The sequence below is a fragment of the Dendrobates tinctorius genome, unplaced genomic scaffold (genome assembly GCF_039654945.1).
Source record: "Dendrobates tinctorius isolate UK_male_01 unplaced genomic scaffold, ASM3965494v1 ptg000083l, whole genome shotgun sequence".
Taxonomy (NCBI): domain Eukaryota; kingdom Metazoa; phylum Chordata; class Amphibia; order Anura; family Dendrobatidae; genus Dendrobates; species Dendrobates tinctorius.
This window is the reverse complement of record NW_027361751.1, coordinates 7,409,019-7,481,107: the sequence shown is the minus strand read 5'-3', so window position 1 is coordinate 7,481,107 and position 72,089 is coordinate 7,409,019.

Genomic DNA, 72,089 nt, shown 5'->3' with positions numbered 1-72,089 from the left:
ATATAAACGGATCTGTCTGAACACATTTTATAGCAGATCTCCCTGCATGTGGTTTTGGGTGGGGGCTGAAAGGTCTGTTTTTCAGACACACCAAGATACTCAGATATGCAGGATTTTGCACTCTGAGGAATTAAACAAAACCCATAAACCAAATAAATGTTACACAAAAAGTTTCACACAAAAAATTTTCACATAAAAAAACAATTAAAAAAAATATATAAAAATATTCCAAACTTTTCACATTAAATTTTTTTTTTTCCCTTTTTCTAAAAACACTATAAATAATATTATGTGTAAAATTTCTTTAAAATGTTATTAAACATACTGAGGTGTGATTTGATACAAAAATATAAAATCCTACAAACATGTACATTATAGCAAAATTTAATACTCTTCCTTAAAACTCTTCCTAATAAAAGTATCATATGCCCTCTATAACATCATTTAATCCATCCGGGTATAATGTACCCAGACGGAAGATCCAATATGATTCTTTACGGTTTAGCTTTTGTATCCTATTAGTACAATTCTCAGGTATTTGCTCCAGCGGAGTCACGGAAATATTGAATGTTTTACTATGCTTCAAAGATAAGTGCCGGGATAAACTCTGTTTTAAAAAAACATTTTTAGTATTGTGTCTGTGGCCATTCATACGGGATCGTAAGGACTGAGTGGTCCGACCCACATATTGCAGCCCACAGGCACAGGTGATAGCATATATAACAAAATCACTATCACACGTTAATTTTTGCGTGATTGCTATGGTTTCACCCGTACTGTACGACGTAATGTATTGAGCCATATGACTGATAATTTCACAGGTACAACATTTTCGGGAACCACATCGATAGATACCCAGTTTGAAAGCATCAGTTTCATTTATCCTAATTTTTTCTTTTTTCTTTATACATTCCCGTTCCTTATCTTTGGTCATTCTGAGATTACTAGGGGCAATTATACCCTTCACCGTTTGGCCCCTACGAAAGGTAATATTGGGTCTATCTGGTAAAAGTTTTTTCAAAAAAGTATCCTTTTTCAACAAGTACCAATATTTGTTTAAAATATTTCTTATCTCTGTATTACTACGATTAAAAGCGGTAATAAAATTGTACTGCCACCCATCTTTTTTTCTTTCCTTATTCCTATTTTTGTTTACATTAATTCTGTGCTCAGGTTTTTCTCCTCCTTCTTTAGTTGTCCCCTCTTCCACTTCCTTGTTTTTATTGTTCTCTCTAGATAAACACTCCTGCTGAGTTCTTTCTAGATTAGTTCTGTATGCTGCCATGATTAATCGTTTTGGATATTTCTTATCCGTAAACCTATCAATGAGAATTTTCGATTGTTCCACATAATCTTCCTTATTGGTATTGTTTCTCCTAATTCTGCGGAATTGGCTATAAGGAATGTTTTGCTTCCATTTTTGATGGTGTGCACTTCGATAATCGAGGTAACCATTTGTGTCAGTTTTCTTGAAATATGTTTTCGTGCAGATTTTTTTATTTTTATGGTATATTTCTAGATCAAGAAAACCAGAGGTTCTAGAGGAGGGAGAAAAGAAAAAAACTATGGTGTTTCCAAAAGAGGGAGGGATATAAAAAAGAATATTACTGAACAGAATACAGGAAATAGCACAATAAAATTATTCAATTTATCAAAATATCAACTTTCTAAGGCTGAAGAAGCAATTTTATCTAAAGGTCTGGGTTTCTGTCCTACACAGGGAGCCAGGCCTTTTGATTTTTTTCTAGATCTAAATAAATATGTCCGCAAATTAACACTTATTAGACACTTTGCTATTATGGATCGAACAGCAGGGTGCAAAGACAAGGATGAAGTAAAAGTGGATACCATACAACTCAGCAAAAATATACATAAAAATGTTTGTCCCAAATCCACTTTTAACCCCACCCACCATCGAGGTAGCCATTTGGATACTTTTTATGCTTTAGTATCCGAGGAATTTCGGGAATTAAATAAAACTGGGGGTAAAACAGGTAAAAAGGGAAAACAGAAACTACAAGCTTAATAAGAAATGGACCAATAAGGCATAAAGGACCCTTTCAAAAAACTAACATTTCAAAGGAAGAAAAAGAAGCCTTAAACAAACTAAAGGACAATGATACAATTGTAATTAGAGAGGCAGATAAAGGAGGGGGTATTGTCATTCAGGACCGAGATGACTATTTGGAGGAAGCATATAGTATACTATCGGATGCAAAATACTACACAAAATTAGATGCTGATCCTTCCAAGAAACATATTGAAGAATACCATAGGTTAATAGACACTGCCTTTAACCAAAACATTCTAAATAAAAGGGAAAAACGTTTCCTGACTAACAAAAATCCAAATACAGCCCTCTTTTATCACCTGCTCAAGGTGCATAAAAATCCTCTGAAACCTCCCGGAAGACCGATCATTTCGGGTATCGGATCATTAACCAGCCAGATGTCGCATTATATCGACTTGTACTTACAGGATCTAGTCAGAAAATTACCTTCTTTTCTCCTAGACTCCAGTCAATTAATAAAAGAATGCGGAAATTTCGTTTGGGAAGAAAAGTACATGTTTATAACTTTAGATGTACATGCCCTTTACTCCAATATTGATCATATATTGGGAATTAATTCAGTTTCACATTACTTGAATGGGATAGCAGATATGCCAGAACAACAGAGACAATTTTTAATAAGGGGTTTAAAATTCATATTAGAACATAACCTTTTTACCTTCCAGGGGCAATTGTATATACAGCTTGGCACCGCAATGGGGACTCGGGTAGCGCCAAGTTTCGCAAATCTTTTCATGGGGTGCTTCGAGTCCTCATCGCCCCTGTGTCAGCAACCTTACTGTAACAACATAATATATTATCATCGTTTTATTGATGATTTAATTGTATTTTGGAAAGGCACTGAAGTTGAAGCTCAAGAATTTATTGTGGCATTAAACAGGAATGACTGAGGTATTACTTTTTCTGCAGAGGTTAATAAGGAAAAAATACATTTTCTTGATCTAGAAATATACCATAAAAATATAAAAAAATCTGCACGAAAACATATTTCAAGAAAACTGACACAAATGGTTTCCTCGATTATCGAAGTGCACACCATCAAAAATGGAAGCAAAACATTCCTTATAGCCAATTCCGCAGAATTAGGAGAAACAATACCAATAAGGAAGATTATGTGGAACAATCGAAAATTCTCATTGATAGGTTTACGGATAAGAAATATCCAAAACGATTAATCATGGCAGCATACAGAACTAATCTAGAAAGAACTCAGAAGGAGTGTTTATCTAGAGAGAACAATAAAAACAAGGAAGTGGAAGAGGGGACAACTAAAGAAGGAGGAGAAAAACCTGAGCAGAGAATTAATGTAAACAAAAATAGGAATAAGGAAAGAAAAAAAGATGGGTGGCAGTACAATTTTATTACCGCTTTTAATCGTAGTAATACAGAGATAAGAAATATTTTAAACAAATATTGGTACTTGTTGAAAAAGGATACTTTTTTGAAAAAACTTTTACCAGATAGACCCAATATTACCTTTCGTAGGGGCCAAACGGTGAAGGGTATAATTGCCCCTAGTAATCTCAGAATAACCAAAGATAAGGAACGGGAATGTATAAAGAAAAAAGAAAAAATTAGGATAAATGAAACTGATGCTTTCAAACTGGGTATCTATCGATGTGGTTCCCGAAAATGTTGTACCTGTGAAATTATCAGTCATATGGCTCAATACATTACGTCATACAGTACGGGTGAAACCATAGCAATCACGCAAAAATTAACGTGTGATAGTGATTTTGTTATATATGCTATCACCTGTGCCTGTGGGCTGCAATATGTGGGTCGGACCACTCAGTCCTTACGATCCCGTATGAATGGCCACAGACACAATACTAAAAATGGTTTTTTAAAACAGAGTTTATCCCGGCACTTATCTTTGAAGCATAGTAAAACATTCAATATTTCCGTGACTCCGCTGGAGCAAATACCTGAGAATTGTACTAATAGGATACAAAAGCTAAACCATAAAGAATCATATTGGATCTTCCGTCTGGGTACATTATACCCGGATGGATTAAATGATGTTATAGAGGGCATATGATACTTTTATTAGGAAGAGTTTTAAGGAAGAGTATTAAATTTTGCTATAATGTACATGTTTGTAGGATTTTATATTTTTGTATCAAATCACACCTCAGTATGTTTAATAACATTTTAAAGAAATTTTACACATAATATTATTTATAGTGTTTTTAGAAAAAGGGAAGAAAAAAAAAAAAAAATTTAGTGTGAAAAGTTTGGAATATTTTTATATATATATTTTTTAACTGTTTTTTTATGTGAAAATTTTTTTGTGTGAAACTTTTTGTGTAACATTTATTTGGTTTATGGGTTTTGTTTAATTCCTCAGAGTGCAAAATCCTGCATATCTGAGTATCTGGATGTGTCTGAAAAACAGACCTTTCAGCCCCCACCCAAAACCACATGCAGGGAGATCTGCTATAAAATGTGTTCAGACAGATCCGTTTATATTCTTGACATTATACCTGAGGAAGACTCTTAGCAGTCGAAACCGGTTGTATTCTATTTTTAATCAAAAATAAAAATCATCCTTGAACCTAAATATCAAGTTCCATCATCATCCTTCAGGAGCGCATATTGCTGGGAAAAACATTCACCAAGTGTTATAACCTATGAAAGCACTCTCCAGTGCTCTCAATAGTTCCCAGATCTTTGCAGCAAACTGAATGGAAAGAGGAATGGAGTGATCCAGGGATTGGATCTACATGCAGTATCTCAAGACACCAAATAGGTGAGTGTATTCACACTGAGCATATACCTTTGACAATTAACTACTACACGTAGAAGCTTGCGCTTCCCATTTTTCTCCCTATAATCCCCTCTTATTTCAATCTTCTCAATATGAGAGGCACCGTCTCTTGAACGTTGCAAAACAATTTTTACTAAATATCTATACTTTACTATAGTACCTAATTCAAAAGTGCTTTTAGCGATAACTCACTATCACTTCAAGTAACATCATTAACACACTTCTTCACTTTCTGTTTTCTTTCACATTTACTATTTTCTTTTATTAACCTTAAGCGACAACCGTTGATGCCTGGTTCGCCACCTGCATTTTTCAAATCTTCATCTTTATTCACATCTCTTTATTAAAACATTCTATGAACTAGATTCTTTATAAAAGCTATCCTCTATTAATACTGTCATAAGGCACATGAAAACCTCAATAATTCTTGTAAGTGCTGGACACCGCTCCCAGCCGGGATCTCTTGCAGTGCCCTTTAGGTAGGAGCCATGCTCCACGATGAGGTAGTTCTTATCCATAAAAGGACTATGTAAAACCAAGAAAGGGCACCTAAAGAGGTGCAACTATCTAATATATAAAGCTCAAAGTGTGTATGTATGTATGTATCTATGTATGTATGTGTGTGTATGTATGTGTGTGTGTGTATGTCCGGGATAGGCATCCGCACCGTCACAGCTACAGCCACAAAATTTGGCACAGTCGCACGTCTGGACCCCGAGAGCGTCCTAAGCTATGTTGTGAGGCGACATTTTAACCCCACGCGTTCCAATTCACCAAACAATTTTGCCCCTGTCTACATACAGGGGAAAAAGTGTGTGAGCGTCAAGCCCCGCCCCTCATTATGATGTCATAATGCCCCTATTTGCATACTGGGGAAACAGTGTGTGCGTATCAAGCCCCGCCCCTCATTATGATGTCACAATGGTTGCCATGGCGACGCTGATGTCATCATAGGTTGCAAGCCCTGCCGCCGCTCATTATGATCTCATAATGGTTGACTATGGGATGGAGGATGTGTGATGGGTATATGGGCACTGGACTATGGGATGGAGCATATGTATGACGGGTATATGGGCACGGGACTATGGGATGGAGGATGTGTGATGGGTATATGGGCACTGGACTATGGGATGGAGAATATGTGACTGGCATATGGGCACGGGACTATGGGATGGCGGATATGTATGATGGGTATATGGGTGCGGGACTATTGGATGGAGGATATGTATGACGGGTACATGGGCACGGGACTATGGGATTGCGGATATGTATGATGGGTATATGGGCACGGGACTATGGGATGGAGGATATGTATGATGGGTATATGGGCATGGGACTATGAGATGAAGGATGTATGATGGGTGTATGGACACTCGACTATGGGATGGAGGATATGTGATGGGTATATGGGCACGGGACTATGGAATGGAGGATATGTATGATGGGTATATGGGCATGGGACTATGAGATGAAGGATGTATGATGGGTTTATGGACACTCGACTGTGGGATGGAGGATATGCATGACGGGTATATGGGCACGGGACTATGGGATGGCGGATATGTATGATGGGTATATGGGCATGGGACTATGGGATGGAGGATATGTATGGTGGGTATATAGGCACGGGACTATGGGATGGAGGATATGTATGATGGGTATATGGGCACTCGACTATGGGATGGAGGATATGTATGATGGGTATATGGGCACGGGACTATGGGATGGAGCATAATTATAATTTGCTATAACTAACCACAGTTAGTTACTATGCCCGGGCAGCGCCAGGCTCTTCAGCTAGTTTACAATAAAGTTCTGGATCATTCAGCGTCCATGATCTCCACAGTTCAGCCAAGAAAAACGCTGCCAATAGAACTGTGCAACAACTGGAAAAAACATGATGCATAAACAAAAATAGCTTTAAAGCACAACGGTGCAAATACCCTCCTGGGTTTCAGTTAGTTTAGGTAAACATTATGGCTAGTAGTCCCTCCTGGGGTTCTGGAAGCTGGTTGCTTGGGCTGCTTCCAGGGGAGATGCTCTGGGTGTCTCTATCCTGCTGCTGGCAGTCTACAAATTGCAGGTACTCCTTTTCTCCTGGAGTGAGGTTATCATCTGCTGGTGTTAATGGGATGGCAGCGGAAGTAACTGCAGCCAGTGCAGGCAACACATCAACTGCCACTGATGGTATCTCAGTTGCCTGTGACTCTGCAGGAGTTACAGCCGGTACCAAGGGATATTGTTCTGTCACTTCAGGTGGTACTGCTGCCAACAAGTCAGCAAGGGCTGTAGCCGGTACCGATAGATGCTGCTCTGCGATCTCCAGTGGTACCACAGTTGACGGTACTACGGCTGGTTGTTGCGGGCTGGATGTAATTTGAGTGCCACCACTCGTGGTCCGGGTAATCACTGGACCATTTCTGTCCACAGGCACGGCTCCTAGTACCAGGATCATGGCAGGGGCGGTGACCATACCTGGTGCTTCCTGGTGATGTTCCGACTCCTGCTTAGGTACCGGGTGGCGAATGATGGCAGCCACAACCCCTGGAGTGGGTTGATGAACGGCCGGTAGCTGCATCCGTGTCGGCACAGGACCGGGGCATGCCAATAAATGCCTGCGCGGCCGTGCCAGATCCAGGCTGGCACTCAGTTCCTGTCCCACAGCCTGCGGAACCCTCATGTACCGTCTACTGGCAGGCCGCGTCCAGTGACAGCACTGGCCTGGAGGTGGTAGCGGGCGCTGTAAAGGATGTCGCAGCTGCCGTATGCTCCGCGGGTGTTGCCTGGGGGAGGGTTGTTTCCCCCCCGCCATTTTATTCTGGCCTCCGCGCTCCTTCCATCATGGCGTTTTCTCCTTTCTCTTCCTGTCTCGCCTCTTTTCCCGCCACCGGCTCCGGCCCCTTCTTCTGGGGGCGGCGTCTTCTTCGTACTCCTCCATACCATGCCAGTATACGAACCCCTCGAGGGGTGGGCCATGTTGCTGTCGCATAGAAGTTCAGACAGGGGAGGCCCAGGACAGTTCGCTGTCTTTTCTTAGGACCACCCATGTTGTCACGCCCTTCTTCTCCGAGCTGGCGGCCATTTTTAGCATTCATTTTACAGTCTATCAAATTGGGTCTTTTGCACATTTCCACAAACTTTTAAGTCAAATAAATCGTAGGCACACAGAACCCGATGGCACCGGGTCTCGTCATCCTGTTCGTGATGCCAAGTTGGAGCGCCCTCACTTACCTGGGCCGTGGGGTACTTGGTAACGGGCCGGTTGATCTTCTCAACGGGGGGTTGTCACGGCAGCAGTGACCCAGTCCGTGGCCCTGGGGATCCATTACAAAAGGGGTTGTTTCAGTGTGCTTATGGTGGTGAAAATCTATAAGTGATGATTTGTGACGCCACCTGTGGTGTTCGGCAATGTAGATGTAAGTCGACGCTGCAGACAGATCCTCTGGGACAGATGGGGTGGTGCAGCAGTGATGTTATAGCCCTCCACAGGCAGGGCTGTAGTCCCAAGGCAGTGTAGGTGAAGTGACACTTAGATGGTGTAGTGTCGGGTGCAGGGAATGTAGGTGTGCTAGACGGGTTGGCGCCGAAATAAGTGGAGGACACCAGGGCATGTAGTTCCAAAGCTTCACTCACAGTCTAATGTGGTACAGGTGCCCGCATCCGTGCCCTGTCCTCCGTCAGGAGCTCAGCCAACTTCCAGGCAAGACTGACGGTGCGCCGACGCAACCAAACTGCAGCAGGTTGTGTTTGGCGCAGGTCGGCGCACCGTCAAAAGGACGCATGCGCCGCCAAATGCATACTGCGCACGGCCTGCGCCCCCTGTGATAAAGATAGGGGACGCAGGGCGCATGCAGCGTCATGCGCCGGTGGGCGGAGCTACCGGCGGGGGCGCGGCAGGGGCGGGGCTTAGCGGCGGCCGTGCGCAGGCCGTCGCTGCGCTCCAAAACGCTAGTGTGAAACTAGCCTAAGCGACTGAGTGCGAGAAAAATTTATGCCATATGGACCATCAGAGTGGTATCCGATTAGTACCGATTAGTACAGATACATTACAATTCTGCAATATGGGAAACTATAAATGGTCCAGTAAAAGATTAATAGTTTCTGAATTAAAAAAACAGATTTCATAGGGACAGAACATGGATAATAAGTGAGAAAAAATTGTCCCACTCTCCTGGATGAGGAGACCAATTATTTGTACACTCATGTAACCCCAATCTAGGGTTACAACCCTTGTTCCTATAACCTTCTGTGGATATCATAGATGGTCAGTTGTTTGCCAGAGGAATGGGGGTGAATGATGAGAGTGATACCCAGGAGATGCACTTTGAAAGGACTTGTTTCCAATGAGATTGATCGTTTCATCAGCAGTGTCTGCGTTGTGTTTAGTAACTTCCATCAATTCTTACATGCTGCAACCTCTATAATTAGGTTAAGCCAAAGGTATAACTCAATGTCATGAAACTTCTCATGTTCTAGATCGGGACACTTTCCTGACCTGCATACCGAATAGGTTAACCGTTCTGATTTATTATCCAAGAACCAACCATCATTTCTAAATTTAAGCACTTGCCTCCCAGTGAATGAAAGTGGAGACCTCAAAATTCCTTCATTGCCTCCATTGTTTTCTCCTAATCCTTCACCTAACATGTAGAAGTCAAATTGTATCACATGTATTTATGGGAGACAGGTCATTAAATGCAGACCTTCTACGGCCTTCTGTCATCATTCTCCATAAATAAGAGCGCGTTAGTCATTTTGACCCAGAAGTTTTTTGGAGAGTACATAGTTCCTGTACTTAGTGCTCCATGTATTTAAAGCCCCCCGTTACACACTGCGATATCGCTAGCAATATCGCTGTAAAGTCACCGATTTTGTGACGTTATTATTATTATTATTTATTGTTATAGCGCCATTTATTCCATGGCGCTTTACATGTGAGGGGGGTATACATAAAAACAAGTACAATAATCTTAAACAATACAAGTCATAACTGGTACAGGAGGAGAGAGGACCCTGCCCGCGAGGGCTCACAATCTTCAAGGGATGGGTGATAATACAGTAGGCGAGGGTAGAGCTGGTCGTGCAGCGGTTTGGTCAGCGATATTGCTAGCGATATCGCTGCATATGATACTTACCTCCGACCGGCTCCCCCGCTGGTAATCGCTGATCGCGCGAGAAGCTGCTGGACCGTTTCTCGTCGTCAGCTTCCTGCGGCGCTTCCTGCTGTGACGACGAGCGACGCGTGGAGCCGGGCGGGAGGACGCAGGATCGCCGCGTCTGACAGGTAAGTAGCGATCCCCGTCCCCTGCGATGTCGCTGGTGAGATCTGCCTGAGTGGCAGCTCACTAGCGACCACCTAGCGATTCACCAGCGATCCTGACCGCGTCATATCGCTGGTCGAGATCGCTGGTGAGTCGCTAGGTGTAGCGGTACCCTAAGACATGATAGACCTGTTGTACAAGTGACTGTTCAGTTACAGTTTCAGTCAAGACTTTGTTGCAGACGCTGCTGCTCTATTATAGAGAACATTGCCATACTTTTTGGCATAATTATGATAGAGATAATTTGATTACCCAAATTGTGGCACATTGATCACAATTGACATATTAAAGAGGTAATCCCCAGCCTTTAAAGTTATTCTTAATAGAACCAGAATGGGGTAATAAATAAAAAATACCTATATTTACCTGTACAATCAGCCCCGTTTCTCTTCCCTTCTCCCCTGGGGGACTGTGTGCTATGCAGTTCCCATGGCATCAATATCCGGAGGGGACATCATGACCTTCTAATGTTTTAAATTATGCTGACATTAGCTGCTGGCCTCTGATTGGCTGGTAGCATGTACTGCCTCTCACGGACCCAATGGGTCTCTGCACCGCAATACAATGCAGCTGAATGTGTGCCCAAGGACGCAAATCCAGTTCAAGTTTGCGCTGGCATTCACTGACCCCTCAACTGCACAAGCTCGGTTGTGGTGGCAACCTCTGTGACTGTGGTTGTTATGCTCTAGCCCTAGACGCACTTGCCCTAGACGCACTTGCAGCAGGATACCGTCTGGTGTTATGAATGGGTCACCGTGGAGAAAAAAGCAAACAAGCTAAGCCACAGAAAACCAGAGTTGTTGGTAACTATGCAGATTGCAGATCCCTGATCTTACCACACAACTAGCAGTAGCCGTGGAGCGTGCCTACGATGAGCCTAGACGCCTCGTCACGGTCGGAGGACTACATAAGCCTAAAGCAAGAAAAGGGAAAACTAACTGCCCCAGAGCAGACCCCAAAGGAATAGATAGCCCCCACAGAAGTATTGACGGTGAAACAAGATGAAGGCACAAACACTGGCAGGAAAATAGGCCGAGCAAATGATGGGGCCCAAACTAACTAGACAGGAAAGGGAAGAGAAAGGGAAGACACTATCTGCAAACTGCAAAAAACCCTACAAAAAATAATGTCCAACGCTTCTGATAGCAAAATTAACCCTGAAGTCACTAGACTTCTCCCACTATATCAGCACTCTGAAATATTCTGAGACAGAGCAAAAAGAGACCGAACTAGTAAGGGACAAAAAGCCAATTGGCAAAATACTGATAAATAAGAGTGGAAATTCAGCTCAGCCCCCAGCCGGGGCTGGCAGACCACACAAAAAACTGAATAGACCAACAAAATCAAGTGTGAACATTAGCAGAAAAACTTAGCTTTAGATGACTGGAACAGAGCTGATAACCAAGAGCTGACAAGCCAGAAGGAATCACCAGCAAGTGAATAGAGCGTCGGCTGTCTTAAATCCAATCTGAGAATCCTGAGATCCAATCGTCATCCTCATTCTCAGGTGGCAGATCTCCACCGATCAAACCAGCCGCACCACCTCCCGTCACCACCAGAGGGAGTCCAGAAGGGGAACTCACAACTGGTGAGAATGAACTCACAACAGTCTGGCCATCTGGTGTGGCAGTCCAAGGTGTCTCCACGGCAGCTGGATTTTGCCACCCCCCATAGTGGGAGTCGGCAGTTCTCTGATCCGACTGTTAAACTGACAGCCGACTCAAAGGTGCAGCGTACCGGCTCCAAGTGATTAATTGTACTTGCGTCTTTCAGATGTGAGTACAATTGAGGTCCTGACCGGGTCAGAGAGATGTCAGCAGTGCTATCAGATCAACTGATCATGCTGCTGATGTCACTTGCCAGCACCACAAATTACCTTACAACGTAGATGGTAACTGCTCCAGTGGACCTGAAGACAGACAGAGAGGGGAGGAATTTGAGGACAAAGTGTGACGCTAGTCACAACTCACGGACAGGCCATGAGTCAGCAAAGTCAGATGTTCAGGTGTCAATACCAAAAGTGCACACAGTAAACCAAGGGAAAATACGAAGTCATAAGTCAGGTCACATGCCAGGGTCAGAATACCAGAGAAATAGTGGTAGTCAGAGCACAATCCAAAGGTAATAAGCAGAATATCAGATGCAAAGGCGCAATAGCAAATGGGTAGTCTAAACACGATCCACAAGCCAGCAGCAGCAGAAGATCAGAACTTACAGCACAGAGATCAGGTGAACACACACTAGAGAGCATAAGCTTAGAACAAGCTTTGACTGGTAGTGATCTGGGCCAGACAGCTCACCTAAATAGTAGGGTAATTACCAAGAACAGGGAGCACCTGTGGAAATCTCTGCATCTACCAGTCTCAGATAGGTCCACTGCGCTGTCAATCAAAGCACCGACAGCTCAGCACGTTCCTCCAAAGGATAGGATCACAAAGCTGTCTATCACTCAGTCCCAGACACTCTGAGCAGTGAAATCGTGACACAAAGTATGGGGAGCAAGCAAAAGAATGGGTGCAGATGCAATATGGGGAGTGAGGGAGGGATGGGTGCAGACACAGTATAGGGAGTGAGCAAAGGAATTCATGCACAGTTTGAGGGGGATAGGGAATGAATGCAAGCACAGTATGGCGAGCTTAGGAATGATGGGGCAGACACAGTATTGGGAGTGAGTGGAGGGATGGGTGCAGACACAGTAGAAGATCGAGTCAGAAATGTGTGCAGATGCAGTATTGAGAGTGAACAAAGGGATAGTGCAGACACAGTATGGGGAGCAAAGGAAGCATGGTTGCTGACACAGTATTGGGAGGGGGGATGGGTGCAGGCAAAGCATCGGGAGCGAAGTGGGATGAGTATAGATACAGTATGCGGCGAGAGGGGGATGGGTGTGAACACAGTATGGAGAGCGAGGATGAGATGAGTTCGGACGCAATATGGGGACTGTGGGAGGATCGGTGTGGACACAATATGGGGAGTTAAGGGTTTGGAGAATGGGTGCAGACATCACATGGAGAGTAGTCTGGGATTGGTGTGGAACCAGTGTGGGGAGCGAGGGGTTGGGGAGAAATTTTAGGACACAGTATGAAATGGGTGCAAACACAGTATTGGGAGCGAGGGGAAGTGTATGATCAAACATTATGAGGGAATAATAAGTGCAGACACAGTATGGGGAGTGAAGGGGATGAGTGAAAACAGAGTATGGGGCAGAGAGAATGTGTGAGGAGACAGAATAGCTACTTAGGGGATAAATAGAGTGGGGAAAAAGTGTTTAGTGAGCCACCAATTTTCCCACTTAAAAAGATGAGAGAGGCCTGTAATTGACATCATAAAGAAAACCACAACTATGAGAGTGAAAATGAGGAAACTAATCCAGAAAATCACCTTGTCTGATTTGGCAAGATTTATTTTGCAACTTATGGTGGAAAATAAGTATTTGGTCATTAACAAAAGTTCATCTCAATATTTTGTTACAGTATATATTCTTTGTTAGCAATGACAAAGGTCAAACGTTTTCTGTAAGTCTTCACAAGGTTGGCACACACTGTTGCAGGTATGTTGGCCCATTCATCCATGCAGACCTCCTCTAGAGGAGTGATGTTTGGGCCTGTCGCTGGGTAACACAGACTTTCAAATCCCTCCAAAGGTTTTCTATGGGGATGAAATCTGGAGACTGGCTAGGACACTCCAGGACCTTCATATGCTTCTTACGAAGCCAGTCCTTCGTTGCCCTGGCAGTGTGCTTGAGATCATTATCATGCTGAAAGACCCATCCTCGTTTCATCTTCAATGGCCTTGCTGATGGAAGGAGATTTGCACTCAAAATCTCATGATACATTGCCCCCATTGATTTTTTCATGTACATGGATCAGTCGTCCTGGTCCCTTTGCAGAGAAACAACCCCAAAGCATGATGTTGCCAACCCATGCTTCACAGTAGGTTTGGTGTTCTTTGGCTACAACTCAGCATTCTTTCTCCTCCAAACACGACGAGTTTTGTTTCTACCAAACAGTTCTACTTTGGTTTCAGGGAGTGTGCTGTGTCGGCCATCAGATGGACCCTAAAGCTACACCATGGGAATTTATCCTATCTTTGAATCCCTGTTTGCACAGTGTTACTTTACCTTTCTTATTTGTACAAATACACTTTAAACTGTTTTCTCCATATCAATGGGAGTTGCTTATCACTAACTGCACTTAAGCCCCCGTTACACATAGCGATATCGCTAGCAATATCGCTGTAACGTCACTGATTTTGTGACGTAGCAGCGAAATTGCTAGCGATATCGCTATGTCTGATACTTACCTCCGACCGGCTCCCCCGCTGCTCATCGCTGGTCGCACGAGAACGTCCTGGACCATTTCTCATCGGGCGCTTCCTGCTGGGCTTCCTGTGGCGCCGATGAGCGACGCGTGGACGCGGGCGGGAGGACGTCAGGATCGCCGCATCTGACAGGTAAGTAGCGACCCCCGACCCCTGCTATGTCGCTGGTGAGATCTGCCTGTGTGGCAGCTCACTAGCGACCACTTAGCGATGCACCAGCAATCCATATCATTGTCGGGATCGCTGATGCATCTCTAAGTGTAACGGTCCCCTTATATGTGCAATCATTCATTTTTTTTCCACTTCTTTTGTAAATTATTGTATTTATTTTTTATTGACCCTTGATCTAATTGGGATTCTTTTACTTTAATTTTTTTTTATCTGGATATTTTACATGTTATATACACTCACTGGCCACTTTATTAGGTACACCTGTCCAACTGTGTGTTAAGACTTAATTTCTAATCAGCCAATCACATGGCGGCAACTCAGTGCATTTAGGCATGTAGACATGGTCAAGACAATCTCCTGCAGTTCAAACCGAGCATCAGTATGGGGAAGAAAGGTGATTTGAGTGCCTTTGAACGTGGCATGATTGTTGGTGCCAGAAGGGCTGGTCTGAGAATTTCAGAAACTGCTGATCTACTGGGATTTTCACGCACAACCATCTCTAGGGTTTACAGAGAATGGTCCGAAAAAGAAAAAAAATCCAGTGAGCGGCAGTCCTGTGGCCGGAAATGCCATGTTGATGCCAGAGGTCAGAGGAGAATGGGCAGACTGGTTCGAGCTGATAGAAAGGCAACAGTGACTCAAATTGCCACCCGTTACAACCAAGGTAGGCAGAAGAGCATCTCTGAACGCACAGTGCGTCGAACTTTGAGGCAGATGGGCTACAGCAGCAGAAGACCACACTGGGTACCACTCCTCTCAGCTAAGAACAGGAAACTGAGGCTACAATTTGCACAAGCTCATCGAAATTGGACAGTAGAAGATTGGAAAAACGTTGCCTGGTCTGATGAGTCTCGATTTCTGCTGCGACATTCGGATGGTAGGGTCAGAATTTGGCGTAAACAACATGAAAGCATGGATCCATCCTGCCTTGTCTCAACGGTTCAGGCTGGTGGTGGTGGTGTCATGGTGTGGGGAATTTTTTCTGGGCACTCTTTGGGCCCCTTGGTACCAATTGAGCATCGTTGCAACGCCACAGCCTACCTGAGTATTGTTGCTGACCATGTCCATCCCTTTATGACCACAATGTACCCAACATCTGATGGCTACTTTCAGCAGGATAATGCGCCATGTCATAAAGCTCGAATCATCTCAGATTGGTTTCTTGAACATGACAATGAGTTTACTGTACTCAAATGGCCTCCTCAGTCACCAGATCTCAATCCAATAGAGCATCTTTGGGATGTGGTGGAACGGGAGATTCGCATCAGGGATGTGCAGCCGACAAATCTGCGCCAACTGTGTGATGCCATCATGTCAATATGGTCCAAAATCTCTGAGGAATGCTTCCAGCACCTTGTTGAATCTCTGCCACGAAGAATTGAGGCAGTTCTGAAGGCAAAAGGGGGTCCAACCCCTTACTAGCATGGTGTACCTAATAAAGTGGCCAGTGAGTGTATAACATAATGCATTGATTATTATTACTTTTTTCTATGGGTCCATCACATATATATTCACACATCAATTATGATATTTAATTTATATGTGTGATGTATTGTTGTGCAGTTATTGGTTCCATTAGTCAACAAATGGCCAATTCACTCATATGCGATTATTATACTTGTGATCATGTGACTACTAGCTTTTCTTCTTCCTTCTCTCAGTTTTTTGCTGAACATTGAGAGAAATACTAAGCGCAGCTCGTCAGCACGTGACTATGAGTAAGCAAATTGCTTTTGAATGAGCGGTCACATGACGACTACTTAAACAGGAGGGGCGCCAAACTAAATTATTGTACCCGGGTGCCAGAAAACACAGAAACACAGAAACACAATTTAAGTATAACCCTTTAAGGACTCCCAATACGCCTTTTAACGGCGGCAGATAAGGGTGCTTATTCCTCAACGCTGCGCTGCTTTTTAATGGAAAACCTGGAGAACATGGTCAGGGCCGGTTTTTACATTCCCTTGTCATGTGAACGCCATTGTTCATGTAATAACAGTGATCACAAAAAAGTCTGACTTCATAAAATTAATTTTTCTCTCCTCTGACAAGATCTAACAGTCCCTCCTGCTCTGTCCCCCGGGCCTCCGTGTCATCTTCCTGGAAAACAAATAGCAGGCGCATGCACAGCATGCTGGCAGGTACACAACTACAACAGGGAGTTTTTCCTATTGGTTCCTTAGATCACTGTGATAGAACTTATCAGTGATTAAAATAAAAAAAATAGTACATCAAATTTCAACCTTGTAATCCCCTTAAAATTGAAATTTTTTTCCATTCTTTGCAGTTAGGGTTTGGGTTAGGGCTGTGTAAAGGTTAGGGTTCAAGTTGGGGATAGGGTGGTGGTTAGGGGTGCATTAGGGTTACGACTGGGGTTAGGGTTGTGTTAGTGTTGGGGTTAGGGCTGTGTTAGGGTAGGAGTTAGAATTGGGATTTTTTCAAAAGTAAAAACAAATTTATGACGATATGACAGCTAGTGTTGAGTGCAAGTGCTTGCTACTCGAGTATACATCCAGTGCTCGGGTTGCATGGAGTATCGCAGATCCCCCACATGTTTTTTTTTTTTGGATGTCTAACAGCCCCTAAACATGTGGGCCAGGAACTCGAGCACCTGCGACATTTGGTGTATACCCCAAGCACCCGATACAAACTAGAGTAGCAAGCACATGCACTCAACACTAATGATGACATATTCAATATGACGACATAATGTTATCAGATTCTGTGACATACCTGAGGGTTTAAAATGGTCACTATACCCCTAAATAAAATCTTTGAGGGGTGTGGTTTATAAAATGGGTCTACTTTACTTGTGGGGGGTTTCCACTGTTTAGGCACATCAGGGGCTTTCCAAACGTGACATGGGTTTGTAAATTTTGTTGTAAAAATTAGAAAGTCGCTGGTCAACTTTTAATCCTTATACCTGCCTAACAAAATTATGTTTCCAAAATTGTACTGATGTAAAGTAGACATGTTATGTGACATAACTCTCTGATGTAAGGACACAAGAATTAAAAGTTTGAAAATTGCTAAATTTTCTAAATTTTTGCCAAATTTCCATTTTTTATAAATAAAAACAAGTCATATAGAAGAAGTACAATATGTCACAATAAAACATTCTCAGAATCATTGGGATTTGTTGAAGTGTTCCAGAGTTATACCCTCATAAAATGACAGTGGACAGAATTGTATAATTAGGCTTGGTCATTAAGGTCAAAATTTGCTCAATCACCAAAAGGTTAAAGAAATAAATGAAGACTTTGTAGAAGTCTTACATGTTTCCAATATACTTAAGCATTAGTTCATGACAATCTTCAATAATATGCAGTCATTGAACAAGAATCTTCATTGTTTACTTTTAATAAAAAAATGGATAAAGGTCCTGTCACATGATGGTCACACAGGGGTATGGGCCGTTACAAGACATATATCTATACATATGAGGAGGACAGAGTTCAGATCTCTTGGGAGTAACCAAATAAGGATTCCGTAACCTTTTGTGTGTGTAACACCCCTTTAGGGCTACCACGGTACACTGGGTGTTATGGGGGGGGTCTCGCCTTTCTAGGGCGCTGTGCCTCCACCCGAATCTTGATTGGAGCTCTCTCTCTGGGACTGCAGAAGGACAGTTATCTTCTGCCAGGGGCTGCCACAGCTCGGTACACACACTCAGGGAACAGGAGTAAAACCGTTTAACAGGTTTATTGCTATGCAGCAGAATTGAGGTGGGTTTAAAGGAATAACATACAATACAAGTAACGGTGCTCTATAAAAGTCATATACACATCAGTCTACTTCTACTCCGACCCTGCAAATAAAATGTAGCAGGTTCCCCCTCTTTTGAATTAACTCAGTCCAAACGTTGGGGCCCAGTTGCCGCGGATGTTGGTGCGCAAATTAGAACCGTTTGTGCACTTAGATGAATATTACTGTCAATAGTCTGGGTTGTAGTGTACTCACTGTAAATAGCACTGGTAGAACCACAAGTCTCAGAAGGGCACTCACTATGTGTCTCAAACGGTCGGAGGGTTCTCTGGACACCAGCTGGGGGTGGCAGGATTTAGGCCTTTATGCGGTGGGAGTGCCATCAGAAATCTCTGGGTCTTTGATGTTAATTGTCTCAAAGGGTGACAGGACCGCGCTCTTTCCAGCAGTGCAGGTGTATCAGCGGGGGCCGCCACACTCTGCAGCATAGAGGAATGCAGATCCACCCCGCTCTGTCTCTCACAGCAAGCTGCCACGCTCCTTCTCCTCTGAACATTTACTTTCACTTCCTTCCCAGCTCCCTCCCCAAGTCCCTCCTCCTCCAATCCACTCTCTCTCCTTCTATCCTTTCCAGGCCGTGTCATCTGACTGAAACAAGGGTCCCTGGGAATTGTAGTCCACTGCGGCTCAGGGGAAAAACTGTTAATGTCTGTAGGTCCCTGTTTAACAGCAGCTGCAAAACTCTTCTTAGTGTCTGTAAAGCTCCAGTATACCGGTAGCTGCTCTGACAGTTCCCTGTGCAGATGTTACATTTGTCCAGTTATCTGTAGTTTCAGAAGCAAAAATATTGCAGTCTGTAGCCATCATGGGAACCAGCTGGAATTTTCATTGAACCCTATTAAAATGAATTAGAACCAATCAGAATTTGAATAGATAAGTAGATAGATTGATGCATAGATAGAGCTTGACAAAGGTTCACTTGTCCAAATGTTGCTATCTGATCACATGAGCTAATAAATAAACCATTGTTTTGCGTGGAATATGCTTTTGAGTGCTGCCCACTTTTCGTTTTTTATGTACCATATATTGGTGAGTAGAGATGAGCGAATTTGTTTGGATTTCGTCCCCGAATCTGATTTTGACATATTCAGGCCATATTCGAACACTATTCGTGCCAAATGTTTGTCTTATCATTGGTTCCGAATATATTCGGTAATTTCTACTCCCATTGACTCTAATGACGTTCGGCTGTGTTCGACGAGTATTGTAAAAAACAAAATTTGAATCCGATTGTATTCGGCACTGAATCCGAACAAATTTGCTCATCTCTATTGGTGAGTTGCAACCTGTGGGTTAGCACTTACAGTATACATGCACTTTTGCTTGTGCCTCCATTCTTTGCTTTTCTAGTTAGACAGGTAGGTAGATAGATAGATAGATGCTGTAGATAGTATGTCTTGCAGGCAGGTTGGGAATGACTTGGGATTTCTCTCCATCTTCGGCAGTGGTGTCAGATAGCTGCTTTCTGTGCCCATTGCATTAACCTTACATGAACCTGCTCTTGCTCTCTTGGTGTGACTGTATATGTCACAGGGAGAATGCCAGGTTCCTGTCATTTTTAAGAAAACCTCTTCAGTGCACACTCTATATGTATACCTGCTGCAATGTGACAGCATTTCAGCATTTATATTGCCATCCGTCTGCAGGCAAGGGTACAATTGCCAATAACATTAATATGTCAGTTGGAGAAAGTGCCGGGCTGTTGCTATTCTCATGTGCAGAATGATCCTTATAAGTTAAAAAAGGCGAGTCATAAATGTGTATGATTCTGATCCCACAGATAATAGCCACGTGGCTTACCGATACTGGCAAATGTTTTGTTTTAATATCTGTTTTCTGAAGTGTCACATTCTCCTAAGCGTGCAGGACCTTTGGCGTTACGCACCTTGTGCTTCCAGCTTTATGCCCAGACCCTTATTAAACACTGACACTGATTGCCATCAGATTGCAGAGTAGAAGTTACAAAAGAGCAGGAAGAATTAGAAAGTTGGTCAGATTTTTATAAATATCGCCCAAAACTTGTATTTATTAATAATGCTTCTAAAGGGTTGTTCCCATTTGGGATATTTATGGCATATCAAAAGAATAGGACAAAAATGCATAATGGATGCCAGTCCCTCTGCTGCAACTTACAAATACTTTGAGAATGGGGTCCTCCTTATTTGCTTTTAGGAATATAAGATGTTTTAGCTGTGTGAATAGCTATTAATTTCTTTGGGAGCTCTGAAAATTATAGACCGCACCTCAGCGATTTCTAAGTATTGACGGGTTGGACCAACTGTTTAATGCATATGGGAAATAAGGAATCAGCATGTCCGTTTTCGGACTGCCGATTCTTTTGTTCCCGAGATAAGTCATCGTCAGGTATGTCTGGCAGCAACTTTCTCATAGAACAAAGGAGTACTCATCAGAGTGAGAATAGCTCTGTATGTAGGAGATGGGTGAGACAGCTGCCGAACAGATGATCAGCCAAACCATTGTTCAGCTCGGCTGTCAGCTATCTAGAGTGTAAGGGCCCCGTCTCACATAGCGACTCACCAGCGATCCCGACAACGATATTAACGTGTCAGGATCGCTGGTGAGTCGCTACATGATCGCTGGTGAGCTGTCAAACAGACAGCTTCACCAGCGATCAGCACAGCGACGCCGAGCGCGCGGCATCACTGTGTACTTTAGTTACCAGCGCGCTGATGCAGGGAGCTGGTAACTAAGGTACACATCAGGTTTCTAAGGGGCGTGCATCACTTAGAAACCCGATGTGTACCTTGGTTACCAGCTCCCTGCATCAGCGCGCTGGTAACTAAGGTACACATCGGGTTTCTAGGCACAGCACGCCCCCTTAGAAACCCAATGTGTACCTTAGTTACCAGCTTGATGCGTGCTGACCAGCGGGAGACCAGCGACCCCAAAAATGTCCAGGGCTTTCCATCAACGATCAGCGATACCGTCAGGGGGACCGGTCGCTGATCGCTGTCACACACAGCGATCTCGCTGGTGAGATCGCTGTTGCATCACAAAACTAGTGACAGTGACTAAGCAGCGATCTCGCTAGCAAGATCGCTGATTTTGTGACGCATCAGCGATCTCTCCAGCGATGTTGCTGTATGTGACATCCATCAGCGACGGGCCCCCCTGCCGGGTATCGCTGATCGTGCAGGATCGTCCTGGGCCATTTTTTGATCATTGCTCTCCTGCTGGCAAGCATGCATCGCTGCGTGCGGCAGCGGGAGACCAACTATCAGCGACCCTGCACGCTGGTATCTAGGGTAAACAGCAGGTAAGTAAGAGCCGCGCGGCTCTTGGATACCCGCTGTTTACCCTAGATACCAGCTTGCTCGCTGGTCCTGATCGCTGGTGGGTCTGTCTAACGATGTCCCTGTGATCCCATCCATGTCGGATCGTTGATGGGATCGCTGGGACATCGTTGTGTGTAACGGGGCCTTAAGGCTTGGATCATACAACCGATTTTCTCTCATCTGAGAAAATCGGTCCGATTATGCTAATCGCACTCTGATCAAACTCTGACCAAGATTTGACCACTGTGCGATCTGATTTTCCCAGATGTGGAGAAAATGTAAAAAAAAAATTGCCATCTTTTCCATTCTGTCAATCTGTGAAAAATCGGACCGCACTAGGATGTCACCTGAGTGCGGTCTGATTTTTTGGACAGACCCATTTACTTGCATGGCTGAGTGCAATCCCATTTACGGATGCAAATCGTATACGTGACAAATTTGTCCAGGTAGAAAATCAGACATGAGCATGGCCCCATAAAACAACATTGGTCCTAGTGTGATCCGATATTTTGCTGGATCGCACTTGGACTGAAAATACGGTCGTCTGCACCTACTCTGAGGAGATCATGATACCAAAACCCTTGCCATCTGTAAATGAGGAGACCTTAGCCCTACATATCTCTCACCAATAAGTCCCCAGTAGGGTTGTATGACTGTGCGTGTACTGCCGCTATGCAATGTATAGTTGAGAATGCTAAAATACCAAAAGCAAAATATGAGCACAGTGTGTTAATGCTCTATAAAACAGGAGCATCACATGAGTCCATGAGAGAAATAATTGGAAGGCAGAGCTGATTTGTATTTTCTGTCTTCTCTTAATATATCCGTATGATTTTAGAAGGACGTGTTAATCCAGAGCTAACTTGTCTGTTGATATCTGGTTTGCTCGATTGACCTCTCCCTTCCTTACCTGCTTGGAAAAACTCTTGTGTGTGCACAGAGGGGAAGCCACAACTCATTATCAGCTTATGTCAAACCCTTGTGGGAATTTTAACTATCCTGGCTTGTTGTTCAATAATTATAGGATATAGCACCTTTGGCACCAAATATTAATTACTGCTGAGTTTATCGAAGATGTTACCTCAGCAACAACACAGTCCAAATTTTAGAAAAGTTAATTACTATAATTCTTTTTAAATGTCTAACCATGTAATTCACTTTCATATAAAAAATAGTAGGGGTTGCCTGTGAATTTTACAATGATGGCCTGCCACCAGGTTTGTCAATTTGACATTTGATTTTTCGTGGATAGATTATCAAAAAATCACAGACAATATTTTTTACTGACACATTGGAAAACCGTAATATATCTGTGGCACCCCTGAGGCTCAGTCGCCACAGAGGTACTGCACCTCCTCCTGAGGTGTGGTGCCCCACCATCCAGGTAAGTTCGAGGCTCCTGACCACGCTCCAACACCTGCATCCCACACAACACGGTAGTTCAACAAAGCCACATTGCGGCTCCCTGCTTGAAGTGTAGCAGAGCACCTTTGGTGGCTCCCTGCTTGGAACACGAAACGTGCTGGGAGGCAGGTGGAGTTAGAATACATAAAAGAGCAGGAGGTTTTAGGATGAGAAGTCGGTCAGTCAGTCAGAGAGTCACTCAGAGAGGAGTGAGGAGAGAAGATCCCTGGGAGAGGGATGGAGGAAGGAGGTGCTGCAGCAGATCTCAGTGACCGGGGTCTGCTGGCACGGGAAAGGAAAGAAGGAGAAAGACATTGAACCGAAACCTGATCTTCCATAAGAAGGAACGTAGGAGTAAAAGGGAACAGAGGACGTGGGTTAGAAGAGAACCCTGCCTAGAAGTTCCAAGCGCAAGGCCGGGGCCCGGTACCCGAGGTTGCATGGACACTAATGGTTCTACAGCAGACACCGGTGGAGTAGTGGGCTGTAAATGCACTACTCCCATCTAAGACTTGGGGGCACAACAGCAACATTGATAGTGAGCCGGGACTCAGGAGTAAAGAGTCCCCGAAGCAGGCTACAGCAGTCTGCCGTACAAGTAGAGTTCTTGGGAACATCTGTCAGGAGGAACTCCAGTGTAACTCAGTACTAGGAGTACTTCACTCTTAAATGCGCTATAAGAGGAGACGTTCAGAAAGGCACATGTTGGCGGAGTGTTGGAAGGGAGCATTCCATCTGGCCTGGAGGTTGATTGAGTCCCTGACCCGGAGGACACAGCACGGAGGCAGGCACCTGTGTGTACTACAGACTGTGAGTAAAGCTTTGGAACTACAGGCCATGGTGTCCACCATTCATTCCGGCACCAACGCACCCAGCACCGCTACATCTGGGTACCAGCTTCTACACCGCTTGTGCCTCTCCTCTCCCCCTACATCTACACTGCCCTGGCGCTACAGCTCCACCTGTGGGGAGCTTCACCATCTTGGCTGCAACACACCACCAGCCCCAGAGGATCTGCATGCAGCATGGGCTCAACATCTCACTTGCCGAATACCACAGGTGGCGTCACGAACTATTCATTGACATTCCATCATTTCCAATCTCCCCTTTTTACATTGGGCGCCCAGGGCCACGGACCGGGTCACCGCTGCTGTGACATATCCCGCCGACACCGGCCCGGTACCGAGTGCCCCACAGCCCTGGGAGGGCGACCCATATCATTAGGATTATAAGTGATACATGACTACAGCCTCTATTTCTGATTTGAGACATCAGCTGCATTCACTGTAAACTGTAAAATGATGATAATTACAGTAAAATAATCTTCAGCTTATAAAAATTAATGGACGCCTCAAAAAATTTTACAGACAGGGTACAAAACTGTCTAATTTTTATGGACTATCTTGGAATTTCTGGATGGTTGGCAACTTTTATGGTTTATTACTAGCTTTCCCGACTAATTTCAGTACCCTGCATATCTGTAGTTAAAATATAAAAGAAGAAGGGATCAAATGCTTCCATCTGCTGTATAACCCATGGATGGCAATGCATTGGCCCTTGTTTGAGCTTGGCCGAAGAAAAGGTAAGGGTATGATGAAACATTGTTTGGTTTCAAGGCCTCCATACAAATGAAATAAAAATCACCTGAATCAGTCAATTTCAGCAGAATTCGCTAAGGGCCCTGTCACACATAGAGACTCACCAGCGATCCCGACAACGATATCAACTTGTCAGGATCGCTGGTGAGTCGCTACATGATCGCTGGTGAGCTGTCAAACAGACAGCTTCACCAGCGATCAGCACCAGCGACCCCGAGCGCGCAGCATCGCTGTGTACTTTAGTTACCAGCGCGCTGATGCAGGGAGCTAGTAACTAAGGTACACATCGGGTTTCTAAGGGGCGTGTGTCACTTAGAAACCCGATGTGTACCTTGGTTACCAGCTCCCTGCATCAGCGCGCTGTTAACTAAGGTACACATCGGGTTTCTAGGCGCTGCGCACCTCTTAGAAACCCTGCGTTTACCCTAGTTACCAGCTCCTGCTCGCTGGTCTCCCACCTGTCACACACAGCGATGCATGCTGGCCAGCGGGAGACCAGCGACCCCAAAAATGTCCAGAGGTTTCCACAGCGATCAGCGATACCCGACAGGGGGACCGGTCGCTGATAGCTGTCACACACATCGATCTCGCTGGTGAGATCGCTGTTGCGTCACAAAACTTGGCGAGATCGCTATGTGTGACGGGGCTTAACCCTCTAAGGTGTATGGAGGCCTCCTGACTCTTCTTGGACAGAATGGAGAATAGAGGTTGGTGAATTTCGATGCTGGAACCTTTTGTTCTATCAAGACATAAGCTGCTGCAAGAGGTTTCTGGCAGCAGCTCACTCCACTCTCTCAAAGGATAGCTCATGCATGCTCTGCCAAGCCCAGTAGGCTGGCAATTAAGAACATATGGAGTAAAACGCCCAAGACAGGGGACTCCATGAGGCAGTTTTCTACTAAAGCAGTAAGACGCTTGTTAAAAGTCCAGAAGGAGTTGTATCAGCTGCGGAAGAATATAGGCTCTCATAAGTATCCTGCCAATAAAACCATGAAAACAATAATCTACAACGGGTGAAATAAGTATTAAACATGTCACCAATTTTCTAAGTAAATATAATTCTAAAGGTGCTATAGACATTAAATTCTCATCAGAGATCAGTAACAATCCATCCAATCCACACAGGCAAAGAAATAAAACTATAGATATCCAGAAATTAAGTTATGTGTAATAATGAGAAATAACACAGGGAAAAAGTAGTGAACGCTTACTGAAACTTAATTAATACTTTGTACAAAAGCCTTTGTTGGTGATGACAACTTCATGACTCCTCCTGTATGGAGAAGCTAGTCGCAGGCATTGCTCAGGTGTGATTTTGGCTCATTCTTCCAAACAAACACTCTTCAAATCCTGAAGGTTTTGTGGGCTCCTTCTATGAACTCCGAGCTTTAGTTCCTTCCATATATTTTCTATGGGATTCAGGTCAGGTGATTGGCTGGGCCATTCTAGCAGCTTTAATTTCTTTCTCTGAAACTAATTGAGAGTCTCCTTGGCTGTGTATTTGGGATCATTATTTTGCTGAAATGTCTACCCTCATTTCATCGTCATCCTCCTGGTACATTGAAGCAGATTTTTATCAAAAATGTCTTGGTACTTTTTATCCATTCATCTTTCCTCCAATTAAATGAAGATTGCTAGTGGCTTATGCTGAAAAACTTCCCCACACCATGTTGGTATGGTGTGTTTGGGGTGATATGCAGTGCCTTTTGGCCTTCAAACATGGTGTGTATTATGGCATTCATAGAGTTCAATTTTGGTCTCATCTGACCAGACGATGTTCTCCCAGTATTACACAAGCTTGGCTAAATGTTTTTGAGCAAAATTTAACCATTGGAGTCTTGCGTGGTGAGTGTGCATATAGGCCATGGAAGTTGAGTGCATTACTTATTGTTTTCTTTGAAATAATTGTAATTGGTGATTCCAGGTCTTTTTGTAGCTCCTCCTTGGCTCTTGGACAACTCTTCTAATAATTTTTTTCATTCCTCGGTGTGAAATCTTGCACCTGGTCTTGGTCGGTTTATGGTGAAATGATGTTCTTTCCACTTCCGGATTATGGCCCTATCAGTGCTCCTTGGAGTCTTCAGTAGTTTAGAAATTCTTCTGCAACAATGCCATCAGTGTGTTTTGCAGCAATATAGTCTTTGAAATGGCTCACTGGATTTACCCATCATGAGATGTTTCTTCTGTTGCACCTTGGTAATGAGAAACCTTTTAATAGGCCATCAGTTGAACCAGCTTAGATTTTTTTTTTTTACAAAGAGTCAGGATTGCTTTCTAATTACTGATAGATTTCAGCTGGTGTCATCACTTTGCATGGGCTTTTGCACATCTCTTTCTTCATATGCTCAATTCTTTTTCCCTATTTAATTTCTCATTATTACACATAATTTATGGACATCAGTGGTTTGATTTCTTTGCCTGTGTGGATTGGATGGGTTGCTACCGACATCTGGTAAGAATTTCATGACCATAGCACCTTTAGAAATAAATTTATTTAGAAAATTGATGACGTGTTCAATACTTATTTAACCCGCTGGATGCTACAACTACATTAAAGAATTCTCTTTAATGTATAAATGTAGATTCATGTCACTTTTCAAATTAAGGTGTTGTGTGTGTAAATGAGGAAAAGCACTGTATCTTGCCACTATATGACTTGTATCCTACATCTTGTAGCAGTTTTCAATTCTGCAGTCTCCATCTTTAATTTGAAGCTCTATTTGAGCTAGCGGGTCTAGTCAATAAACCCATAAAAGATAATATCCTGCTTTCCTCCTTATAGCACATTTTCAGACAACATAGTGGCTCAGTGGTTAGCACTGTTGCTTTGCAGTGCTGGAGTCCTTGGTATAAATCACACCAAGGACAACATCTGCAAAAGGTTGTTTGTTCTTCCCGTCTTTTTGTGAGCGTCCTTGGGGAACTCCAGTTTTCTACCACCCTCCAAAGACATACTGATAGGAAACTTAAATTGTGAGCACCATTAGGGACAGCGATGACAATATCTATAAACTGCTGTGTAATAAGATTGAGTGTTATATGTAAGCATAGTAAGCATAATAGTAGCAGTGCTGAGCAGTGTTGCTGTGAATCCAGCACTGGATTGAGGTAACAGAGGCTCTGCTGCTCTTTTCCTCTCTTTCAACTGTAGTCTGACACCTCAGTGAGTTCAGAGTATGTCTTCTCTTCAGTAAGATGAATTTTGGCAGATTTTTTAAATGATGAGTCCAGGAGGGGAGAAAAAGAAATGTCTGATAAATGGTCTCTGATATATTACAAAGTTTCTTGTATTTGCTTTTTATTATTGATTTCAGCAAAATATGTTGAAAAGACAGTGATCATTTAAGCAAAAATACAAATCTTATGTAAAGCATACGTAAAGCCATCTAATGAAGCAATGAAGTTACGTTTATTGCAAAAATGTAAAAAACGGGCATGTACCCTCAACCAGATGTCTTGCCACATTAAAACATTGCAGCTGTCAGTAGGTGGACCATAAAAAACATTTAAATAAATGAGATAAAGTAAGAAGAAAATCAGATTGGCGATGAATTGGCGACTACCACATGGTGAGAAATATATGGGAAATAGGATTGGATTACAATAATACAGTCTCATTATTAGATTTCCGGCCTTTTGGCAGTGGAGGATGAGTGCAGCGCAGCGTAATGCGCACAGGGCCTCTCCACACTGTAGGTGTCCAGGACGGTAATATCAATAATATAGTTACATGGTAACACAAACCTCGCTGTAATCGCATTGTCTTTCGTATGAATGGCTCCATCAAAGGCGTAAATTGAGTTTTGTGCTAAACTTTTTCGGTCAGCCCATCATATGGGGACAGCTGATGTCTTCTTGGCAGAGCACTGCAGTGAGGAACAGCTGCCAGCTAGGCTGTGGGAGCAGACAGATATAAAACAGCATGTACCAAATGAAAGAATATATTTTAAGTGTTATTTCCACTTTGAAATTTTCGACTTGACATGTCACACATCAGCTCCGACTGCCTCAGAATAGAAAGGCCTATTTTAAAATCAAAAAAGAAAATTTTATAGTGAAAATCGGTAAGAAGTGGGATACTTAATTATGTTATGCACGCATATGGGTCAACCTCCCAGGGCTGTGGGGTACTCGGTACCAGGCCGATCTCTCAGAGGGGATGTGTCACAGCAGCGGTGACCCGATCCGTGGCCCTGGGCACCCAATTAACAGGGGAAGTTGAATGGTGGAATGTAGTTAATGCAATAGTTCGTGACGCCACCTGTGGTGATCGGCAAGTAAGATGTTAAGCCGACGCTGCGTGCAGATCCTCTGGGGCTGGTGGTGTGTTGCAGCCAAGATGGTGAAGCTCCCCACAGGTGAAGCTGTAGCCCCAGGGCAGTTTAGATGTAGGGGTAGAGGAGAGTCACAAGCTGTGTGGTAGCTGGCACCCAGATGTAGCAGTGCTGGGTGTCGCAAGAATCAATGGAGGAGACCAGGGCTTGTAGTTCCAAAGCTTTACTCGCAGTCTGTAGTACACACAGGTGCCTGCCTCCGTACTGTGTCCTCCGGGTCAGAGGCTCAACCAACCTCCAGGTCAGATGGAATGCTCCCTTCCAGCGCTCCGCCAACATGTACCTTTCTGAACGTCTCCTCTTATAGCGCCTTTAAGTGTGAAGTACTCCCAGTACTGAGTTACACTGGAGTTCCTCCTGACAGATGTTCCCAAGAACTCTACTTGTATGGCAGACAGCTGTAGCCTGCTTCGGGGACTCCTTACTCCTGAGTCACGGCTCCCTATCCAAGTTGCTGTTGTGCCCCCAAGTCTTAGATGGGAGTAGTGCATTTACATCCCACTACTCCTCCGGTGTCTGCTGCAGGACCATTAGCATCCATACAACCTCAGGGACCGGGCCCCGGCCTTGCGCTTAGAACTTCTAGGCAGGGTTCTCCTCTAACCCACGTCCTCTGTTCCCTTTTACTCCTTCGTTCCGCACTAATCTCTCCTCATGGAAGATCAGGTTTCAGTTCAATGTCTTTCTCCTTCTTTCCTTTCCCGTGCCAGCAGACCCATGTCACTGAGATCTGCTGCAGCACCTTCTTCCTCCATCCCTCTCCCAGGGATCTTCTCTCCTCACTCTCTCCCACCGACTGACTGACCTGAAATCCTAAACCTTCCCGCTCTTTTATGTATTCTAACGCCACCGGCCTCCCAACACATTTCGTGTTCCAAGCAGGGAGCCACCAAAGGTGCTCTACTACACTCCAAGCAGGGAGCCGCAATGTGGCTTTGCTGAACTACTGTGTTGTGTGGGGTGCAGATGTTGGAGCGTGGTCAGAAGCCTCCAACTTACCTGGATGGTGAGGCACCACACCTCAGGAGGAGGTGCAGTACCTCCGTGGTGACTGAGCCTCAGGGGCGCCACACATATGTTGCAAAAAATGAGGATGAATGAACTCATGGAGATCAACATCCAACACTGCGGAGACATCATCACATGTTTCTCAACGCAGTGATTCTAGGGCAATGCCCCCACCCTTATGGGAAATATGTAAATATATGCAAAACACAAGCCACGGAGACACCATCACATGTTTCTCAACGCAAGCAATGACTAGCCAGGTCTTTCCCCGGGAGGGAACAACCACGGGAAGGGGAGTCTCCAATGAAGGAAACCACCTATGCCAAAACATGGTATCCATCCACAGACAGCTGTTTCGGGGTATTGCCCCTCATCAGTGTGGAGTAGGAAACTGGCCAGTAGGAGCAATGCCTAGTAGAAGACTGTGAAATATGAGGATGAATGAACTCATGGAGATCAACATCCAACACTGCGGAGACACCATCACATGTTTCTCAACGCAGTGATTCTAGGGCAATGCTGCTATAGCCGGTCACTTGCCTAAGTGGAGGTGCCTGCAATTATGGTACAAAGCCGCTGAGGCCGGTGATTGTCATTGGCAATGATGCATGGCAAGAAAGCAATAATCGGTGGGGAACACTAGAGTGTAGGCACTGGAGCAACAGAGGATTTAACAGGTGAGTAGTGGTTATCTATTCATTTTATCACACAGTCTGTTGGAGGTTAGTTTTCTTTACAAAACACACACACACACATACACACACACACACACACACACACACACACACACACACACACACGCTCCGGCATTGATTGACAGCTAGCTCTGCATTGATGTTCTGGAGCCTCAGCTGTCACTGCAGGGATATGCTTCCAGCCACAGCTTTCAGTGCTGGAACCGGAGACTGTAATTACTACGGGCTCTCCAGTGGCTCCCCAGGAGATATAAAGTTAATTTTCTTCCCCACTTTCAGTGCTACGGACAGGACAGTCACCTCCGTAATGCAGATTAACCCCATATCTCTAGGTTAATAACGTTATCGGACCTGACAGGTTCCCTAAAGTCATATATCCTTTACATGTTCAAGTAGATGTTTCTAATAACAAAGAATAGCATGACTTTGGTGGCATCAGGGGATTACTCTTGTATATCTATTGCAGCCTTATACAATGAAGTACAACTCATCACTTTCTTTCTAAAGCAAAGAGAATGAGCCCACTGAGTTCAAAGAGATGTTAACATATTTCAGATCCAGCTGTGATTAGATAACTCGTGTAATCTTTGCTTTGCTGAATTCTTTTTACATTACGTCTACATTGAAGAGAAAATGTTTACGTATTCCCAGGACATCAAATATTTTGGAACATAGCTCAACTATTCAATCTAATGGCCAAAAAAGATATAGGATGAAAGTTAGAATGCCCTGTGTACAAAAGGGTACAGAAGTACAATTTAGCCTAGTCAGGAAGGTGCAAACAGTCATGGGAGGGGGGTGGGGGTGGCAAAGGGGTTAAAGGGAATCTGTCACCTACTTTTGGCGGACAATTTAAATGAGGTCGGTCCGATCCGAAGGGCGGTGTTTCCGATCTTTGCTGCCTCCCCATCCTTTGCAGCCGTCCACAGTTTTTTCATGAATAGGTGTAGATGTCCACCATTTTTCGCGCGTGCGCTAAGCATTCTTGGCTCGCACATGCGCAGTTTGCTTTGCTCAGCTGCGGGCAAAGCCGAAAAGCCTGACTGCGCATGCGCCGGTTAACTAGGCCCCGGAACACAGCAAAATACTTCCGGGGCAGACAGCACAGAGAGTAGAAGGATATATTTGTCTCTCCAGCTTTAGCACTATGGCACTTTATAACAAGCTAGTCCCTTGAGGAGTTCTGTTATGATTGAGTCACCGTAGGAGGCAAAAACAGAAATGCTAGCTAGTCCTGAAAACCAGAGAAGTTGGCAACTATCAGATTGCAGACCCCTGAACCTATCAACACAACTAGCAGTAGCCGTGGGGGGTTCCTACGATGACCTAGACCCCTCGATCACAGCCGGAGAGATAAATAAGCCTAAAGAAGGAAAGGGGAAATCTAACTGCCCCAGAGCAGACCCCAAAGCAATAGGCAGCCCCCCACATATAATGACGGTGAAGCAAGATGAAAACACTTACACAGACAGAAAGACAGGCTGAGCAAAGACGGGGCCCAAAAACTACCTAGATAGGAACGGATAGGAAGGCTGCTGTCTGCAATCTGCCAAAACCCTATCAGAGACAAAAGCCAACAAGCTGATATAAAAATGGCCCTGAAGCAACTAAGCTTCAAAAACTAAATCAGCACTCAGGTACTTTCAGGAGACAGAGCTCTAGGAACACTGCACACTCCAGCAGGGAGTGGCAGAATCCAAAAAGCAAGAAAAACAAAAACAAATCTTAGATGCAAAAAGGCAAAACAGAAAACTTAGCTTTAGGAGAGCAGGAATCAGACTGGTGTCCAAGAGTCCACAGAGAAATCACCCGCAGGGCAGAAAGGGCGTAGGCTGCCTTAAATCCAGTCAGTGACTACACTCAGCCAATCGTCTTCATTAGTCCCAGGTGCCTGATAATCAGGCTCACTACCTTCCTTCACTAGAATAGGGAGTTCACCAGGCCTCAGTGACGGAGGGGAAAATGAACTCACAACAGTAACCCCCCTTGAGGAGGGGTCACCGAACCCTCAACAACGCTACCAGGGCGATCAGGGTGAGCCCGACGAAAGGCACGCACCAATCTTTTGGCATGAATATCAGAGGCAGAGACCCAGGAATTATCCTCCTGACCATAACCCTTCCACTTAACCAAATACTGGAGTCTCCGTCTAGCCAGACGGGAATCCAGAATTTTCTCTACCTCATATTCCAAGTTACCTTCAACCAATACAGGGTCTGGAGGTGCCACCTCAGGCACAACTGGCTCAACAAACCTCTTCAACAAGGACTTATGGAACACATTATGGATCTTAAATGTGACAGGAAGAGCCAAACGAAAAGAGACCGGATTAATAATCTCCAAAATCTTGTAAGGTCCAATAAATCTAGGCTTATACTTAGGAGAAGCCACCTTCATAGCAATATTTTTTGATGATAACCACACCATATCACCAATCTTAAACTGGGGACCAATGGTCCTATGTCGATTGGAAAACCGCTGGGCCTTTTCCTGGGAGAGAGATAACTTATCCATCACTTGGTCCCAGATCTGGTGCATTCTCTCCACCACAGTGTCAACACCTGGGCAGGCAGAAGGCTCCACCTGCCCTGAAGAAAATCGAGGGTGAAAACCAAAGTTACAAAAAAAAGGTGACATCAAAGTGGCAGAACTAGCTCTATTATTTAAAGCAAATTCGGCCAAGGGCAAAAATGAAACCCAATCATCCTGATCATCGGAAATAAAACATCTCAAATACGACTCCAAGGTCTGGTTTGTTCTCTCTGTCTGCCCATTGGTCTGAGGGTGAAAAGCAGAGGAGAAGGACAACTGAATTCCTAACTTGGAACAGAACGTCCTCCAAAATTTAGACACAAATTGAACTCCTCTGTCAGATACAATGTTCTCAGGAATCCCGTGCAAGCGAACCACATGTTGCAAAAACAGGGGCACCAACTCAGAGGAAGATGGCAACTTAGGGAGTGGTACAAGATGAACCATCTTAGAGAACCTGTCACAAATCACCCAAATAACAGTCACTCTTTGAGAGACCGGCATATCAGAAATGAAATCCATTGAAATATGGGTCCATGGCCTCCTGGGGACCGGCAAAGGCATCAACAACCCACTAGAGCGAGAACAAGATTTAGACCGGGAGCAAGTCCCACAGGACTGCACAAAATTCCTGACATCATGAGACAAGGTGGGCCACCAAAAAGAGCGACTCACCAGATCTCTAGTACCAAAAATACCTGGATGACCAGCCAATGCAGAGCAATGAACTTCAGACATCACTCTCTTCTTCCACTGGTCAGGAACATACAACTTTCCACTGGGGCAACGCTCAGGTTTGTCCTCCTGGAACTCTTGCAGAGCAAGTCTCAAATCGGGCGAGATGGCAGAAAGAACTCCCCCTTCGCCCAGGCCCGGATTGGCAATATAACCAACCGGGCATTTTTTTGCCGCTGGGCCGCTGTCACGTGGGCCGCGGGCGGCAGCGCCCGAACATCTGGCCGCTTGCCAGCTGCTGCGGCCACTGTTGCTCCTGCCGCCGGCCCTCTGCGGGCACGGCGGTGATAGTTTCAAGTTCCTCCCGCACTGCAGGGAGATAAGCCGCCACGCCCCCCCCACGCACCCCATCCTCGCCGTAGCATGAGACCTCCTCCCCCCCCGCAGCCACTCACAGCGTCGCACTCGCTTGCCTGCTCGCTCTGTTCGCAGGACCTGTGATGAGATCACAGGAGGGGAGGAGTCAGGGGTCACATGATCAGGAGCCTTTGTCCAGACCCCCGATCATATCACCCCTGACTCCGCCCCTCCTGTGACCTCATCACAGGTCCTGTGCGCTCAGCCTTGCCTCTACCGTCTGCAAGACTCTGCTTTGCTGTTGTCATGGTGCTGGTTTAGGTAAGTATGTGTGGAGTCAGGATTTACAGTGTGGATGTAGCAGAGCTGTGTGTGTACGAGGTGTACGGAGCGGAGCCGCGTGTGTACGAGGTGTACGGAGCGGAGCCGTGTGTGTACGAGGTGTACGGAGCGGAGCCGTGTGTACGAGGTGTACGGAGCGGAGCCGTGTGTACGAGGTGTACGGAGCGGAGCCGCGTGTGTACGAGGTGTACGGAGCGGAGCCACGTGTATAGGAGGTGTACGGAGCGGAGCCACGTGTATAGGAGGTGTACGGAGCGGAGCCGTGTGTGTAGGAGGTGTACGGAGCGGAGCCGCGTGTGTAGGAGGTGTACAGAGCGGAGCCGCGTGTGTACGAGGTGTACGGAGCGGAGCCGCGTGTGTACGAGGTGTACGGAGCGGAGCCACGTGTGTACGAGGTGTACGGAGCGGAGCCGCGTGTGTACGAGGTGTACGGAGCGGAGCCACGTGTATACGAGGTGTACGGAGAGGAGCCGCGTGTGTAGGAGGTGTACGGAGCGGAGCCGCGTGTGTAGGAGGTGTACGGAGCGGAGCCGCGTGTGTACGAGGTGTACGGAGCGGAGCCGCATGTGTACGAGGTGTACGGAGCGGAGCCGCGTGTGTACGAGGTGTACGGAGCGGAGCCGCGTGTATACGAGGTGTACGGAGAGGAGCCGCGTGTGTAGGAGGTGTACGGAGCGGAGCCGCGTGTGTAGGAGGTGTACGGAGCGGAGCCGCGTGTGTACGAGGTGTACGGAGCGGAGCCGCGTGTGTACGAGGTGTACGGAGCGGAGCCGCGTGTGTACGAGGTGTACGGAGCGGAGCCGCGTGTGTACGAGGTGTACGGAGCGGAGCCACGTGTATACGAGGTGTACGGAGAGGAGCCGCGTGTGTACGAGGTGTACGGAGAGGAGCCGCGCGTGTACGAGGTGTACGGAGCGGAGCCGCGCGTGTACGAGGTGTACGGAGAGGAGCCGCGTGTGTACGAGGTGTACGGAGAGGAGCCGTGTGTATGAGGTGTACGGAGCGGAGCCGTGTGTGTACGAGGTGGAGCCGCGCGTGTATGAGGTGTACGGAGAGGAGCCGTGTGTATGAGGTGTACGGAGAGGAGCCGTGTGTGTACGAGGTGGAGCCGTGTGTGTATGAGGTGTACGGAGAGGAGCCGCGCGTGTACGAGGTGTATGGAGAGGAGCCACGCGTGTACAAGGTGGACGGAGTGGAACCGTGTGTGTATGGAGTGGAGCCATATGTGTACGGGATGTACGGAGCGGAGCCAAGTGTGTACAAAGCATACAAAGCGTGTTTTTCCCACGGACACAGGAGTACACGGCGGAGCCCCGAGGAGCATTTTAAAACACACACATGACGTTCCACCTGAAGTGATGTGCTGGAAGCTGACCGGAAATGAGATAATTTCTTGAGGAGATTGTGACGGAACCAGGAATGCTTCAGATCCATCACCGTGTCCTCCTCCGACAGCGCAGACAGCAGGATCGCCTTGGAATCGGGGATGCCGGCCATGTGAGCGGATCATGATAGGTCCTGCACCGGGAGGCTCAGGTGGGCACTACAATGGGAGCCGGGCTGCTATAGTATCTTTGCAGAATCTTTCTTTATTTCTTTCTCTCTTTTTCTTTCTTACTCTGTTCTTTCATTCTCTCTCTGTTCTTTCTTTCTCTCTCTAATCTTTCTTTTTTCTCTCTCTGTTCTTTCTTCCCCTCTTTCTTTCTTTTTCTTTCCTCTCTTTCTCTCTGTTCTTTCTTTCTTTTCTTTACTTCTTTCTTTCTCTCTCTGTTCTTTCTCTGTCTCTCTCTGTTCTTTCTTTCTTTCCCCTCTTTCTTTCTCTCTCTGTTCTTTCTTTGTCTCTCACTGTTCTTTCTTTGTCTCTCACTGTTCTTTCTTTCCCCTTTCTTTCTCGCTCTCTCTGTTTTCTTTTTTCTCTCTCTCTGTTTTCTCTCTTCCTTAGTGCCAGTCAGTGTGCCCATAATGCCAGCCACTGTGCCCTCAGTACCAGTCAGTGTGATCAGCAGTGCTAAATGGGTGCGATTAGGTGTGGACATGGGTGTGACTAGTTGTGAAATGGGTGTGGTTGGGCGTGGCCAAAATTCACAGCTGCGCGCGCCGCAGTCTTTGTCCGTCTTTCCCTTCTTCAAAAGTTGGGAGGTATGATAGGGGCGGCTATGACCAGGGGGTCTGGTTGCCCAATAGAGAGCAGTTCTGCCAGGAATTCTGTAATCATGCATACAAAAGGGGACAGCGCTTTGGGAGGAGTACTGTACCTAAAAGCAATAAATAGGACTGAGCTGAAATCCTGGGCACAGCTGTGACTACATGTTATATAGTCGTGTTAATCTCCTCTCACTTCTTGTAAACTACAACTGTACAAAGATATTATATAGTCACCATGTGACTAGTGGGCCTGTGTAACTTCAAATGCCAGGGCTGAATTTTAGTCCCAGTCCGGCCCTGCCTTCGCCTAAGATGGTGGCAGGCTTGGTCACCACAGGAGAATCAGCAAAGAAACTCCTAGAGAGGGCGTCAGCCTTGACATTCTTAGTTCCAGGAAGGAAAGAGACCACAAAATCAAAACGTGTAAAAAACAAGGCCCACCTACCCTGTCTAGGGTTCAAGCATTTAGCCGATTCTAGGTAAATCAAATTTTTGTGGTCAGTGAGGACCACAACTTGATGTTTGGCTCCCTCCAACCAATGTCTCCACTCCTCAAATGCCCATTTCATGGCCAACAGTTCCTGATTCCCCACATCATAGTTACGTTCAGATGAAGAGAACTTACGGGAAAAGAAAGCACAGGGATTCATTTTAGATGTTACCGGATCCTTTTGGGACAACACCGCTCCTGCACCAATCTCAGAAGCATCCACCTCTACCTGGAACGGGAGTGAGACATCAGGTTGCCGCAGAACCGGGGCGGAGGTAAATCTACGCTTCAGCTCCTGAAAGGAAGCAACCGCCTCCGGAGACCAATTCAACACATCCGCACCCTTCCTGGTCAGGTCAGTCAATGGTTTGGCAATACTAGAAAATTTTGCTATAAATTTCCGATAAAAATTAGCAAAACCCAAAAACTTCTGGAGGGCCTTCAAAGAAGTGGGCTGAACCCAATCATAAATGGCCTGTACCTTGGCTGGGTCCATTTCAATAGTTGACGGAGACAAAATAAATCCCAAAAAAGAAATTCTCTGTACTCCAAAAAGGCATTTTGATCCTTTGACATACAGAGAATTCTCTCTCAAGATCCGGAACACAGTCCGAATATGTTCCACATGAGAATCCCAATCCTTGGAGAAGATCAAAATATCATCCAGATAGATAATCAAAAATTTATCGACAAAGTCTAGGAAAATATCGTTCATGAAGCACTGGAAGACAGAAGGGGCATTAGTGAGCCCAAAAGGCATCACCAGGTACTCAAAATGTCCCTCCGGAGTATTAAACGCCGTCTTCCATTCATCCCCCTGCTTAATGCGGATAAGATTATACGCCCCCCTGAGGTCAAGCTTGGTAAACCAGCAAGCACCTCTGACTCTAGAGAATAGATCCGAAATCAGGGGTAACGGATACTGATATTTAATAGTAATTTTGTTGAGGGCACGATAATCAATACAAGGCCTTAAAGAACCATCCTTCTTGGCCACAAAAAAAAACCCGGCACCTAAGGGTGAAGAGGATGGTCTAATATGACCCTTCTCCAACGCCTCCTTAATATAGGACCGCATAGCCTCATGCTCGGGTACAGATAAATTGAAGAGCCGACCCTTAGGAAATTTACACCCCGGGTTTAGTTCAATTGCACAGTCATAACTCCTATGAGGAGGCAAGGACGCAGACTCATTCTCACTAAATACATCATAGTAGTCCGCCAAATAGTCAGGAACCTCATGCGACTGAGGAGAGGTGGAAAAAACCGGAGCCTCACTAAAGGTACACCGGCAACCCCAACTCATCACAGACACAGACTTCCAATCCAAAACTGGATTATGAATCTGCAACCAGGGAAACCCCAGAACAACGGCATCATGCAGACCATGCAACACCAAAAATCTGCAATTTTCTTGGTGGTCTGGGGCGACCCGCATGACCAACTAGGTCCAAAACTGAGGTTTATTTTTAGCCAGAGGGGTAGCATCAATCCCCCTCAAAGGGATAGGCATCTGCAGAGGTGTCAACGGAAATCCACAACGTTTAGCAAAATCCAAGTCCATTAGGTTTAGTGCTGCTCCCGAATCCACAAAAGCCTTGGCGGAAAATGTGGACAGGGAACAGATCAGAGTAATCGCCAAAAGAAACTTAGGCTGAACCCCACCAACCGAAAACGTGTGTGCAAAGCGTTTCTCACATTTAGGACAAACAGAAATAACATGTGAGGCATCTCCACAGAAAAAACACAGCTTATTACGCCTTCTGAATTCCTGACGTTGCGCCTTAGACAAAACTCTATCACATTGCATAGGTTCAGACGTCTGTTCAACCGGTGGCAACACCTCTCGTGTAATCCTGCGTTCACGTAAACGCCGATCAACCTGAATGGCTAAAGACATAGAATCGTCCAGACCAGAGGGAACAGGAAATCCCACCATAGTATCTTTTACGGCTTCTGACAAACCCTTCCGAAAGAGAGCAGCCAAGGCACTATCATTCCAGGTAGTAAGGACCGCCCTCTTTTGGAACTTTTGACAGTACAACTCTGCAGATTTTCGACCCTGGTTCAATGCTAACAGGGTCTTTTCAGCCTGATCAATAGCATTAGGTTCGTCGTACAGCAACCCCAAGGCTTGAAAAAATGCGTTCACATTAGTCAGAATAGGGTCATCTGGATTCAAAGAAAACGCCCAATCCTGGGGATCGCCGCGCAGCAAAGAGATGACAATTTTAACCTGCTGCGCGGGGCTCCCTGACGAGTTAGGCTTCAAAGCGAAAAATAATTTACAATTATTTTTGAAACTCAAAAATTTAGATCGATCCCCAAAAAATACATCAGGTGTGGGGATCTTTGGTTCAACAGCATGTGAACGAGCAAGATAGGCAGAAATTCCTCGCACTTCAGCAGCGAGCTGCTCCACACGATCAGACACTTGCTTTATCTCCATTGAGAGAAAAAAAAAAATTCCCCCTACGGCCTCAGAGATATAGAGGAAAGAATATACACACACCTTTTTTTTTTTTTAAACACAATTCTTTCCTGCTATTGAGTACCCCAGGATCTGCGGTTTGGCGGGTGATTCTGTTATGATTGAGTCACCGTAGGAGGCAAAAACAGAAATGCTAGCTAGTCCTGAAAACCAGAGAAGTTGGCAACTATCAGATTGCAGACCCCTGAACCTATCAACACAACTAGCAGTAGCCGTGGGGGGGTTCCTACGATGACCTAGACCCCTCGATCACAGCCGGAGAGATACATAGGCCTAAAGAAGGAAAGGGGAAATCTAACTGCCCCAGAGCAGACCCCAAAGCAATAGGCAGCCCCCCACATATAATGACGGTGAAGCAAGATGAAAACACTTACACAGACAGAAAGACAGGCTGAGCAAAGACGGGGCCCAAAAACTACCTAGATAGGAACGGATAGGAAGGCTGCTGTCTGCAATCTGCCAAAACCCTATCAGAGACAAAAGCCAACAAGCTGATATAAAAATGGCCCTGATGCAACTAAGCTTCAAAAACTAAATCAGCACTCAGGTACTTTCAGAAGACAGAGCTCTAGGAACACTGCACACTCCAGCAGGGAGTGGCAGAATCCAAAAAGCAAGAAAAACAAAAACAAATCTTAGATGCAAAAAGGCAAAACAGAAAACTTAGCTTTAGGAGAGCAGGAATCAGACTGGTGTCCAAGAGTCCACAGAGAAATCACCCGCAGGGCAGAAAGGGCGTAGGCTGCCTTAAATCCAGTCAGTGACTACACTCAGCCAATCGTCTTCATTAGTCCCAGGTGCCTGATAATCAGGCTCACTACCTTCCTTCACTAGAATAGGGAGTTCACCAGGCCTCAGTGACGGAGGGGAAAATGAACTCACAACAGAGTTCGCTTGGATGAAAAGAGTTGGGACACCCGTTTAGGGAAAGTGCAGGGCATGTGCAATATAGGGTTAGATGTGGACTGCCCTTGTTTGGGTGGGAGTTTTGGGGGATAGATGATTGCTAGCCCCATAGGGATTGACAGGGTATTGTCTTCCCAACCTCCTTTCCAGGGACCTCCGCCAATATATGAATCCCAGAAGACTCCCGTCTTTCTTCCAACCTTTTGGTGAGATTGTTCCAATTTTCCTTTTTTTCTATGGTCTCAACTTTTCATGCATATCTATAGCCAGTATTTCGGGCTTTCAGTACTTGTATTTACTATGTATGTGCAAACTGGGTTATGGTGTATACATGATGAACAAAAACATCCCAGTGCTTGTTTTGTTATCTAATTGTACTTAGGTGACAATTGATATCCTTAATAGTGTCAAAGTGGGATTCTTGTATTATTAGGTACCCTTACTAAATTGACAATTTTAAATGTTTTTTGGTGACACACGTTTTTCAAGTCTTTTATTGAACAGAGTAAAAGTTATGTTTTAAATTCCACCGATTGCTGTATATTATTCCCCTTTTTATGGTGAGTCTTGTATATGTCAATTATTGACAAATTGTTCTTGCTTTATAGTCCTTTGTTTGGTATTGCCAGTAGTGTTGAGCATTCCGATACCGCAAGTATCGGGTATCGGCCGATACTTGCTGTATCGGAATTCCGATACCGACTTCCGATATTTTTTCAATATCGGAATTCGGCATCGGAATCGGAAGTTCAGTTGATTGACGGCCTGACGTCATCATGATGCGCGGTGTGTGCGCATCATGATGCGCCGTCATTTCGGGCCTTCCGGGGGTCTCTGCCGGCCTGCCGGGGGGCTGTGCCGGCCTGCCGGGGGGCTGTGTGGACTGCCCGGGGTCTCTGCCGGCCTGCCGGGGGGCTGTGCCGGCCTGCCGGGGGGCTGTGCACCCTGTGGGGGTCTGTACCGGCCTGCCGGGGGGCTGTGCCGGCCTGCCGGGGGGCTGTGCTGATGTCCGGGGGTCTGTGCAAGCATCGTCCGAAATTCCCACACAGCAATGGCATAAAGTGAGACTAGGGACTTTTTTTTTTTTTAAGTGGCGGAGGAATACAGTGCGGAAGGATACCTACCTTCCGTCATTGGATTCCTGCAGCCCGTAGAGAACGGCAGCATCAGCTGATGCTGCAGTTCTCTACCCAAGATCGTCGTGGGACACACTCGTGGACTGCTTCGGATCGTGGGTGAGTATTTTTGTGGTTTGTTATGTTAATATTTATTCCGTAGACGACAATGGCTTCGGGGAACAATGTGACAAGTATTGGTAAGTATGTTACTCTATGTTATATGTACTGTATGTCTATGTATGTATTGTATGAATGTATTGTATGTATGTAGTATATATGTGGTATGTATGTAGCATGTAGTATGTATGTAGTATGTATGTAGCATGCATGTAGCATGTAGTATGTATGTAGCATGCATGTAGTATATATGTAGTATGTATGTAGCATGCATGTAGTATATATGTAGCATGTATGTAGTATGTATGTGGTATGTATGTAGCATGTAGTATATATGTAGCATGCATGTAGTATATATGTAGTATGTATGTAGCATGCATGTAGCATGTAGTATGTATGTAGCATGCATGTAGTATATATGTAGTATGTATGTAGCATGCATGTAGTATATATGTAGCATGCATGTAGTATATATGTAGTATGTATGTAGTATATATGTAGCATGTATGTAGTATGTATGTAGCATGCATGTAGCATGTAGTATGTATGTAGCATGCATGTAGTATATATGTAGTATGTATGTAGCATGCATGTAGTATGTATGTGGTATGTATGTAGCATGTAGTATATATGTAGCATGCATGTAGTATATATGTAGTATGTATGTAGCATGCATGTAGCATGTAGTATGTATGTAGCATGCATGTAGTATATATGTAGTATGTATGTAGCATGCATGTAGTATATATGTAGCATGTAGCATGTAGTATGTATGTAGCATGCATGTAGTATATATGTAGTATATATGTAGCATGCATGTAGTATGTATGTGGTATGTATGTAGCATGTAGTATATATGTAGCATGCATGTAGTATATATGTAGTATGTATGTAGCATGCATGTAGCATGTAGTATGTATGTAGCATGCATGTAGTATATATGTAGTATGTATGTAGCATGCATGTAGTATATATGTAGCATGCATGTAGTATATATGTAGTATGTATGTAGTATATATGTAGCATGTATGTAGTATGTATGTAGCATGCATGTAGCATGTAGTATGTATGTAGCATGCATGTAGTATATATGTAGTATGTATGTAGCATGCATGTAGTATATATGTAGTATGTATGTAGCATGCATGTAGTATATATGTAGCATGCATGTAGTATATATGTAGTATGTATGTTGCATGTAGTATGAATGTAGCATGTATGTAGTATGTAGTATGAATGTAGCATGTAATTTTTTTTTTTTTTTACATTTAACACATTAGCCGGATGATGGGACTACTACTGTCCCATCATTGGCTAATGTGTCAATCACTGTCATGGTAGCAGGCATCGCCCGATGGGACTTGTAGTCCCATCGGACGATGCCTGCACAGACCCCCGGAGCCTGCACAGACCACCGGCAGGCCGGCACAGCCCCCCGGCAGGCCGGCACAGCCCCCCGGAGCCTGCACAGACCACCGGCAGGCCGGCACAGACCACCGGAGCCTGCACAGACCCCCTGGCAGGCCGGCACAGCCCCCCGGCAGGCCGGCACAGCCCCCCGGCAGGCCGGCACAGCCCCCCGGAGCCTGCACAGACCACCGGCAGGCCGGCACAGACCACCGGAGCCTGCACAGACCCCCTGGCAGGCCGGCACAGCCCCCCGAAAGGCCCGTACAGACCCCAGAGAGGCTGTACAAGGGCAGGAAAGGGTTTTTCTTATTCCGATACCGGAAGTCCCATAGACTTGAATGGGACTTCCGGTATCGGAATCGGCGATACCGATACTTTTTTTAAAGATCGGCCGATACCATCCGATACGATACTTTGAAGTATCGGATGGTATCGCTCAACTCTAATTGCCAGGCATATAGCTAAAGAAATAACTTCATTGCTAAATAACAATAGTAGACACACAAAGTAATGAGAATGATAATTCTGGCATCTAAAGGCCCCGTCACACACGCTAGCGAGATCGCTGATTTTGTGACGCCACTGCGATCTCGCCAGCATGTGTGACGGGGATCAGTGACCGGCCCCACTGCTTTTATCGATGATCGTGCAGCATCGGCCTGGGCTGTTTTTCAATCGCTGGTCTCCCGCTGGCCAGCGCGCATCGCTGTGTGTGGCAGCGAGAGACCAGCAATCAGCTACGCTGGACGCAGGATTATAATGTAAACATCGGGTATCCAGGAGTCGCGCGGCTCTTAGATACCCGATGTTTACCTTGGAAACCAGCGTGTATGCCGGTTTCCAAGGTAAACATTGGGTATTCAGGAGCCACGGCTCCTGGATACCCGATGTTTACATTAGAAACCAGCGTCCAGCGTCGCTGATCCTGATCGCTGGGGCGGTCTATGTGACAGCTCACCAGTGATCAGCCTAACGATGTCCCAGCGATCCCATCATGTCGGATCGTTGGTGGAATCGCTGGGACATCGTTATGTGTAACGGGGGCTTAAGAATCATCATGAGTAGTTATCAGGGTTAAAAATGCTGCAATATCAAGCCTATTTCCAAATTTAATTATATTATCATGTGTGGCCGACATAAAAGTCTATGCCAAACAATGAACAAAGACTGGAGATTAAAATGTGCGAACTCCGCCTCAAACCATAGGAAAATGGTTTTGGGTCAATTGAATAATAAAATATTACTCATTCTTACGCCCATAATTCATTTGAAAGGTTTCATTCTAGAAAGGGATCATAATAATAAAACAACATAGAAAATATATAGGTTGGTTTATGTTAACTTGAAAAAAGGAAACTGCGTTTAAAAATATAATTCAGCGTTCACTGTGTACTAAAACTGACCTGGTAACATTTTTTTTTAGCAGATCATGTACATAGCTTTTTATGTTTTGATACCTATAAAAAATAAAATAAAAACTGGCATATGTTTTCATATTTTTTTTTCTTAATTTTCCTGGTGTTTGATGAATGCATGTTTTTATTGCAGGGCGTATACATCTCATGTTTGAAGAGGTTAAAATAAATTAGAGTTAATATTTGTGTGCCTAGTTCAAAGCTTACATTGTATGTTAAAAAGATTACAAAAAAAAAAAAATCAGCATTTAAGGGAAGCTGAGCACCAGTGTCATTCCGGGGGGGGGGGGGGGGATTTGGAGTTGTATCCGAAACTGTGCACTACCCAAGTAGCTGATACTTCTAGAAAATATACCAAAATTCTAGCCATTAAAGTAAATGGAATGAAAAAATGTGAGCACCACTCCAAAGTTTTTTTATTGCACTGTTGGAGTGGCGCTTTGCATGTGCTTCTCCTGTCCCTTGTCTGATACTCACCACTTCACAACAATACGCATATCTTCAAGGGGAAAGTCGGCGGGATGACCATCTCCCTACACAATAAATATAGGGTGAAAAAAATAACACCTCTCTGCTCACCTGTCTAAGGGTGGTTTCACATTAGCGTTTCAGGCCGCAGCGTCGGCCTGCGCATGGCCGCCGCTAAGCCCCGCCCCTGCCGCGCCTCCTCCGGTAGCTCCGCCTAGGGGCGCATGACGCTGCATGCAACCTGCGTCCCCTATCTTTAGCACTGGGGATGCAGGCCGTGCCCAGGTATGCATTTGGCGGCGCATGCGTTCTTTTGACGGTGAGCCGAGCGCACCAAATTGCGAAGGGTTGCATTTGACGCTGGTCATGCAGAGGTGTTAACTGCTGCTCATAATGGCGGACGCGATATGGCGGTATAATAACGGAACACAAGGAGTTAACCTCACCCATTGTGTACAGAGGCGGACTCTGTTATCTCACAGAGCCGCACAACCGCCAAATAATAAATGCTGTAGCCTGTTATTGCTCACAGAGCTCGGCAGTGTGAGCGCCAGCGTATAGTCACAGAACTCAGCCCTTAGACCGCAGGACTGAAGTCCCTCTAGACCACTAGCGCTCGGCACCGTGACTGCGATGCCGGCAAGGGTTAAATAAATAATGCGTGCAAGTGTGCACAGTGCCGCTCAGGTGGATGCCACTAATCGCCCTGGGTTGGGCCAAGGCGCAAGGCGTTGCACCGGCCTGGCTGTCACTTGCCTCGGTTCGATAGTGCCCTGCAGTGGGCGACACCATCGGACGCTAGTGTGCAGATGGCTGGTATGCACTGTGGCCTATAGACTATCCACTGACAGACGCTGACTCAGACTCTGAACCCTACCAACATACGTATCAAAAGGGAAGGGGTTTCATAATGAGTCAGTCACCAGATAAATGCATCCATCATCATACACTCCAAACTATTTGAGTCTATACTAGTGGAGCGCCCACCAGGCCGGGGCTATCGGGGTACTCGGCACCGGGCCCGCTGATCTCAATGGGAGTTGTCACGGAAGCTGTGACCCGGTCCGTGGCCCTGGGGCTCCATGGCAAAAGGGGTGAAAGAACAATGAAGTAGAATTGATGAATAATTCGTGACGCCACCTGTGGTGCTCGGCAAGGGGGATGTTAAGCCGACGTTGCATGCAGATCCTCTGGGACTGGTGGTGGGTTGCAGCCAAGATGGTGAAGCTCCCCACAGGTGAAGCTGTAGTCCCAGGGCAGTGTAGATGTAGGGATAGCTGAGAGGCAGGCCGTGTAGGAGCTGGTACCCAGATGTAGCGGTACCAGGTGTATTGGCGCAAGAGTAAATGGAGGACACCAGAGCTTGTAGTTCCAAAGCTTTACTCACAGTCTGTAGTACACACAGGTGCCTCCCTCCATACTGTGTCCATGGGTCAGAGACTCAATCAACCACCAGGTCAGCTGGACTGCTCCCTTCCAACGCTCCGCCAACATGTACCTTTCTGAACGTCTCCTCTTATAGCACCTTTAAGTGTGAAGTACTCCTAGTACTGAGTTACACTGGAGTGCCTCCTGACAGATGTTCCCAAGAACTCTACTTGTATGGCAGACAGCTGTAGCCTGCTTCGGGGACTCCTTACTCCTGAGTCCCGGCTCACTATCCAAGTTGCTGTTGTGCCCCCAAGTCTTAGATGGGAGTAGTGCATTTACAGCCCACTACTCCACCGGTGTCTGCTGCAGAACCATTAGTGTCCATACAACCTTGGGGACCGGGCCCCGGCCTTGCGCTTAGAACTTCTAGGCAGGGTTCTCTCCTAACCCACGTCCTCTGTTCTCTTTTACTTCTTCGTTCCGTACTAATCTCTCCTTCTCCTGGAAGATCAGGGTTCAGTTCAATGTCTTTCTCCTTCTTTCCTTTCCCGTGCCAGCAGACCCAGGTCACTGAGGTCTGCTGCAGCACCTCCTTCCTCCATCCCCCTCTCAGGGATCTTCTTTCCTCACTCCTCTCTGAGTGGCTTCCTCTCACTGACTGACCTGTAATCCTAAACCTCCCCGCTCTTTTATGTATTCTCAACTCCACCCGCCTCCCAGCACATTTCGAGTTCCAAGCAGGGAGCCACCAAAAGTGCTCTGCTACATTCCAAGCAGGAAGCCGCAATGTGGCTTTGCTGAACTACTGTGTTGTGTGGGATGCGAGTGTTGGAGCATGGTCAGGAGCCTCCAACTCACCTGGATGGTGGGGTACCACACCTCAGGAGGAGGTGCAGTACCTCTGTGGTGCCTGAATCCTGAGGGGCGCCACATACCCCCCCGTTGAACACAGCCCGTCCGCGGGCTGCAAGTCAAACAGAGTTAGCTATACAGGAACATACAAAATTTTGTAATGCTGAATAAACATTTCTTATACTAAACTTCCTAATATAGGAGGCATGGTTTCTTGAACGTTACAAACAAATTAACTGTCTAAATTTTAAATTATGCTACCTAATTTAAAGTGCTATATAAGCAAACTCAATATCAATTCACATTTGCTAGCAACACATCTCCTTTCCTCTATCTTTCACATTTTCCTCTTTCTACTGTCTCTTCTAGACGTAGGACGACTACCGTGGATACCTGGTTCATCACCTGTACTTTTCGATTCTATATTCACATTCTCAACATCTTTATTCAAAGTTCTGTAAACATTCTCTGTCTTTTTCAATATAACCCTATAAAATCTGTAAATAATACTTTCATTATATCACTTCCTCATTTTTATTCAAAGAATAACATTAGGCATTATCAATAAGTGCAATTGTAGACACTGGTCCGGCCATTGTGTCTGGAAATGTCCCTATAATGAGGTAGTTCTTCTTTTTCGAAGAAAGTCCTATGTAAAACCAAGAGAGAGCACCTAAAGAGGTGCAAACTATGTACAATTACAGTTCTGGACCATTCAACGTTCATGATCTCCACAGTGAAGGCTGCCAATACAACCGGGCAACACTGGAGAAAACAGAACTAAAGCATGATAGCTAAAAAAATAGAAAACTGGTACAAAAATAGGAAACAAAGCACAACTGTGCAAATACCCTTCTGGGTAACGAGAGTTAAAGTTAAGAGCATTTTAACTATTGATTGTCCCCTCCTGGGGTTTCTGGACTGGAACCGCTACCAGGGGTGAAGCTTTGGGTGTTTTCATCCTGTTCCTGGTTGCTTGCCATAGGGCATGGTTGTGGCAGCTGATGTGATTGCCGCCTAGGGTCTTGTAGCTGTGGTAAAGGGAACCCATGATGCATATCGATAACATCAACTATTCATCATGGGTGGGTGGCTCTGTTGCTCTGGTGCATGGCCTAGCACTGAGGGATGCCGCAGCTTGTTGGCGCTGATAGGCGACTACATGGGGACTCGGCAGCCAAGGGATCCCGAGGTCACTATCCCAAAGCGGCCTAGACTCCTCCAATCCCCGAAGATGCCGAATTGTGCGTGCCTGTTCCACCTGTACCCTTCTCAGTAAGGACCTCTTCCACCTCCCCATTTCCGACAGTCTAATGCCCCCAGCTGACTCCTCCAACTGCCCCATTTCGAGTTCCCACAAGCCAGCCTCTGATAACGTGAATTCGAGGGGTAGCCCATTAGGAGGGCCGGGATATATACCTGGTGCCTCTTGGCGGTGTAGGTTCTGCTCTGGTGTCGATGGGAGCGGACCGGTGGTAGCAGGCCGCGGTGGAGCGGATGGTGGCTCCGGGCCCACGGGGGCCTCTGGTGGGACCTGCGCAGCTGTGTCAGGTCCGGGCGGGAGCTCCTCTTCCCCTGCTTCAGCTCCCGGGGCCTCATACAATTCCTCCTGTGGCGGCAGCGACGGGGCTCCGGATGCTGCCAGTGGTGTGATGGCGGCTGCAGGCTCCATGAAATCTGCTTGGGGAAGCTCCGGTGCAGCAGCGGCGGTTACCGCAGGTGTAGGCCCCTCCAGGGCCCGCTGCCAGTTCAGCCTCCACAAGGCCTCCTGCCTCAGCCGCAAACATTGGGTCAGCCGGGCAATCTCCTCCAGCTGCCGTTGATTCAGTCTAGAAGCAGGGTCCGAGACTTCAGCCATGGCCCCGGGGAGGTCCAGTTCAACCTCCCCGCGCTCCGCAGGCCTCCTTCCCTCTTCTTCCATCACAGCGTTCTGGCGGTCTTCTTCCTGTCTCGGCTCTTTTCCCGCCACTGGCTTCCGCTCCTCCTTCTTGGGGCGGCATCTTCTTCCAGCTCCTCCATACCAAGCCAGTATACGAACCCCTCAGGGGGTGGGCCAGGTTGCTGTTGCATAGTAATTCAGGCAGGGGAGGCCCAGGACAGTTCGGGTCTTTTCTTAGGACCACCCATATGATCACGCCCTTCTTCTGCAGGCTGTCGGCCATTTTTAGTGTTCATTTCACAGTCTATCAAATTGGGTCTTCTGCACATTCTCAAAAGTTTTAAGTCCAACAAATCTTAGGCACACAGAACCCGATGGCATCGGATCTCGTCATCCTGTTCGTGATGCCAGAATGGAGCGCCCCCCGGGCTGGGGCTATCGGGGTACTCGGCACCGGGCCCGTTGATCTCAATGGGACTTGTCACGGAAGCTGTGACCCGGTCCGTGGCCCTGGGTGTTATGAATGGGTCACCGAGGAGGAAAAAGCAAAACAAGCTAAGCCACAGAAAACCAGAGTGGTTGGTAACTATGCAGATTGCAGATCCCTGATCTTACCACACAACTAGCAGTAGCCGTGGAGCGTGCCTACAATGAACCTAGACGCCTCGTCACGGCCGGAGAACTACATAAGCCTAAAGCAAGAAAATGGAAAACTAACTGCCCCAGAGCAGACCCCAAAGGAATAGATAGCCCCCACACATGTATTGACTGTGAAACAAGATGAAGGCACAAACACAGGCAGATTAATAGGCTAAGCAAATGATGGGGCCCAAACTAACTAGACAGGAAAGGAAAGAGAAGACACTGTCTGAAACCTGCAAAAAACCCTACAAAAATAATGTCCAACACTTCTGATAGCAAAATTAACCCTGAAGTCACTAGACTTCTCCTACTATATCAGCACTCTGAAATATTCTGAGACAGAGCAAAAAGAGACCGAACTAGTAAGGGGCAAAAAGCCAATTGGTAAAATACTGATTAATAAGAGTGGAAATTCAGCTCAGCCCCCAGCTGGGGCTGGCAGACCACACAAAAAACTGAATAGACCAACAAAATCAAGTGTGAACATTAGCAGAAAAACTTAGCTTTAGATGACTGGAACAGAACTGAAAACCAAGAGCTGACAAGCCAGAAGGAATCACCAGCAACTGAATAGGGTGTCGGCTGTCTTAAATCCAATCTGAGAATCCAGAGATCCAATCATCATCCTCATTCTCAGGTGGCAAATCTCCACCGATCAAACCAGCCGCACCACCTCCCGTCACCACTAGAGGGAGTCCAGAAAGGGAACTCACAACTGGTGAACCAGAGAATGAACTCACAACACCTGGGGCTCCATGGCAAAAGGGGTGAAAGAACAATGAAGTAGAATTGATGAATAGTTCGTGATGCCACCTGTGGTGCTCGGAAAGGGGGATGTTAAGCCGACGCTGCATGCAGATACTCTGGGATTGGTGGTGGGTTGCAGCCAAGATGCTGAAGCTCCCCACAGGTGGAGCTGTAGTCCCAGGGCAGTGTAGATGTAGGGATAGCTGAGAGGCGCAGGCCGTGTAGGAGCTGGTACCCAGATGTAGCGGTACCAGGTTTGTTGGCGCAAGAGTAAACGGAGGACACCAGGGCTTGTAGTTCCAAAGCTTTACTCACAGTCTGTAGTACACACAGATGACTGCCTCCGTACTGTGTCCTCTGGGTCAGAGACTCAATCAACCTCCAGGTCAGCTGGACTGCTTGCTTCCAATGCTCCGCCAACATGTACCTTTCTGAACGTCTCCTCTTATAGCACCTTTAAGTGTGAAGTACTCCTAGTACTGAGTTACACAGGAGTGCCTCCTGACAGATGTTCCCAAGATCTCTACTTATACGGCAGACAGCTGTAGCCTGCTTCGGGGACTCCTTACTCCTGAGTCCCGGCTCACTATCCAAGTTGCTGTTGTGCCCCCAAGTCTTAGATGGGAGTAGTGCATTTACAGCCCACTACTCCACCGGTGTCTGCTGTAGAACCATTAGTGTCCATACAACCTCGGGGACCGGACCCCGACCTTGCACTTAGAATTTCTAGGCAGGGTTCTCTCCTAACCCACGTCCTCTGTTCCCGTTTACTCCTTCGTTCCGTACTAATCTCTCCTTCTCCTGGAAGATCAGGGTTCAGTTCAATGTCTTTCCTTCTTTCCATTCCCGTGCCAGCAGACCCAGGTCACTGAGGTCTGCTGCAGCACCTCCTTCCTCCATCCCTCTCTCAGGGATCTTCTTTCCTCACTCCTCTTTGAGTGGCTTCCTCTCACTGACTGACCTGTAATCCTAAACCTCCCCTCTCTTTTATGTATTCTCAACTCCACCCGCCTCCCAGCACATTTCGTGTTCCAAGCAGGGAGCCACCAAAAGTGCTCTGCTACACTCCAAGCAGGGAGCCGCAATGTGGCTTTGCTGAGCTACTGTGTTGTGTGGGATGCAGATGTTGGAGCGTGGTCAGGAGCCTCCAACTTACCTGGATGGTGGGGTACCACACCTCAGGAGGAGGTGCAATACCTCTGTGGCAACTGAATCCTCAGGGGTGCCACATTAGCGCAGAGCCGAGCGGCCATGCGACCCTTTTATAGCAACATCCTTCTGGGACCTTCCTGACCTTTCTGATGGTCCAATCCGAGCCGAAGAAGGACCTGAGCATGTGACCTCCGATCTCCAATGAGAGGTCATCACACGGGCATGCTCAGTCCCTGGAGCAGCTCACTGCTGGCCTGCATGCATTGCTATTGCTGTATCAGAGGTGGCAGCAGGAACTAAACCTACAGAGCTGGTCTTAGCAGAGCCCTGGATCGACGGGACTGCTGAGCAGCCTCCTGTGTGGCCGTAGAGGAATGGGAGACTGCTGAATGTAAGGCTCGGGATTCCTGCTGTGCAGCAACCGGAAACTGACGCCTAGCATTACCCCCCCTCCTAGGGCCTCCTCCTCTCTGAGCCTCGCTACGCTCAAATGCCACAATAAGGAGCGGAGTGTGGATGTTCTCCACTGGTTCCCAGGTCCGAGCCTCTGGACCATGACCCTTCCAATCCACAAAATAAAACTTTTTGCCCCGCATCATCTTGCATCCCACGATGGCATTGACCTCAAACTCATCCGAAGACAGGTCTGATGTCCCGGCAGATGACTCAGTGAACCGGAACATATGAACAGGCTTTAGGAGCGACACGTGGAACGTGTCAGGGATAGCCAAGTGAGGTGGAAGGGCCAGACGGAGACCACAGGGTTGATCTGCTCAAGGACCTTGAAGGGGCCAGTGTAGCACGGTGTGAACTTACCGGACTCAACCTGCAGCCTGATGTTTCGGGCGGAGAGCCACACTAAGTTGCCAGGGGCAAAGGTTGGAGCAGGGTGCCGGTGTGCATCAGTGGAGGTCCTCATTCTCTCCTTGGAGGCCCAGATAGCATCCTGAATGTGATCCCAAATGTCACGTGCCCATGACATGGGCATGGGCACAGGGGAGCGCGGATGCTGGCCGTAATTTAGGAGGAATGGGGTCTGACCGGTGGAGTCGGCCACAGCGTTGTTAAAAGCGAACTCCGTCCACGGCAGCAAGGATGCCCAGTCATCCTGCCTGGCTGAGACAAAATGTCACTGATATGTGACCAAGGTCTGGTTGGCTCTCTCTCTACCAACTCGTTCGTCTTGGGATGTTAGGCCGAGGAGAGATTTAGCTCAGTGCTGAGCAGGGAACAGAGGTCTCTCCAGAACTGAAAAGCAAACTGAGGACCCCAGTCGCTGACAATCTTATCCTGCATGCTGTGCAGGCAGAAAATGTGTTTAATAAACAACGCTGCCAGGCCTCATGCAGAAGGTAGCCGAAAGAGTGGTACCAGATGCACCATCTTGGAGAAATGGTCGGTGACAACCCAAATGACGGTGCTGCCACTGGACTTGGGCAGTCCCAAAACAACGCCCATACCGACCATCTCCCAGGGCCTGTCCGCTACCGGCAGAGGGTAGAGTAGCCCAGCGGGCCACTGCCGAGAGGACCGATTCTGGGCGCAAGAAATGCATGCTGTTATGAATGAGTCACTGGAGGAGGAAAAAACAAAAATACAAGCTAAGTCCAGAAAACCGGAGAGGTTGGTAGCGAGCAGATTGCAGACCCCTGATCCTATTCACAACAACTAACAGTAGCCATGGGGTGTTCCTACGGTGGTCCTAGACACCTCTTTCACAGCCGGAGAACTAAATAAACCTAAAGAAAGAAAGGGGAAATCTAAACTGCCCCAGAGCAGACCCCAAAGCAATAGACAGCCCCCAACATATATTGACGGTGAAAACAGATGAAAACACAAACACAGACAGAAAGACAGGCTGAGCAAACGATGGGGCCCTCACTAACTAGATAGGACAGGAAAGAAAAGCAACTGTCTGCAATCACGCAAAAGCCCTGCCAAAAATAATGTCCAACACGTCTGATAGAAAAGGCCCTAAAGTCACTACACTTCAAAATCACTATATCAGCACTCAGGCATATTCTGAAAACAGAGCAAAGAGATCAACTGATCAGAGACAAAAATGGAGTTCAGCCAGTCCCAACCAGGGCTGGCTGAACACAAACACTAAGTACACCAGACAAAATCTCATGGAACAATAGCAGAGCAAAAACTTAGCTTTAGTAGACAGGACTAAACTGAAGGCCAGAGCTCAGAGCAGAGAGGATCACCAGCAACCCAGCAGGGCGTCGGTGGCCTTATATCCACTCAGAGATGCCGGATGTCCAATCACACTCCACCTTGTTCAGATGACAGGTTTTTCCCATCCAAATCAATTTCACTACCTCCTTTCACCAGCAAAGGGAGTTCATCGGACATCAAAGGTGAAGGAGAAAATGAGCTCATTACAGTACCTCCCCCTTGAGGAGGGGTCACCGAACCCTCATCCACGCCACCAGGGCGATCAGGATGGGCCCGATGAAAAGCACGAACCAATCTTTCGGCATGAATATCGGATGCAGAGACCCAAGAATTATCCTCCTGGCCATAACCCTTCCACTTAACCAAATACTGGAGTCTCCGTCTAGCCAGACGAGAATCCAATATCTTCTCAACCTCATATTCCACATTACCTTCAACCAATGCAGGGTCAGGAGGTGCCACCACAGGAACTACTGGCTCAACAAACCTCTTTAACAGAGACTTATGAAACACGTTATGGATCTTGAATGTAACAGGAAGAGCCAATCGAAAAGAGACCGGATTAAGAATCTCCAAAATCTTGTAAGGTCCAATAAATCTAGGTTTAAACTTTGGAGAAGCAACCTTCATAGAGATATTCTTTGATGACAACCAAACCATATCACCCACCTTAAACCGGGGACCAATGGTCCTATGCCGGTTGGAAAACCGCTGGGCCTTTTCCTGGGAGAGAGACAACTTATCCACCACTTGGTCCCAGATCTGCTGCATTCTCTTCACCACAGAGTCAACTCCTGGGCAGGCAGAAGACTCCACCTGCCCTGAAGAGAATCGAGGATGAAACCCAAAGTTACAAAAAAAAGGTGACATCAAAGTGGCAGAACTAGCTCTATTATTTAAAGCAAATTCGGCCAAGGGCAAAAATGAAACCCAATCATCCTGATCAGCAGAAATAAAACATCTCAAATAAGACTCCAAAGTCTGGTTTGTTCTCTCCGTCTGCCCATTGGTCTGAGGGTGAAACGCAGAGGAGAAGGACAACTGAATCCCCAGCTTGGAACAAAAAGTCCTCCAAAATCTAGAAACAAACTGAACTCTTCTGTCAGACACAATATTCTCAGGAGTCCCATGCAAGCAAACCACCTGTTGCAAAAACAAGGGCACCAACTCTGAGGAAGATGGCAACTTAGGGAGTGGTACAAGATGGACCATCTTAGAGAATCTATCACAAATCACCCAAATAACAGTCATTCTCTGAGAGACAGGCATATCAGAAATAAAATCCATTGAAATATGGGTCCATGGCCTCCGGGGCACCGGCAAAGGCATAAACAACCCATTAGAGAGAGAACAAGGTTTAGACCGGGAGCAAGTCCCACAGGACTGCACAAAATTCCTGACATCACGAGACAAGGCGGGCCACTAAAAAGACCGACTCACCAAATCTCTAGTACCAAAAATACCTGGATGACCAGCCAATGTGGAGCAATGAACTTCAGGCATTACTCTCCTCCTCCACTGGTCAGGACATACAATTTTCCAATGGGACAATGCTCAGGTTTGTCCTCCTGAAACTTCCAGAGCACGTCTCAAATCGGGCGAGATGGCAGAAAGAACTACCCCCTCACCTAAGATGGTAGCAGGCTTGGTCACAACAGGGGAATCAGCAAAGAAACTGCTAGAGAGGGCATCTGCCTTGACATTCTTAGTGCCCGGAAGAAAAGAGACCACAAAATCAAAACCTGTGAAAAACAAGGCCCACTTAGCCTGTCTAGGATTCAAGCTTTTAGCCGACTCAAGGTAAATCAAATTTTTGTGGTCAGTAAGGACCACGACTTGATGTTTAGCTCCCTCCAACCAATGTCTCCACTCTTCAAATGCCCATTTCATGGCTAACAGTTCCCGATTCCCCACATCATAGTTGCGTTCGGATGGGGAGAACTTTCGGGAAAAGAAAGCACAGGGATTCATTTTAGATGTTACCGGATCTTTTTGGGACAACACAGCTCCTGCACCAATCTCAGAAGCGTCCACCTCTACCTGAAACGGGAGTGAGACATCACGTTGCCGCAAAACAGGAGCAGAAGTGAACCTCCGCTTCAGCTCCTGAAAGGAAGAAACAGCCTCTGGAGACCAATTCAGCACATCAGCACCCTTCTTAGTCAAATCAGTCAATGGTTTGGCAATACCAGAAAAATTAGCTATAAATTTACGATAAAAATTAGCAAAACCCAAAAACTTCTGGAGGGCCTTCCAAGAACTGGAGCAAGTTCAGAAAAGAGCGACCAGAATGGTGACCGGTCTGCAAACCCTGTCTTATGAGGAAAGGTTGCAGGATTTGGGAATGTTTAGTTTGCAAAAGAGAAGACTGAGAGGAGACTTAATTGCTGTCTACAAATATCTAAAGGGCTGTCACATTGTAGAAGGCTCAACTTTATTCTCATTTGCACAAGGAAAGACTAGAAGCAATGGGATGAAACTGAATGGGAGGAGACACAGATTAGATATTAGAAAAAACTTTTTGACAGTTAGAGTGATCAATGAGTGGAACAGGCTGCCACGAGAAGTGGTGAGTTCTCCTTCAATGGAAGTCTTCAAACAGAGGCTGGACAGACATCTGACTGGGATGATTTAGCGAATCCTGCTTTGAGCAGGGGGTTGGACCAGATGGCCCAGGAGGTCCCTTCCAACTCTACGATTCTATGATTCTATGATTCTATGATTCTATGAAGTGGGCTGGACCCAATCTTAAATGGCCTGTACCTTGGCCGGGTCCATTTCAATAGTTGACAGAGACAAAATAAATCCCAAAAATGAAATCCTCTGTACACCAAAAAGGCATTTCGATCCCTTGGCATACAGGGAATTCTCCCTCAAAATCCGGAACACAGTCCGAACATGTTCCACATGAGAGTCCCAATCCCTGGAAAAGAGCAAAATATCATCCAGATAGATGATCAAAAATTTATCCACAAAGTCCTGGAAAATATCATTCATGAAGCACTGGAAGACAGAAGGGGCAATAGTGAGCCCAAAAGGCATCACCAGGTACTAAAAATGTCCCACCAGAGTATTAAACGCCGTCTTCCATTCATCCCCATGCTTACTGCGAATAAGATTATACTCCCCCCTGAGGTCAAGCTTGGTAAATCAGCAAGCACATTTAACTCTGGAGAATAGATCAGAAATCAGGGGTAATGGATACTGATATTTAACAGGAATTTTGTTGAGGGAACGATAGTCAATACAAGGCCTTAATGAACCATCTTTCTTGGCCACGAAAAAAAACCCAGCACCCAAGGGTGAAGAGGATGGTCTAATATGACCCTTCTCCAATGACTCCTTAATATAAGATCGCATAGCCTCGTGCTCGGGTACAGATAAATTGAAAAGTCGACTCTTGGGAAATTTACACCCAGGGCTCAACTCAATTGCACAGTCATAACTCCTATGAGGAGGCAAAGACGCAGACTTATTCTCACTAAATACATCATAAAAATCAGCCAAATAGTCAGGAACATCATGCGACTGGCGAGAGGTGGAGAAAACAGGAGCGTCACCAAGAGCACACCGACAACCCGTACTCACCACAGAACCAGATTTCCAATCCAAAACTGGATTATGGATTTGCAACCAGGGAAATCCCAGAACAATGGTGTCATGCAAATTATGCAACACCAAAAATCTGCAATTTTCTTGATGGTCTGGAGTGACCCGCATTACCACCTGGGTCCAAAACTGAGGTTTATTCTTCGCCAAAGGAGTAGCATCAATACCCCTCAAAGGGATAGGCATCCGCAGAGGTGTCATAGGAAACCCAAAACGTTTAGCAAAATCCAAGTCCATTAGGTTCAGAGCCACTCCTGAATCCACAAAAGCCTTAGCGGAAAATGTGGACAGGGTGCAGATCAGAGTAATTGCCAGAAGAAACTTAGGTTGAACACCACCCACAGCAAATGTGTGTGCAAAACGTTTCTCTCGTTTAGGGCAGACAGAAATCATATGAGAGGCATCTCCACAGAAAAAACACAGCTTATTACGCCTTCTGAACTCCTGACGTTGCGCCCTAGACAAAACTCTATCACATTGCATAGGTTCAGACATTTGTTCAAAAGGTGGCAACATTTCTCGTGTACTTTTACGTTCACGTAAACACCGATCAACCTGAATGGCTAATGACATAGAATCGTCAAGACCAGAGGGAACAGGAAATCCCACCATAGTATCTTTTACGGTTTCTGACAAACCCTTCCGAAAGAAAGCTGCCAAGGCACCATCATTCCAGGTAGTAAGGACCGCCCACTTTTGGAATTTTTGACAGTATAACTCTGCAGAATCCTGACCCTGACTCAATGCCAACAGGGCTTTCTCAGCTTGATCAATAGCATTAGGTTCATCATACAACAACCCCAAGGATTGAAAAAATACATCCACATTAGTTAGAATAGGATCATCAGGTGTCAAAGAAAACGCCCAATCCTGGGGATCGCCGCGCAGCAAAGAGATGACAATTTTAACCTGCTGCGCAGAGCTCCCCGATGAGTTAGGCTTCAAGGCAAGAAATAATTTACAATTCTTAAAATTCAAAAATTTAGACCGATCCCCAAAAAACACATCAGGAGTAGGAATCTTTGGTTCAGCAGCATGTGAATGAGCAAGATAGGTGGAAATTCCCCGCACTTCAGCAGCCAGCTGCTCCACATGATCAGACAATTGCTTAATCTCCATTAGGAAAATTCCTCCTACGGTCCCAGAGAAAAAGAGGAAAAAATATACATAAAAAAAATTCTGACACTTTTTTTTGTTGTTTTTTTTTACAATTCTTTCCTGCTATTGAGTACCCTAGAATCTGTGGTATGGCTGGTGATTCTGTTATGAATGAGTCACCGGAGGAGGAAAAAACAAAAATACAAGCTAAGTTCAGAAAACCGGAGAGGTTGGTAGCTAGCGGATTGCAGACCCCTGATCCTATTCACAACAACTAACAGTAGCCGTGGGGTGTTCCTATGGTGGTCCTAGACACCTCGTTCACAGCCAGAGAACTAAATAAACCGAAAGAAAGAAAGAAAGAAAGAAAGAAAGGGGAAATCTAAACTGCCCCAGAGCAGACCCCAAAGCAATAGACAGCCCCCAACATGTATTGACGGTGAAAACAGATGAAAACACAAACACAGACAGAAAGACAGGCTGAGCAAACGATGGGGCCCTCACTAACTAGATAGGACAGGAAAGAAAAGCAACTGTCTGCAATCACGCAAAAGCCCTGCCAAAAATAATGTCCAACACGTCTGATAGAAAAGGCCCTGAAGTCACTAGACTTCAAAATCACTATATCAGCACTCAGGCATATTCTGAAAGCAGAGCAAAGAGATCAACTGATCAGAGACAAAAATGGAGTTCAGCCAGTCCCAACCAGGGCTGGCTGAACACAAACACTAAGTACACCAGACAAAATCTCATGGAACAATAGCAGAGCAAAAACTTAGCTTTAGTAGACAGGACTAAACTGAAGGCCAGAGCTCAGAGCAGAGAGGATCACTAGCAACCCAGCAGGGCGTCGGCGGCCCTATATCCACTCAGAGATTCCGGATGTCCAATCACACTCCACCTGTTCAGATGACAAGTTTTCCCATCCAAATCAATTTCACTACCTCCTTTCACCAGCAGAGGGAGTTCATCGGACATCAAAGGTGAAGGAGAAAATGAGCTCATAACAGCACGCCTGAATATAGTCCCTGACGTCACGGGCCATATGCGGCCACCAGTACGTTCTCGCCAGAAGCTCAGAGGTCTGTTTGGTCCCAAAATGTCCACCCACCCTGGATGAATGAGCCCAAGAGAGGACCTCCCGTCACAGACGGGCAGGGCAAAAGTCTTGCCCGGAGGTACAGACTCAAGGGCGACTGGAGCCACGGTCCTCAGGCTCTCAGAAGGGACTATCAGCCAAGGCTCCTCCTCTTCTGATGACACCACGGAGCGGGAGAGAGCATCGGCCTGGACATTCTTCTCTCCGGAGAGAAAATGCAGGGTGAAGTGGAATCGGGAGATGAACAAGTACTATCTGGCCTGGCGAGAATTCAGCCGCTGGGCTGTTTTTAAATAGACCAAGTTCTTATGGTCGGTGAACACCTGGAAATGGTGGCGAGCCCCCTCTCGCAGGTGTCTCCACTCTGAAAAGGCCAACTTCATATCTGGCAACTCCCTGTCCCTGATGGAATAATTCCTCTCCGCCAGTGTGAAGGTCTTGGAGAAGAAGAAGCATGAGTGCTTCCGACCTTGCGAGTCCTTCTGGAACAGGACCGCTCCAGCACCGACGGAAGAGGCATCCACCTCCAGAATGAAGGGTTTATCCACATCAGGGTGATGTAGAATGGGAGCGCTAGCAAAGTGGGATTTAATAGCGGTGAAGGCCTTGGAGACAGTTTCCGACCACAGTTTGGGATCTGCACCCTTCCTGGTGAGGGCTACCAAGGGCGCTAACAAAGTCGAGAAGTGGGGAATGAATTGGCGATAGTAATTTATGAACCCCATAAAGCGCTGCACCGCTTTGAGAGAATGGGGTTCCTGCCAATCCATCACTGCCTGTAGCTTGGCAGGATCCATGGCCAAACCCTGGGCGGAGATGATATAGCCCAGGAAGGGCAAGGACTCCTGCTCAAACACACACTTCTCCAAATTGGCACAGAGGGAGTTTGCCTGCAGGAGGTCGAAAACTTTGCAAACATCTCTCCGGTGGGAGTCAATATCTGGAGAGTAGATGAGGATATCATCCACATAGGCTACTACCGAGGTGGTAAGCATATCCCGGAAGATATCATTCACAAAGTCTTGGAAGATGGCCGGGGCATTACAGAGCCTGAAGGGCATCACCAGGTTTTCATAGTGCCCGTCCCTGGTGTTAAATGCCATCTTCCATTCGTCCCCATCACGGATGTGAATCAGATTGTAAGCCCCCCACAGATCAAGTTTGGTAAACACTCTCACTCCCTGTAGCCTATCAAACAGCTCCGATATCAGGGGCAGAGGATACTTATTCTTAATGGTGATGGCGTTAAGACCCCTGTAATCGATGCAAGGATGTAGTTCTCCACTCTTCTTCTGGACGAAGAAGAATCCCGACCCCCGCTGGTGACACTGAGTTCCTAATGAATCCTCTTGCCAGATTCTCCCTGATGTAGTGAGACATGGCCTCTGTCTCCGGGAGAGATAGGGGATAGACTCAACCCCGGGGAGGCTCAGCACCAGGCAAGAGGTCAATAGGACAGTCATAGGGGCGATGCGGTGGAAGGGTCTCCGCCGCCTTTTTGGAGAACACGTCCGCATACCGTCGATAGTGTTTGGGAAGCGAGGAGAGATCTGCAGGGACCTCGGTGGAGGCAACCTGGATGCACTCCCTCAGACATCTACCCTCACATGACTTACTCCAACCAAGGATTCTCCCCGAGGACCACTCTATATGGGGAGAGTGATACCGCAACCAGGGGACCCCTAGAAGGACCTGGTCGATACCCCTGGGCATGACGAGGAGGGATATCGTCTCCTGATGAGATGGAGACACCGAGAGTAACAGTGGAGCGGTTTGATGGGTAATCTGTGAGGGAAGAGTCGCGTTCACTACTCTGGCGGTGACTGGCTTGGACATCATAACCAGTGGTATCGCGTGCCATTGAGCGAAGGCAGATGACATAAAATTGCCCTCTGCTCTGCAATCCACACAAACCTCCACCGCCAGAGTGAAAGAACCAAACCCAAGTGTCCCCTTAAAGGACAACTTGGAGGAAAACGCCGCGGATTCTAGTGAGCCGCCTCCTACGGCCATTAGGCGCGAGCATCTTCCCATCTGCTGTGGGCTCCGGTTGGCAAAGTGACCGGACTGCCGGCAACCATGACAGATCACAGGGGCTCGAGCGGGCCGGGGCCTGGATCCCTCATGGGAAGCCCCCTGACTCTCGGATGCCTGATTAGGAGATTCCATAGGTTTAGCAAAACTGGGTGCCAACCTAAACCTCTGCCTACACTGGGACCGCTCCAACCTTCGCTCAGCACAGCGAAGGTCTATACTGGTGGAGACGGTGATAAGCTCCTCCAGTGTAGCGGGACTCTCCCTGGTGGCCAGAGCGTCCTTCACATCGCCAGCCAAACCTCTCCAGAATGCCAGAATGAGGACCTTATCTGGCCACTCTAACTCCGAGGCCAGCGTCCGGAACTGGATGGCAAAGTGGCTGACCATGGACGAGCCCTGTGACAATGCCAGCAGCCGGAGCGCGGTTTCATGGGTGACTCACGGTCCCAGGAAGACCTGCTTCAGAGTGTCCAAGAACCATGAGGCACTCTGCACCACATGATCACCACGCTCCCACAGCGGTGTGGCCCACTCCAGAGCCCTGCCCGACAAAATGGAAATAATAAATCCCACTTTAGCCCGCTCTGAGGGGAATCGTGCTGCCAGCAACTCCAGCTGTATAGAGCACTGGGTCACGAAACCCCTACAAGAAGCACTATCGTCCGAAAACTTCTCGGGCAGCAGGAGGCGGGACAAAGTCAGGGCTGGTATGACAGTGGTCACACGGGAGACAGCCTCTGTGGCTGCCTGAACAGCGACGGCAGTAACATCCACAGCTGAGGCTGAATGCTCGAGAGCCGCCAACCTGCCTTGCAGCTGCCGGATGTACTGCAGCAGTCGCTGTTCGTCTGCCATTACTAGCCAGACCCTGGCGCTAGTATGTTACAGGATGGCGGAATGCACCAAATAATAAAGATGGTATTTAGGTGCATTCGCAGCCCGGGGTCCACCGTGCAGAGGTGTTAACTGCTGCTCAGTAATGGGGGACGCGATATGGCGGTATAATAACAGAACACACGGGGTTAACCTCACCCATTGTGTACAGAGGCGGACTCTGTTATCTCACAGAGCCGCACAACCACCAAATAATAAATGCCGTAGCCTGTTATTGCTCACAGAGCTCGGCAGTGTGAGCGCCAGCATATAGTCACAGAACTCAGCCCTTAGACTGCAGGACCTCTAGATTGCTAGTGCTCGGCACCGCGACTGCGATGCCAGCAAGGGTTAAATAAATAACGCGTGCAAGGGTGCACAGTGTCGCTCAGGTGGACGCCACTAATCGCCCTTGCTTCGGCCAGATAAGCGCACAGATTGCGCAAGGCGTTGCACTGGCGTGGCTGTCTCTTGCCGCGGTTCGATAGTGCCCTGTAGTGGGCGACACCATCGGACGCTAGTGTGCAGACGGCTGGTATGCACTGTGGCCTATAGACTATCCACTGACAGGCGCTGACTCGGACTCTAAACCCTACCAACATACGTAGCAAGATGGAAGGAATTTCATAATGAGTCAGTCACCAGATACATGCATCCATCATCATACACTCCAAACTATTTGAGTGTTTTTTGAGTCTTTTATAGCAACGTCCTTCTGGGACCTTCCTGACCATTCTGATGGTTCAATCCGAGCAGGAGAAAGACCTGAGCATGTGACCTCCAATCTCCAATGAGAGGTCGTCCCACGGGCAAGCTCAGTGGACCGAAAGGAGGACTTAGTCCCTGCAGCAGCTCGCTGCTGGCCAGCATGCATTGTTATAGCTGTATCAGAGGTGGCAGCAGCAACTAAACCTACAGAGCTAGTCTGAGCAGAGCACCTTGATCGACGGGTCTGCTGAGTAGCCTCCTGTGCGGCCGGAGAGGAATGGGAGACTGCCGAATGCAAGGCTCGGGATTCCTGCTGTGCAGAGACCGGAACCCGACACCTAACACAGCCGACCATCATTCCAACACCCACATCTCACACACACCAGTAGTGTAGCAGAGCACCCTTTATGGCCCATGCTTGGAACACAAAGAGTGCTGGGAGGTAGGCAGAGCATAGCTTGAGAGCGGGAGAAGGATAGGAAGCAAGGCAGATCCCTCTGAGGGAGGGAAGCAGAAGGACATGTCTGCAGCAGCTCTACAGATTAGAGGCTGCTGGATGATTGGATTACAAAGGAAGCTCCCTAGGAAAGAAGGTTCTTCTGGGACATGGCTGGAGCATACTCCCCATGGGTCCCTTCTCCTCGCTGACTACAGGTCAGATGGAGGGAGAAACTGGTCGCAAAGAGAATGGCCCCTAGCCTAGCTAGCGTACTTCAGGGAGCTACTAGCAAGCCGATAGCTTTGGTTACTTTATGGACCATCACCCCTACCACGGTTAGTCCAACTGGAAAGGCAGCTATATAGGATCACAGAAACGGCAGGGCGTTGTCTGACAGGATTCGCAGCCACTGGCCCAGAGCGATAACTGTGAAGTGCTGGAGAGGAAGGAAGGAGTTAAAGCAGCATATTGTGTGGATGGCCACGGAAGGTACATACTGACAGGGAGAGCTGGAAGGATGTACTTCATCTTATCTGGAAGTTGTCTGGACCCCTCACCTGGAGAGCGCAGCACCGAAGCGGGCATTTGTGTGCACCAGACTGTGAGTAAAGCCTTTGGAACTACATGTGATTGTCTGATCTTACTTCGCCTCTCATCCAGCACTGCTACATCCTCCACTCCACACTACCTCACCAGCTACAAACTCATCTCAACTGCCCTGGGACTACAGCTCTACCTGTGGAGAGCTTCTACAACTCTGCTGTACCACAACATCTGTCCCAGAGAAGCAACCCTGCAGTGCTGGTCACACTGACCAGAAACCACAGGTGGCGTCACGAATCACTACATAAACTTTATCCCTAATCAGTACTCCCCTTTTACATGACCGCCTGGGGCCATGGACTGGGTCACTGCCACTGTGACACATCCCTTTAAGATGAGTGGCCTGGTACCGAGTATCCCACGGCCTCTGGGGCATGTCAAAAGCTGCAGCCAATACCAGACACCATGAGCAACACCAAAGACTCATTGTTGGGAGTGCTCCTTAAAAAGGGTTATCAAGATTCTGAAAATCTTACTCCCAAGGTGATGCAATTTGTTATATTAAAAAAACAAACCATGCTACACAAATATGCACAGATTTGATTAAAACAAAACTGGGAATGTTTCTTTAAGATTTCACTATTGTGGTCAGTCACTGTTATTGGAACTTTTGGATCCATGGATCTAGCCTTATTCCAAAAATGACTAAAAATTAGATTAAATGTAAAATGATCTATTATTTCCATAAATATGTAGTGCAAAGCTAATTTACAATAGAAGCAATGAGTCACGTAAAACAGTAGATCATGTTTTGCTACCATATTAGAATCAATGACTAAGTCTCTTCCTTTTGCTATGATGGATTCCCAGCTCCCCTGCTGGCTTCCATCCGGTGACCTGTGTTTTAGTCACAAGGAGAAAACCACATGATTGTAAGATCAGAGCTGCTGATGGGAACTTAGTGCAGCTTGTCATTCCCAGATGTTATTCTTCCTCTACATTATTTCCTTAAAGTGAACCTGTCGCCATGTTTTTCCCATATATCTTAAGCCCACCACCTTTCAGCCCTGTGTTACAGCATTCTGGAATGCTGTATATAAGTCTCCAAGATGCTCTGCAAAACAAAAAAAGACCTTTCATTACACTCACCTACTGGGCGGTCCGGACCGATGGGCGTTGCTGGTCTTCATCCAGTGTCTCCTCTCTTCTTGCCATGTCGTCCTCCTTCTCTGCTTAGTGTGGATGACGGATCTGTCATCCACATAGTGCTTCCCATGGCTCTCCTGCGCAGGCATACTTCTTTCTGCGCTGCTGAGGGCAGAGCAAAGTACTGTTCTGCGCATGTCCGGGGAAAGGCAAAGAGCACTGGTGTGGCACCCCAGAGTCCAGTTGCCACGGTGACATTGCCTCCCTCTAAGGGGCGATGTCATGCATGGAGGCAGGGGGGTTCCCATGCCAGGTAACACAGTGTACATGTCAATTCCTGCTCCAGGCCAGAAAGGGGAGCTTCCTTATAAATTCTGGCCAGCAGGTGGGATTTGTGAGTCAGAAAGAAGTCAGCTGAGAGAGTAAAAAGGAGAGTTGTCTTGGAAATGGGAGCTAGCTGGAGCTCATGACAGGACAGTGAGGGAGGAGAGTTGGCAGTTGGTCTGTGGAGAGGGAAGGGACAGGAGCAGAGACAAGAGCTCAGGGGAATAAAAACTGCGCATCGCTGACCCCAGAGTGGAGCGCTGACAAAAAGGGATGTCAGAGTCCTTGGCTGGGCGGGTGCTGTATGCCCTGACAGCCGAATCTGGAGGGCAGGGGACTGTAAGCTCCCTGGCCACACTGAACACCTGAAGGCACAGCATGAGACCAAGAGCCCAGGGCTGCCAGTGAAAAGGACAGTAAGGCATGTAGATTCAGACGACAGCACACAGATTATTCGATAGGATGCACGCTCCAAAAGTCCCGGGACCCAACAGGACCAATGACTCACAGAAAACATAGATACTTCAAGATACTTGAAAAAGACCATGTTATGGTCGAAACGTTGTACTGATGTACTGATGGCAGAATAAAGGAATTTAATTTTTTCACCCGGATTGGATGCTGTTCCTCCTTCATGTTTTCAGTGAAAAGGACAGTGTCCGTAAAAAAGGCTCACGTTGTCTGCCATACAGGTTAGAAATCATCATGCAGGAGAGGGCCGCAGCTTAGCTACAAGCAACAGGGACCCGAAAAGAGAGCTCAGAACAAAGGTCCCCAACCCCACCTGGCAGGGTGGATCCCCTGAATGCCTCCAAGCAAGGTGGACTCAATCTGTCATCTGTAATTGGTATCCCAGATTACATCTACTTTCAAGTAAAAGGTAAAGAAAACTGCACCTCTCTGTGTCCTTCACTTATTCTCTGCACCCCAACGTTCACCACCATCTGAACAATCAAATACATTTGCCCTGGGGCCCTGCTCTACCCGTGGGGAACAGAACCATTTTTGCTGAGTCACCATCAGCCCCAGAGAACCAAAGCCGCATCATCGGCCACCCATTGCCGAAGACCACAGGTGGCGTCACGATTAAGCACAACATAACTATCCTCTATTTTATGACAGCTCCAGGGCAACAGAAACAGATCACGGCCCCATGACCTCCCCTTAGAACTGTCCATTCCAATTCCGGGTACCCCACGGCCCTGGTGGGCGTGTCACTGGCGCATGTGAATTACAGTACTTTGCTCTGCCTTCAGTAGGGCAGGGAGAAGTGTGCCTGCGCAGGAGCTCTATGGGGAAGACTGTATGGATGACATAGGTCAGGGAATACACTTCACCGCCTACAATCACCAGGACAATTAAGTAGAATTGAGCGACTTTTGTTTTTTTATGGTCGAGTTTCGTTTCGTGAAACCCGACTTTTCCAAAAGTCGGGTCGAGCAAGATCGGCCGATTATAGGGAAAAGTCGGGGTCGTCCCGAAACACGAAACCCAATGTAAGTCAATGGGGAATAAAAGTTGGCAGTGAGAGGAGGACAGGAAACACACCTACAATGCTCATTTGAATGCCAAAAGCATCAATTCTTCTTACTTAAGCTGGTCAACCTTAATTAGCTTCATAATCCAAGTTACGCACTGAAAAATGGGGGTTATTTGGCTAAAGTTGTGGGGGGGTAGGGCTGGCTCCAGGTTTTCATGTGCCCTGGGCGAAAGAGCGCCCCTTTAACACATACCACAACTCATCATGCTCCGATACGGCAGAGAAATAGCGGTATAGTACAATGAAAAATACCTCACTTTTTACATCTCATGACGAGGCCCATCTATTTCTCCATACAGAATCATTGGTCCCATATAATGTTTGAAACAGTATATGTTGCGCTCCACATAATGCTACAGTATATGTTGGTCCCCATGGATGAAGCTCCACTGTCTTATGGGCCCAAATAATGCTCCAAACATAATGGGCCCCATTTCTAATGCTCTAGTGTATAATGGGCCCTGTAAATGCTGCTCCAGTGTCTGATGTCCACCTTTGGAATGTTCCAGTGTATGGTGGGCCCCATCTATCATTCTCCAGAGTATAGTGCTCCCCAAAAATTGCTGTCCCAACATTGAAAACAATCAAATAAGTCTCCTCGCTAGGGAATCCCTGTACTAGTCTGGACTCCTCGTCGTCCCCATCTTCCATCTCACTGCACAGTATTTCAACCTTGCAAGTGCTGTGATCCTGAGCAAGCAGGGGGGGCCCACTCGTTGGCGACGGCACTGGCACAGGGCCCCTGATAGTACGGTGGTGTGTCTGATGGCGGGTGGGCCGAACCTGCACTTTCATCTGCAGCTTCCTCTTTGTCACTGTGTAAGATGGAACTGTATATGGGAAGGGTAACCTGAGTTTCATCAGGGTCAGATTCAGGCCGGGTAGCGTGCGAGGGGAATGTAGTGGTCTGGGTCAATGTACCAGCAGATTCATCGAGCAGTGGCTGGACATCAGTGCACTTGTGTCGCCCCCAGGAGTACGGTCGCCACAGTGGCATTACCTTCCACCTAGGGAGTGTGATGTCATGCTTGGGAGCAATGAAGGATCTCTCTAGCAGGTTAACTGATTGGGCGGCGTTATTCCCACGAGTCATGACCCTCCAAACAGCGTTCATGAAGGCAAAGTGTTTGTTTTACGTGGGCAGTATGGTTGCAAAGCTGAACCTTAAAGGAATGTCCAGAAGGGCACCACCAGGAGTGGAGCCTACGGCGTAATTTGACTCAACACGGGCAACCTCAACCATGCCAGCTACAGAACAGATGCACACATTGCAAGCTTAATTCCGTTAACGAATGAGACTCCGTCATGCCCCGCGGTCCGAGTCCGGCTTACTAGAGGGACACGTGAGGCTCTGGCACATGAGATTGGCCAATAACTGGTGTGTCATGCCCTTACATGTCTGTGGCTGCATGTGCGCTACAATGAAAAGGCCAGCGTTTGTCGCTTACAGGTGCAGATAACCCGCTGAACAACGTTAGTGATGGGGATCACTGATTACAATTATTACTCGCGAACGATGATTTCCCAGTAAGTGCAGGTCAACCGCAGTTCCGGCATTAGGCCTAACCGTCATTCCTGAAAAAATGAAAAACTTACGTGTGCAAACCACAGGTGCTGTAGCTTGCTTAACAGCTCGCCAGCCGTTCTCACGCCCAGTATGGATTACACGTGATTGCACAAAGGTGAGAGAGGGTACCGTATCCCCGGATAACATGTATGGATAGCGTACACATTCAAAAGATATGTCTATACATCAGGAGGCAGGGTCAGACGGTGTTAGGCCCAGTATGGCTTGCACGTGATTGCACAAAGGTGAGAAAGGGTACCGTATCCCCGGATAACATGTATGGATAGCGTACACATTCAAAAGATATGTCTATACATCAGGAGGCAGGGTCAGACGGTGTTAGGCCCAGTATGGCTTGCACGTGATTGCACAAAGGTGAGAAAGGGTACCGTATCCCCGGATAACATGTATGGATAGCGTACACATTCAAAAGATATGTCTATACATCAGGAGGCAGGCTCAGACGGTGTTAGGCCCAGTATGGCTTGCACGTGATTGCACAAAGGTGAGAAAGGGTACCGTATCCCCGGATAACATGTATGGATAGCGTACACATTCAAAAAATATGTCTATACATCAGGAGGCAGGGTCAGACGGTGTTAGGCCCAGTATGGCTTGCAAGTGATTGCACAAAGGTGAGAAAGGGTACCGTATCCCCGGATAACATGTATGGATAGCGTACACATTCAAAAGATATGTCTATACATCAGGAGGCAGGCTCAGACGGTGTCAGGCACAGTATGGATTTGACGGCCCAGACTACACAGCGGAAGAGCAGGGAGAGGTAAAGATTGCAAATGCTGGGGCCCTGCCCAAGCAAGGGGGGCCCACTCGTGGGCGTCGGTACTGGCACTGGGCCCCTCATAGTACGGCGGTGTGTCTGACGGCGGGTGTGCACCACCACCGTTAGAGACACTTGATTGCACTATGAGGGACCCTGTGCCAGTGCCCGCGCCCAAGAGTCGGCCTACCCACCTGTCCAGGGCAACGGCACTCGCACGGTGTCGTGCGCTAGGTGGTGACCCCGGCCAATGGGGGGGGGAGGCAGCACAGTTAGGGAGTTTTAGAAAGTGGCATATGTTGATGTTGGACATTCAGCTGATGCAAAAGGCGAAATAGGTCAAGTCCCAGGAAGAGGTGGACCAAAGCAAGCCATTTTTCTGTCACCCTATGTGTCATCAGGGGAAGGTGGGACAAAATCCTTGGAAACCCATGCATGGTTCATTTTAATGAAGGTTAGATCATCCACATTTTGGGTTGACAGACGGGTCCTTTTTTCTGTCAGGATTGATCCAGCTGCACTGAAGACTCTTTCCGATAGCACACTTGCAGCTGGGCAAGCGAGCTCCTGTAAGGCATATTGTGCCAATTCAGGCCAGGTGTCCAGTTTAGCGGCCCAATAGTCAAAGGGGAATGACCTGTGTGGGAGAACATCGATTTGGGAGGAAAAGTAGTTTGTAACCATAGTTGACAACTGCTGTCTCCTGTCACTTTCCATCGATGCAGTATTACCAGTTGTGTGAGCGGTACTTGAAAAATCAGTCCACAACATTGTCATGAAACCCCTGTCTCCAACGCCACTTCTGCTGTGTGCACCATGAACACCTCTGCCAAGCTGCCCCCGGCCCGTACGGCTCGTGTGAGAACCATCACCGCTGCTGTGTGCTGGGAATGCCTCAAGCAACCGATTTACCAGAGTTGCTTGTTTATTAGCCAATTTTAGGTCAAGGTTCTCCTGTGGCATGATGTTTTGTAATTTGCCTTTATAGCGTGGATCCAGGATACTGGCCAACCAGTAGTCGTCATCGTTCATCATTTTGGCAATGCGGGATCCCTTTTTAGGATCCGCAAGGCATAATCTGACATGTGGGCCAATGTTCCCGGTGTCAATGATGCACTGCGAGTGCTGGTTGGAGGAGCACTTTCTGGCAAATCCACATCCCTCCAGTCACGCACAAACCCTGTACCAGACCTTGCCACGCCAACATTTTCACTTGCCCCACGAGATGCATCCTCCTCCCCTAAGTAATCATCCCCATCATCATCCTCCTCCTCCTCTTCTTCCTCCAACTCGTCCAGGAGAGGTCCCTGAGCAGACAATGGCTGAATGTCATCAACGATTCCCTCCACCTCTTCCTCCTCGTCAACATTGGCTGCAGACGCCTGCTCCTTAAGGTGCGTCAAAGTTTGCATGAGCAGACGCATAAGTGGGATGCTCATGCTTAGGATGGCGTCGTCTGCGCTTACCAGCCGTGTGCATTCCTCAAAACACTGAAGGACTTTACAGAGGTCTTTCAGCTTCGACCACTGCACACCTGTCAACTCCATGTCTGCTCTCAAAGTGCCTGGCCGTGTATCCTCCCACAAATGCATTATGGCCTGCCTCTGCTCGCACAGCCGCTCCACCATGTGTAGGGTGGAGTTCCACCTGGTTGCAATGTCGATAATGAGGCGGTGGTTGGGAAGGTGGAGCAATCGCTGCAGCTTCTGCATACGAACGGAGTGTACAGGTGACCGGCGGATGTGCGCGCACAGTCTTCGCACCTTATGGAGCAGGGCTGTTAACTCCGGATAATTTTTGAGGAAGCACTGCACCACCAGGTTCAAGGTGTCGCCCAAACACATCATCTGCAACACAGCCTGCTGACGCTTTCCACTAGCTGCTCGATAGGGGGACACCTCGTGTGCAACAGTGGCAGCTGCAGATGGAGTGCTCGTACGACTGCGCTCTGTGGACGAGCTTTCGCTTCTGGAGGAGGAGGAGGAGGAGGAGGAGGGTGGAACGCCTACAGCCAACTGTTTCCTATACCGTGGGCTAGGCAGCGCTGTCCCACCACCGCTGTCCCCTGTGGACCCTGCATCCACCACATTAACCCAGTGCGCAGTGATGGACACGTAACGGAACTGGCAATGCCGAATGGACCATGCTTCAGTTGTGAGGTGCACCTTTCCACTCACTGACTGCTTGAGTGCATGGACAATGCGGTCTTTCACATGATGGTGGAGGGCTGGGATGGCTTTGCGAGAGAAGAAGTGGCGACTGGGTAGGTCATAGCGTGGTAC